Source organism: Hordeum vulgare, chromosome 7H (genome assembly GCF_904849725.1).
Source record: "Hordeum vulgare subsp. vulgare chromosome 7H, MorexV3_pseudomolecules_assembly, whole genome shotgun sequence".
Classification (NCBI taxonomy): Eukaryota; Viridiplantae; Streptophyta; class Magnoliopsida; order Poales; family Poaceae; genus Hordeum; species Hordeum vulgare.
In genome coordinates, this window is record NC_058524.1 from 25281016 (window position 1) to 25352936 (window position 71921).

Consider the following 71921-nt stretch of genomic DNA (forward strand, 5'->3'; position numbering starts at 1 on the left):
TTCTACCCCAGTACGCATCGGTATTCTGATTCGCGTCGGTGATCGGGTCGATGCTGACGACCTTTCATGCTTCGGCAAGGCACTCGGCTTCCTTTGACGTCCACTTGACGCGTGGTTCGGCTGGCTTGGCGTTCGACGTCCACTTTCTCTTCCCCCCTTCTTCTCCGGCACTGGTTCCGGTTCCACCTCGACCAGCTCTTCCTCCCCTCCTCCTCCTTGACGTCGTCGAGCCCGTCATCAGTGTCGTCGGCGGTGTCCATTGTTTCATCTTGCACGCTGAAACCCGGCTAGGACGCGGCGGCGACGAAGCCGCTCGTGATGATCTCGTCCAGGTCGGCGTCGGTGTGGTTAAACTGCAACACGGAAGTGGGCGCGAATGGGAGAACACCACGGTGCAGAGTCGGCGCAGGCGAGGCTGCTGACGAGTACGTCGGTGGCAGGTAGATGTACTGGGTGTTGAGGCCGGCGTTGAACGCGGGGAAGGGAGTACGCGGGTCGTGGCTGAAGCCGGTGGGGGCGGGAGGGGGGACGCTGCATTGAAACTGCCATGCGCGTCACCGTTGGAGTAGCCACGCGAGGGTACGTACCCCCAGGGCGGCATCGGCGACGAGAGGTTGGCCGACAACGCAACGCCCTGTCGGCCCTTCCATGCGACTTGCGGGTTGCGGCTGGGTCGATTCATCATCCCGACGCGGGACGCCTCTTCCTAATCGACTGCGGCCGCCATCGCCGCGTTCCTGATCCTCTTGACGTCGAGCCTCCTCCGCAGGTCTGTTGTGACCACCTCCCGGTGCTGGACATCCGCCCTCCAGTCGGCGTCCGGAATGCCCGCCGGCCTAGCCATCGGCTTCCTCTGCTTTGGCTGGCTGGAATTGGCACCGGTGGCGGGGCGAGGGAAGGTGTACTTCTTCTTCGGTGGCATGGCGGCTTGATGGTAGGAGCGGGAGAAGAATGGCGAGAGGGGGGGAGGGGGATGGAGGGAAAGGTAGGAGAAAGGGGGAGAAAACAGCGGGAATAGGCCCAGCTGTCGCCGACAGCGCGGACCCACTTGACTTTTCGCTTCGGCCGATGCTCCCACGCGCCCCCGGGGGGCTGGGTTCGGCTCGGATACGCCTGCTGTTATGTTGGCCCAAACCAGCGCTAAATAAGGAGTTGAGGATGCGAGTAAGCCGATTTTTCGCCGCACGGGCTAAAAAAGGCGCCCTGAAGGGCTGTTGGGGTGGGGGCGAGCGCTCTAATGCTTCACCAAATATCAGCATTTGTTCTGAAGTAAGCAACCAGAGAAGCATCACTGAAATTGCTGATCCCATCCACATACTAGAAAAGACGAGGCAGGACTCCAAATCTCAACAGGACAAACAACAGCATTTCCCGGCAGAGAAATGCAAAACAAAACATAATACATCGGTCAAATCATAGCAATCTAACAACAGCGCCAAATGCCAGCAGAAAATCGGTTGAACACAAATCCTGCTGATCACAAAAGCTGAAGGGAAGAAATACCCAACACTTCCAAGATCATATCACCAAAGTACCAGTCTCCTTTCTCCCATAAAAACAAAGTTTGTAACTTATTCCTAAACCCAACCCTGGTAGTGTTCAAATTACTTGCCACTAGTAACAATCAGAGACACAATGAGATTCCCAAATATGTATATGCCTGATGAAAGACATGTCGATGCGGTAACCAATACCCGTAGCGGTCCGTCCCAGGTGTGACAGTTAGGTCGGGTCCTGGCGATTTGGTTTGGCGATTGCAAAGGCGACCACATCTGTTGTGGGTTCCAGGCAGAATAGGATTTGGAACCTGAACCTTCCCCCCAAAATACGCATGTTTCTTTGGAGACTGGCGTATAACAGCCTGCCTTTGAGGATGAATATCAAAAGCAAGCATGTTGAGCTGGATACTAGATGCCCGCTATGTATATATGCGTCCCGACGAGGATGGCGGACATCTCTTTCTTAAGTACAAACTAGTGAAACAAGTCTGGAGAGGCTTACTGATCGAGGACATCAGGCTGAACCTCCTGCAGACAATCATGACACTTTTGTTTTCAGTTTCTGTACCCGATTCCTGTAATAAGGTTGCACATAACCTGGCTTCGTTCGGATTCAGAGCAGGAGTACCTAGCTCCTGGTGTATGGACATGTATTGGGGATGTAGCTCAGATGGTAGAGCGCTCGCTTAGCATGCGAGAGGTATGGGGATCGATACCCCACTTCTCCATTACTTGTTTTTTTTCAGTTCTGAATACTCTAGAGCGCCAGTTCTCCTACTGTAAAGGAAAGAAGCATCACCAAATGAGCGCATCTGGTGTAGTGGTATCATAGTACCCTCCCACGGTACTGACCAGGGTTCGATTCCCTGGATGCGCATTTTTTTTTACCTTTTTCAAATCGCTCAAATTACTACCAAATTTATTTTTGAATGTAGACAATTGTAGTCATGGTGAAACTGTCAGCATGTAAGCTACAAATCTTCATCCCGATAAAGATGAACTGTGAATTACCAGTGTTTACCTTGTCGATGAGCTGGCCAGCACCAGCCTTCCAGCAGACCATATATAACACGCTGAAGAAGATACTAGCACAAATCATGGTCACAGAAGCAGCAAAGACCCCATTTAGCAACACTTTTTCTCCCACCTGTTGAAAGCCAATCAACCAAAGTTCATAACTTATTCCTACCCAGTTGCCAAAATCAGCAGGACCAAAGTGTGCACTCAACATGAAAGATCGAAATATTATCAGCACAGAAGGGACTATCTAAACTAAAACTGCTAACCATTTCAACGACCAAAGTGCAACCACTCCATAGTAACAACAAGAACTGAAAGTAAACAGGGGTGAACGTTGCAGAAGTTCTATATAGCATAGATGCACCATGGTTTCAAACATTAACATGATGTACATCATATAACAGTCACAATATAGCATAGATACATCGTTCCCGCAAAAGAAAAAAAAGAAAAATTCTTCCCCCTTCGCTGTTGTCAAACTTCACATGTAGGAGATACAGTGTATCTTCCTACTACAAGCCTTGGGCCATTAGAAATCGGAATACTGAAAATCAGTTATGCTATGACTGTATGAAATGCACCGAGAACTATATTTTGATTGGTTTCTGATGATAAAAATCGGTTGTGTTCCCCCCTGCTCCAGAAGAAGCAAAGCACCGTAATAAGCTGATCCATATGGATATACTGTTGCTATAATTTAGTTCTAGTACAACTGGATAGGAATAGGTCATATAATAACTCTGATAGATGGCAACTCATATAACTAACTATAATGAATTCATATCTGTAGGCCAGTGTCAAATAGAAAAACAACATAATATGACATGCTACTTTTTGCATGACCCGTAAATTAGCGCAAAACATATATGTTTCAGTAAAAAAAAACTGTTCGAAATCAAGTTTCAAGCACAAGATGCAATAATTTTGTCAGTTAATAATTACGCGATAAATACGATAACCAATTTTTGGATTATTTTGCTTACACAGGTTTGCCTAAGCTAGATGGGAATTAATTGGACTGAAATGCAACCACTCCTTAGTAACAACAAGAACTGAAAGTAAACCAGGGTGAACATTGTAACAGTTCTATATTTTTTTTCAAACATTAACGTGATGTACATCGTATAACGGTCACAATATAGCATAGATACATCGTGTAACTCTTCAGTCTGCAGTTAAGAAGACTTCTTGCTCCTTCGTTGTTGTCAAACTTCACATGTACTAGGAGATACAGTGTATCCTCCTACTAGACGCCTTAGGCCATTAGAAATACGAATACTGAAAATTAGTGACGCTATGGCTGTATAAAATGCACGAGAACTTTATTTTTAATTGGTTTCTGATGATAAAACTCGGCTGTGTCAATAATTTCGTCAGTTAATAATTGTCGCGATAATACGATAACCAACTGTTGGACTATTTTGCTTACACAGGTTTGCCTGAGCTAGATGGGAATTAATGATAGACAGATGGATTGAAAGGAGCTGCACAACACACTATCAATGATAGACTTGGAGGGACCATATCATGGTTAAGTAGCTCGAAGAGCGTCAATTAATTTTGTGTTCTTCCTGAAATGGAAGATCAGTACAGTGTACACCATTTGACAACCTCTTCCACAAGTTGCAATTCACCAATGGAGCAACAAAGTAGCACTGCACGGCTTGTGTCCCGTCTAATAGCATCAACAAATGTAGAAGAGTTGTACAATCTTGCAGTTACTTTCAGTCACTATCTGTCAATAACAAATGGAATCAAACTAGTAATCCGTAGCATCGGTTTCTTCCATGATCTATAACAATCCGTGGCACCTATACGGCATTCAAATTCACATCCCTCCCATCAAAATCTGCGTGCTACAAACAGTTTGAAGGTACAGTCGTACCTCCGATTAAGGAGCCTGGATTGAACAATCCTTCTGTACGATTTCAGCTTCTTGCTGGCTTTCGCAACACAGCGGAGAGGTAGGTTGATGTCGATGCGCCGCCGGCCTTCTCTCCGACGACCCACTTGAGCTTCTTGTAACCAAACCTCTCTATGAGCTTGGCAACCACTCGCCTCCTCTCCTCGCTCTGGCACAGGTAGCTGTCGATCCAGAGCAGCCCGCCGGCGCGCAGCACGCGGTCGACGTCGAACATGAAGAACTCCAGCGCCTCCGGCGTCGCCGCCTGCCCCATCGCGGGCGCCCCGGCCTCGTCCAGCGCCGCGGTGCCGACGTGCACCAGGTCGAACACCCCGTCGTAGAAGGGGAACCGGTGCGCCGGCGAGAGCAGGAGCGGGAACAGGCCCCTTGACGCCACGAACTCGTTCATCGGCTTCCCGGCGACGTCGAGCACGGATGTGACGACGGTGACGCCGCGCTCCCTCATCCGGGCGGCGAAGTTGGCCGCGCCGCCGGCGACGTCGAAGCCGATCCGGATCTTGGACGCGCCCAGGCGCAGCACGTCGTCGACGAGGAACTCGTGGCCGCCGCGAGCGGGTGCGACCCAGCGGCGGTGGTCGAGGCCCATGCCGGAGGCCGGGAGCGGGGCGCGGGGCCCACGGGAGAGGCACCGACGGCGGGGCAGCGGCTCGCAGCCCTTGGAGACGAGGCGGCGCGGGAGGGTGGCGTTGCGCGGGCAGGCGGAGTGGGGCGCGTAGGACATGAAGGCCGAGAGGAGGGCCAGCGCGGACGGGGAGCGGAGGCAGGAGGCCGCGACGGAGGCCGGCATGTGGGTGAGCCCCGTCCGCGCGTCGCGGCCGAGCGGCAGCGCGTGCGGGGTGAGGAAGAGCAGCAGCTCAGGGGGCAGGCCGTCCGGGAGGCGGGCGCCGGGGGAGGAGGAGGCGCCGCCGATCTCGAGCGCGATGGCGGCGACGTGCGCGGAGAGGTTGGAGGAGGAGGAGAAGGGGGCTGTGGTGGCGGGGTCGTGGAGGGGGGAGGGGGCGAAGAAGGCGAAGAAGGCGAGGAGGTTGGTGGAGAGGAGGGAGAGCAGCATGAGGAGGTTGAGCGGCGCCGGGGAGCAGAGGCAGGAGAGGGGCCCGCCGTGCCGGCGGCGGGGCGCCGGCAGCTTCAGGGACACCGACCCCATGGCGCGCCCCCGAGAAGAGGGAGGAAAGGCGGCGGCTTTTAAGAGCTCGGCTAGTGGGAACTCCGGCACGGCGCGGCCGGGAGGGATCTCCGGCTGCCGGCTTGCTCAGCGAGAGCGAGAGCGAGTGGAGTGGGGGGACTGGGAGTGAGATAGCGATGGCCGAGGGGAGGGGGTTGTCGTTGTGTACGACATCCGGTCTCGTAGATACCTTAATTTATTTGTGTTATTCCAAACACAGTACATACTAAGTACATTTCTTTATAAAATACTCCTACATCAGGTTCTAGGTTTGGCCTAATTCAAATGTTTTATAAACTTTGGTCGAGTCTATAAAAATAAAAATACAATAAAGCTAAAAATCTGACATCTGATTTTTAGAGAAAAGAAAAAGGACTCATGGTGGTGCCGCGATTCTAGCGGGCCGGAGCTGCCAGAGGTGAGGCACGACCGAAGGTGCTCCTATCCTATGGGACGGAAATCCTATAACCTGGGTCGCCCACGCCCGATGGCTGGACCAAGTCAGGCGCTTGACGCGTGGCAGAAACGAATCTCAAAGCAGCGGGGCTCATTTATTCCCCAATTCAGCTACCAAATCCCTATTCTCATCAGACCAAATCATCCCTGAACGGTTCATCTACCTGTGAGCGTTTCATCTCCATGCCCCTTTTCCTCTCGCTGTGACGGAACGCCAAGATGGCGATCGACCTTGAAGACGAGGGTAGTGCGGCAAACGGCAGCCAAGGAACAGACATGGAAGCCTCTCCGCCGGATCAATCTCTGCCCACCGCTCCTCCACCGGTGGTAAGTATATTTTACATCTACAGACATACAACCCCTGCTGCACAAATCCTCTTTTGACTGATTTCATACCCTCACAGCAATCACCACGGGAATACCCAAACTTTCCGTTGGATGAAACCAGCGGTCAGCCAAGGGCGAGGAACACACCAAGGAATGATTTTGACCTGCAAGATGGAGATAATGTAAATAAGGTTCATAATATTTATGTTCTTGCAATAAGTTATTCAATAACTGAAAATAAAGTAACACATGGTTGCAGGCTAATAATCAGGATACATCATCTGAAAATAGTGTTCCAACAGTTGGGATGTTCTTTCAATCAGAGGAAGAGGCATACAAGTTCTATAATTCTTATGCCGAAGCTAATGGATTCAGCATTAGGAGGTGCCACAGAAAGTACAGAGCAGATGGGACATTAGCTTCAAGATATTTTGTTTGTAGCAAATCAGGTGTGAAGGCTACTCATCTAACACATGTAACCAAGAAAGAACAAGCTACTTCGAGGACAGCTTGCATGGCTCGTGTTCAATTCAGCATCACTCGGGAGGGTATTTGGAATGTTCAGAAAGTTATACTCGATCACAATCATCAGTTGGTAAGTCCAGATAAAAGGCACATGCTTAGATCTCAACGTCAACTTTTAGACGCTGACCGCCACATGATTAAACAAATGAGGACAACCGAAATTAGACAATCTGAAATATATGATTATTGTGAGCAATTGTATGGTAAGGATGGTGTACCCTTCTTGCAAATGGATTGCAACAATTACTTGCGAAGTGAGCGCATGAAGTATTTAGAATCCAAAGATGCAGAAACACTTATGGAGTATTTGAAGAATAAGCAAGTTGAGGACCCTTCATTCTTTTATGCCGTGCAGCCAGATAAAGTTGAAGGAAGAATAATGAATATCTTTTGGGTTGATGGACAAGCTATCATGGATTATTCTGTCTTTGGGGATGCTATTTCTTTTGACACCACATTTTCAACAAATAAGTTTAAAATGCCATTTTCTCCGCTTGTTGGTGTTAACCATCACAAACAGACTATTCTTTTTGGTGCAGCTTTGCTATATGATGAAACCGCAGATTCATTTGAGTGGCTTTTTAGAACCTTCCTACAAGCTATGTCCGGTAAGCAGCCTAAAACCATATTCACTGATCAAGGTGCGGCCATTATAAAGGCTATTGGAAATGTATTTCCAAACACACGCCATCGTCTTTGTTTGTGGCATTTGTATCAAAATGCAGCTAAACATCTAAGTCAAGTAATCAGTGATCATCCTGAATTTCTTAAAGAATTTAAGAGATGAAGATAGATCAGTGGCACACTTTGAGAATAGATGGCATGGGCTATTGGCTAAATACCAGGTTGTGGACAATTCATGAATGAACAATTTGTACAAGGAGATTCTTTTAGTGCAGACATGACGACCACTCAGAGGAGCGAAGGAATGAATAATGTGTTCAAGAAAAGTTTCCGCAAAAGACTATGCCTCTCAGAATTTTTATAAGCATATGATAAGTGCACCACCCGTCTTCGTAGGAAAGAAAAAATATGAAGACTACAAATCACGCCATACCAGCCCAGTACTTTGCCTGTCTGACCTACCTTTGTTGAAGATTGCAGCTGAATCATATACTAGGACACTCTACTCTGAATTTGAAGAGGAATTCAAAAGGCAATTTAATTTGGCATGTGTTTTGCTGGGCACCGAGGGCACAACTAGCACTTACAAGGTGACATCCTTCCAGTACAAAAACGATGAAGCTACAGTGGCTTTTAACCCAAGTACTTTGGAGATATCTTGTTCATGCAGATTGTATGGTTGCATAGGTATGTAATATATGCTCATTGTGCAGGAAATATTAAGCATGCTCATAAGATTTTCACCTGCTGCAATATTCTGCCCACTGCCCACTACTTCCCCTAATTTGGCATCCTTCCAAATGTTTTAGGTATATTATGCAAGCATGCTCATAAGGTTTTCACCTGCTGCAATATTATTACACTACCAAGTCATTACATATTGAACAGATGGACAAAATATGCAAAGCAAGAAATATTTACATCCAAACAGAATATTAAGGACAACCTACAATACATGTTTGCACATACTTCTCGAAAGATGATGTCACTTGCATTGAAGTGTAAGAGTTCAAAGGAGGTTCTTGGGTACCTCAATGATGGTATTGATAAGTTGGCTTTGGAAGTGGGCGATTTACTAAGCAAGATAAATTTGGATGAAGTTGAGGACCCTGAAAGTTCTGCTGAAAGTGGTGAAGATATTGCAAAAACATTGGTTTCATTTGAAGCTCCCGAGCGAATAAAAGGTCGAAAGGAAAAAAGATCAAAAGATGTGCTAGAGAGAGCAAAGAAAGGCAAGAAAGAAGGTACATTTCCTGTTATGTGTGATTAAGTGGCTGGTTCCGATCACTTTTCTAACTTATTGTATATACACACAATGTGCAGGAAAAACTTCGAACCATCCATCAAAGCAATCAGTACTTGTTCCACCTAGAGATGAAGCTTTTGAAGTTGATTGTGCTTATAATACAAATCCACAAACAACCATGCCATTAGGACAGTATCAGCCAGCCTTAATTCCACATATCCATGGAGAATTTACAAGATTGTTGTTTGAGGTTCATGAAGATAGCACAACACCTCCAGCGGCTCGCCAATTGGATTTTGGCGAAGATGCTAGTACATCATGGTTTCGACAGTAATGTATCATGTTGGTGCTAAATGCTAGTTAGCTGGGCATGTCAGCTAATTATTGTTATTTAATTATTACAACATAACACTGAAGCCATCTTTTGATATTGATACATGGTGCTTATGTCCTCATGTTGCTATCTGGATATTGGTGAAAATACATTGCCATATTTGTCAAATCTTGTGCATTTGTCTATTTTGAGTTGGCAACTGATGTATTTGGATTAATCCTGATCACCATTGCTCTGTTATGTTAAGTTGCCAAAACCAAATGCCACAAGTGTGAGAATAGTGCTGCAAATAGCACAACTTTTTATTCAGAGCGTTCATCAAATTCTTCCATACAAAAGAAGTGGAATATTCTGTAGGAGCGGGGAGTAAGATTCAGAAGAAAAATAATAAAGCATTACTATCCACTCCTATGTATTTCAGTCCAGTTCAGTTCTTGACACTGTCTATTGCTAACTGAAAGTCTGACACAGGACAGTCCAAAGTCACGACAGTCCTGGTCCTATCGTGCAAGACGGCCAGCTGGGGCAAGCAGTGGAGGCCGTCCGTCGGCGGCGCACAGAGCGAAGACGTCGAGGAGGGCGGCCGTGGCTAGCTGGAGCGCCGGTGGTGCCGCGAGCGACGGCGCGGGGAAGGAGTTGCGCCGCCGGCCGCGGAGAAGGCTGGTCGTCGCTAGCTAGAGTGTCGGTGCTGCTGCGAGCGACGGCGCTGCGAAGGAGATGGGACGCAGGGTCGTGGCCATGGACGCCGAGGAGAGCAGCGAGTGCAGGCGAAGAATCACGGCAGCGCGAGAGCGGTGCTGATCTTGTGGAGAAGACAACGTGAATAAGGATTTGGTAGCTGAATTGGGGAATAAGTGAGCCCTGCTGCTTTGAGATTCGTTTCTGCCACGCGTCAAGCGCTTGACTTGGTCCAGCCATCGGGCATGGGCGACCCAGGTCGTATAGGATTTCCGTCCTATCCTATGCGCGCGTCTTCATCAACGCCCACCACAACGTGGTGGAAGGCGGTGACCAGGTCTCGTCGACGGCTCCTGGTTTGCGATCGAGTGTCGACGGCGGATAAGGCCGCGCTTGGATTCCCATGTTTTCCTTCCATACACTTATAAAAAATGCATGCATATCCGTATCGCTTCTGGTCGAAAATTAGGTTAATCCTGTAAATTACACTTGTAAAACTAATCCAATCCAAGCATGGCCTAAAGCGGTTGCATGCGTGGTGCTGTCACGGTTTTTCGGAGGGCCGGAGATGATGCTCGGAGGTGCCCACATGAAGATGCTTGTGCGCGCCATCAAGAGCACGACACGAGTTTAAGCAGCTATACTGCACCGTTCGTCGGATCCTCCATGTTGCCGCCCTCTCTCCACCCTCCGACAAAAGGGATCAACACTTCGGCAAGAAGTGAGAAGAAGAAACGGGGCTCACCTGGCCAGAAGACGACGCGGTGTATGGTGCAATCTCGTCAACCGCCTCAATCTCTAAGTGCACCTCGTAGAAGAAGCGTGATTGGAGGAGCGATGATCGGAGGAAGATCGATGACCCGAGAAGGAGCGATGAACTGATGAGGAGCCCGCGAGAAGAACAATCGTTGAACGGAAGAAAAGGGAGGCAGAAAAAAGATGAATGCCTCAATGTTCAAGATGGGAATGGCTCGGGTCGGTCACTGTTCAAATTCGAAAAATGGTTTTGGATTTTAATAAAATGTTATAAATTTCAAATAGATGCCGTTTTCAAAAGCATTTATAACTTCAAACAATGTTCGGGATTTTCAAAAAATGCTCGGTATTTTGAAAAATGTCCTATATTTAAAATAATGTTTGATATTTTAAGAAAATGGTCGGTGTTTTCAGAAAATGTTCTGTATTCGAAATATTTTTTGAAATATAAATTTTTTGTTCAATTTTTCAAATAAGTTCATGTTTGAAAATTCTTCTTAAATTTCTAAAAATGTCCTTATTTGGAAAATGTTTCAAATTCAAAAAAATGCCGCTCTTCAAACATTGTTCATAAATTTACGGAATGTTCTGGATTTAAAAAAAAACTTCTGGATGTTCAAACATTATTTTTATTTTTCAAAAAATTCTTGGTTTTCAAACTTTATTCTCAAAATTCATAAAATGTTCGTGTTTACAAAAAAATGTTCGTGTTTCCGTAATTTTTCGGGATTTTTTAAATTTGTTCTCACGATTCAATAATTGTCCGTGCTTTAAAAAATTGTTCAGGGTTTTTCAAAATTGTTCTCCATTTCCAAATTTTTTTGAACATTCAGAAAATGTTCGTGTTTTCAAAAATTGTCTATGCTTCAAAATTTGTTTAGAATTTTTCAAAATTGTTCTTGATTTTAAATTTTTTTCTCAAGATTGAAAAAATGTTCGTCTTTACAACAAGTGTTCACGTTTGTGAATTTGTTGAAGTTTTTTTTAAATTATTCTCAAGATTCGAAAAAAATCTGTGCTTTAAAAAATTGTTCCCGCTTCCAAATTTGATCAGGGTTTTTCAACATTTTGTCCATTTCAAAATTTGTTCTTCAGATCCAAAAAAGTTCGCACTTCAAAATTTGTTTAGAATTTTTTAAAATTATTCTCAAGATTCAAAAAATGTTCATCGTTACCAAAATTGTTCGTGTTTATGAATTTGTTCAGTATATTTCGAAATTGTACTCATTTTCAAAATTTGTTCTCAAGACTAAAAAGTCATCCGTGCTTTAAAAAATTGTTCGCGCTTCCAAATTTGATCAGGGTTTTTCAACATTTTGTCCATTTCAAAATTTGTTCTTCAGATCCAAAAAAGTTCGCACTTCAAAATTTGTTTAGAATTTTTTAAAATTATTCTCAAGATTCAAAAAATGTTCATCGTTACCAAAATTGTTCGTGTTTATGAATTTGTTCAGTATATTTCGAAATTGTACTCATTTTCAAAATTTGTTCTCAAGACTAAAAAGTCATCCGTGCTTTAAAAAATTGTTCGCGCTTCCAAATTTGATCAGGGTTTTTCAACATTTTGTCCATTTCAAAATTTGTTCTTCAGATCCAAAAAAGTTCGCACTTCAAAATTTGTTTAGAATTTTTTAAAATTATTCTCAAGATTCAAAAAATGTTCATCGTTACCAAAATTGTTCGTGTTTATGAATTTGTTCAGTATATTTCGAAATTGTACTCATTTTCAAAATTTGTTCTCAAGACTAAAAAGTCATCCGTGCTTTAAAAAATTGTTCCCGCTTCCAAATTTGATCAGGGTTTTTCAACATTTTGTCCATTTCAAAATTTGTTCTTCAGATCCAAAAAAGTTCGCACTTCAAAATTTGTTTAGAATTTTTTAAAATTATTCTCAAGATTCAAAAAATGTTCATCGTTACCAAAATTGTTCGTGTTTATGAATTTGTTCAGTATATTTCGAAATTGTACTCATTTTCAAAATTTGTTCTCAAGACTAAAAAGTCATCCGTGCTTTAAAAAATTGTTCCCGCTTCCAAATTTGATCAGGGTTTTTCAACATTTTGTCCATTTCAAAATTTGTTCTTCAGATCCAAAAAAGTTCGCACTTCAAAATTTGTTTAGAATTTTTTAAAATTATTCTCAAGATTCAAAAAATGTTCATCGTTACCAAAATTGTTCGTGTTTATGAATTTGTTCAGTATATTTCGAAATTGTACTCATTTTCAAAATTTGTTCTCAAGACTAAAAAGTCATCCGTGCTTTAAAAAATTGTTCGCGCTTCCAAATTTGATCAGGGTTTTTCAACATTTTGTCCATTTCAAAATTTGTTCTTCAGATCCAAAAAAGTTCGCACTTCAAAATTTGTTTAGAATTTTTTAAAATTATTCTCAAGATTCAAAAAATGTTCATCGTTACCAAAATTGTTCGTGTTTATGAATTTGTTCAGTATATTTCGAAATTGTACTCATTTTCAAAATTTGTTCTCAAGACTAAAAAGTCATCCGTGCTTTAAAAAATTGTTCGCGCTTCCAAATTTGATCAGGGTTTTTCAACATTTTGTCCATTTCAAAATTTGTTCTTCAGATCCAAAAAAGTTCGCACTTCAAAATTTGTTTAGAATTTTTTAAAATTATTCTCAAGATTCAAAAAATGTTCATCGTTACCAAAATTGTTCGTGTTTATGAATTTGTTCAGTATATTTCGAAATTGTACTCATTTTCAAAATTTGTTCTCAAGACTAAAAAGTCATCCGTGCTTTAAAAAATTGTTCGCGCTTCCAAATTTGTTCGGGGTTTTTCAACATTTTGTCCATTTCAAAATTTGTTCTTCAGATCCAAAAAAGTTCGCACTTCAAAATTTGTTTAGAATTTTTTAAAATTATTCTCAAGATTCAAAAAATGTTCATCGTTACCAAAATTGTTCGTGTTTATGAATTTGTTCAGTATATTTCGAAATTGTACTCATTTTCAAAATTTGTTCTCAAGACTAAAAAGTCATCCGTGCTTTAAAAAATTGTTCGCGCTTCCAAATTTGTTCGGGGTTTTTCAACATTTTGTCCATTTCAAAATTTGTTCTTCAGATCCAAAAAAGTTCGCACTTCAAAATTTGTTTAGAATTTTTTAAAATTATTCTCAAGATTCAAAAAATGTTCATCGTTACCAAAATTGTTCGTGTTTATGAATTTGTTCAGTATATTTCGAAATTGTACTCATTTTCAAAATTTGTTCTCAAGACTAAAAAGTCATCCGTGCTTTAAAAAATTGTTCGCGCTTCCAAATTTGTTCGGGGTTTTTCAACATTTTGTCCATTTCAAAATTTGTTCTTCAGATCCAAAAAAGTTCGCACTTCAAAATTTGTTTAGAATTTTTTAAAATTATTCTCAAGATTCAAAAAATGTTCATCGTTACCAAAATTGTTCGTGTTTATGAATTTGTTCAGTATATTTCGAAATTGTACTCATTTTCAAAATTTGTTCTCAAGACTAAAAAGTCATCCGTGCTTTAAAAAATTGTTCGCGCTTCCAAATTTGTTCGGGTTTTTTCAACATTTTGTCCATTTCAAAATTTGTTCTTCAGATCCAAAAAAGTTCGCACTTCAAAATTTGTTTAGAATTTTTTAAAATTATTCTCAAGATTCAAAAAATGTTCATCGTTACCAAAATTGTTCGTGTTTATGAATTTGTTCAGTATATTTCGAAATTGTACTCATTTTCAAAATTTGTTCTCAAGACTAAAAAGTCATCCGTGCTTTAAAAAATTGTTCGCGCTTCCAAATTTGTTCGGGTTTTTTCAACATTTTGTCCATTTCAAAATTTGTTCTTCAGATCCAAAAAAGTTCGCACTTCAAAATTTGTTTAGAATTTTTTAAAATTATTCTCAAGATTCAAAAAATGTTCATCGTTACCAAAATTGTTCGTGTTTATGAATTTGTTCAGTATATTTCGAAATTGTACTCATTTTCAAAATTTGTTCTCAAGACTAAAAAGTCATCCGTGCTTTAAAAAATTGTTCGCGCTTCCAAATTTGATCAGGGTTTTTCAACATTTTGTCCATTTCAAAATTTGTTCTTCAGATCCAAAAAAGTTCGCACTTCAAAATTTGTTTAGAATTTTTTAAAATTATTCTCAAGATTCAAAAAATGTTCATCGTTACCAAAATTGTTCGTGTTTATGAATTTGTTCAGTATATTTCGAAATTGTACTCATTTTCAAAATTTGTTCTCAAGACTAAAAAGTCATCCGTGCTTTAAAAAATTGTTCGCGCTTCCAAATTTGATCAGGGTTTTTCAACATTTTGTCCATTTCAAAATTTGTTCTTCAGATCCAAAAAAGTTCGCACTTCAAAATTTGTTTAGAATTTTTTAAAATTATTCTCAAGATTCAAAAAATGTTCATCGTTACCAAAATTGTTCGTGTTTATGAATTTGTTCAGTATATTTCGAAATTGTACTCATTTTCAAAATTTGTTCTCAAGACTAAAAAGTCATCCGTGCTTTAAAAAATTGTTCGCGCTTCCAAATTTGATCAGGGTTTTTCAACATTTTGTCCATTTCAAAATTTGTTCTTCAGATCCAAAAAAGTTCGCACTTCAAAATTTGTTTAGAATTTTTTAAAATTATTCTCAAGATTCAAAAAATGTTCATCGTTACCAAAATTGTTCGTGTTTATGAATTTGTTCAGTATATTTCGAAATTGTACTCATTTTCAAAATTTGTTCTCAAGACTAAAAAGTCATCCGTGCTTTAAAAAATTGTTCGCGCTTCCAAATTTGATCAGGGTTTTTCAACATTTTGTCCATTTCAAAATTTGTTCTTCAGATCCAAAAAAGTTCGCACTTCAAAATTTGTTTAGAATTTTTTAAAATTATTCTCAAGATTCAAAAAATGTTCATCGTTACCAAAATTGTTCGTGTTTATGAATTTGTTCAGTATATTTCGAAATTGTACTCATTTTCAAAATTTGTTCTCAAGACTAAAAAGTCATCCGTGCTTTAAAAAATTGTTCGCGCTTCCAAATTTGATCAGGGTTTTTCAACATTTTGTCCATTTCAAAATTTGTTCTTCAGATCCAAAAAAGTTCGCACTTCAAAATTTGTTTAGAATTTTTTAAAATTATTCTCAAGATTCAAAAAATGTTCATCGTTACCAAAATTGTTCGTGTTTATGAATTTGTTCAGTATATTTCGAAATTGTACTCATTTTCAAAATTTGTTCTCAAGACTAAAAAGTCATCCGTGCTTTAAAAAATTGTTCGCGCTTCCAAATTTGATCAGGGTTTTTCAACATTTTGTCCATTTCAAAATTTGTTCTTCAGATCCAAAAAAGTTCGCACTTCAAAATTTGTTTAGAATTTTTTAAAATTATTCTCAAGATTCAAAAAATGTTCATCGTTACCAAAATTGTTCGTGTTTATGAATTTGTTCAGTATATTTCGAAATTGTACTCATTTTCAAAATTTGTTCTCAAGACTAAAAAGTCATCCGTGCTTTAAAAAATTGTTCGCGCTTCCAAATTTGATCAGGGTTTTTCAACATTTTGTCCATTTCAAAATTTGTTCTTCAGATCCAAAAAAGTTCGCACTTCAAAATTTGTTTAGAATTTTTTAAAATTATTCTCAAGATTCAAAAAATGTTCATCGTTACCAAAATTGTTCGTGTTTATGAATTTGTTCAGTATATTTCGAAATTGTACTCATTTTCAAAATTTGTTCTCAAGACTAAAAAGTCATCCGTGCTTTAAAAAATTGTTCGCGCTTCCAAATTTGATCAGGGTTTTTCAACATTTTGTCCATTTCAAAATTTGTTCTTCAGATCCAAAAAAGTTCGCACTTCAAAATTTGTTTAGAATTTTTTAAAATTATTCTCAAGATTCAAAAAATGTTCATCGTTACCAAAATTGTTCGTGTTTATGAATTTGTTCAGTATATTTCGAAATTGTACTCATTTTCAAAATTTGTTCTCAAGACTAAAAAGTCATCCGTGCTTTAAAAAATTGTTCGCGCTTCCAAATTTGATCAGGGTTTTTCAACATTTTGTCCATTTCAAAATTTGTTCTTCAGATCCAAAAAAGTTCGCACTTCAAAATTTGTTTAGAATTTTTTAAAATTATTCTCAAGATTCAAAAAATGTTCATCGTTACCAAAATTGTTCGTGTTTATGAATTTGTTCAGTATATTTCGAAATTGTACTCATTTTCAAAATTTGTTCTCAAGACTAAAAAGTCATCCGTGCTTTAAAAAATTGTTCGCGCTTCCAAATTTGTTCGGGTTTTTTCAAATCTGTTCTATGTTTCAAATTTTATTCTCAAGATTCAAAAATTGTTTGTGCTTTAAAAAATTGTTCACGCTTCATAATTTGTTCAGAATTTTTCAAAATTATACTCGGTTTCAAAATTTGTTATCAAGATTCAAAAAATGTTTGTGCTTCAAAAAATTGTTTCAAGCTACAAAATTTGTTCAGAATTGTTCTCGGTTTAAAAAATGTTTTTAAGATTCAGGAATGTTCGTGCTTTAATTTTGTTTTGCGCTTTCATGCTTGCTCTTCGTTTTAAAAAATGTTCATGTTTTGTATAAATGATTGGAAAAATTTAGCATATGTTCTTTTTCATAAAAAAATTTGCTTTTGCAATTTTTCTTTGTGTTTTGGTAAGATGTTCTTAGGGTTATTTAAAAATTATTCAGGAGTTCAAAAAATATTCCTGTTTGTCAAAAAATGTTTGCCAATTTTCGATTTTTAGTAGTTTTAAAAAAATATTTATGTTTCTATTTATTTTCCTATTTATTCTCACTTTTTCTTTGCATTTTGTTTTTTTAAAGGAAAGAAAAGTCATTCAAGGGGGGATATCGTGAAATAGTAAGTTCTTAAATAGTGTAGCGATGCGTTATTGTTGGCATGTAGTGACTTGCTCTGGTGGATATCAGCGCTTGTGGTGGAAGTCGACGTCGTTGGTTTGATTCCTCGCTCCGCTTCAATTTCATTTTTGCGATTTTTACGCTGCAGACACACTTGGCGGCGCTTCTCAACGGGCTGGTCCAGCCGCGCGCCTTCTGTGTGCGTCGTGCTGGCTTATGGCCGCAAAAGGCGGCACATAGGAGGTCCGTCCCAGCTAGGACAAGGCACAAATCGTGACAGGATATATATATGGAATGATGCCAAACTATATTTCAGCTAGCTGAGTTATAGCAAAACCGTTACTTTATTTCCGCCGCAGTATTTCGGACTACCGTCAAGCGTACGTGTGCTTACCATATGACCAGGCATTTCTCATTCGTTCGGTCTGATAATATACGTATAAAGCAGGAGGATATGGGGGAGAGCCAAGCTGGAAATATATAAACTGAAATGGTGCTTTCAGCCGCTAGCAACGGAGTAGAACAACGTTATCTATTCTCCACCCCTAATAATCCGTAGCACATGTCAACTATCTAGCCGTTGACATTATATCATTATCCCATCTCCCTCGCGTAGTACAAACCCATTAGGAGTAGTACGTACGTAGTACACATGCAAGTACACAAAGCGCAAGCAGTATAGTACTCGAAACTGAAATGGATGGAGACGGAATTGAAGCCAACCTATATATATATATATGGAGTATATAGGCAGGGTGGGCGTGTGGTGTGATGCATACATTTTCATCATCAAGCTAATAACGATCATAAGCTAGATATATAGAGATGGCGTCGGGATCAGCAGCAGCAGCTCCGGCGCCGGCCGTCGTCGCCGTGACCGTGGCGGCTGCGCTGCTCCTTGCCCTGTGTGGCTCGACGGAGGCCCACACGCAGTTGGGCGCGTACAACAAGACGTGCCCACAGGCGGAGGACATCGTGTTCAAGGAGATGACCGCCGCCGTCGCCAAGTCGCCCGGCCTCGCCGGCTCCCTGCTCAGGCTCTTCTCCGTCGACTGCTTCGTCGGAGTAAGTCAAGCTCATTCATATATAAGCCAAGCTATATATCTACGTACCTATCTATAGAGAGCTGTGGTGTGTGGTGCGCGCAGGGTTGCGAGGGGTCGATTCTTCTGGACTCGACGGCCAGCAACACGGCGGAGAAGGACTCGCCGCTCAACAAGGGCCTCCGCGGCTACGACGTCGTCGACGCCATCAAGGCGAAGCTCGAGGCGGCCTGCCCCGGCGTCGTCTCCTGCGCCGACGTCCTCGCCCTCGCCGCGCGGGACTCCGTGCGAATCGTACGTCGCCGTCCGATCCGAGAGCTGGCTCGTCTCCTTAATTTGCATATATATTCTCATCTTTATCTGATGGCTGATGTCTCGCGCGCCTCTGCTAGACCAAAGGCCCCTACATTCCGATCCCGACGGGGCGGGAGGACGGCAACAGGTCGTCGGCCGCCGACGTCGCCCCCAACACTCCCAAGCCGGACGCCAGCGTCGCCGACCTCATCGCCTTCTTCGGGAAGTTCAACCTCACCGCCAAGGACCTCGCCGTGCTCTCCGGTGCGCACACCATCGGCAGGGCTCACTGCTCCGCCTTCTCCTCCCGCATCTACAACTTCACCGCCAGCAACAACGTCTCCGACCCCACGCTCGACGCCAACTACACGGCATCTCTCCGCGGCCGGTGCGCCGCCGGTGACCTCACCACCCTGGTCGACCTCGACCCCAGCAGCGGCACGACGTTCGACCTCGGGTACTACAGGGGCGTCGCGGCGAGCAGGGGCCTCCTCTCCACCGACGGCGCGCTGCTCCTCAACGAGGACACCAGCGCCTACGTGATGCGCCAGGGCAACGCCACCGCGACCGCCGAGTTCTTCGCCGACTTCGCCGCGTCCTTCGTCAACATGAGCAAGATCGGCGCGCTGACGCACCACAAGGGCCAGATAAGGAGGCACTGCTCCGCCGTCAACCCTCCGTCCGCCTCCTCCCTGGCGCCCGTCACCATGGGCGCGCACGCCGCCGTGCTACTCGCGAGCTCTCTCGTCTCCATCGTCGCTCTGGCGCTTGTGCTCTAGCCAGTATGGAACTTGCATTGTGTGAAGTGTGTTTGGTTTGGGTTTGTTTTTATGTGCTGATTCCTTCCTATAATTTGTCTCGATTGCTTTGCTGTGGTAAGTATGGATGCATCATGTCAAGAATATTGCCATTGGCTGATTTCTGAATGTAAGTATATATTGCAGTTTGCGAGATCTCTGATGGTGACCGTCGTTATGGCACTTGTACCCGTTGTAAGTTTGATGAGTGTTGGAATTCAAGTTCGAGTATGAATAAAGTCTAACCAGTTTTCAATCAGTTTTAGACAAAGAAAAAGATATAGTCCCATAGCATTGCAAGAATCCTAAGGTCTGGAGGAGGTAGTCAAAATAAACCCGTTGTTAAGGAATATAAATGAAAATTACGAATCTATTAATTTGAATTTGAAGTCAGCAATACGGCCACCATGGTCAAAGATGTCCATAATTCCTTGAGAACTAAACTTAGGTCTTCTCACATTATGTGTTTAACCTGGTTATCATATACTTTTTGGCAATGAAGATAATTTTTTTAGTAAATAAAAAATTGTGTGTTAGTGCTTCTTTTAAAGTTATTTGCACTAGTAAATAATCGTGCATTGGAGGAGGTTTTGGTACATGGGCCTACGGTGGTTCCCCATTCCATCCCAAATGTCTGGCGATGATTATTGGAAGTGTAAACTCTGCGGCGACTATCGAGGTGTGTGCTACGAGCCTCACCTACGAGACGGCAGGTTCTTCACCATTAAGTTTGACGAGACTTTCGAAGTTTGTACGGTACGCAATGATGACAAGTGTTTTTTCATAATTAAGCATGAATTCTATTTCTTTGCTTCAACGTGTAATTTCTGTTTTATACAATTCGACTAGCTCATCCCCTACCATGCAAGAAGGTATATCTTGGAGAGGCCCGGTTTCGAAGACCACGAGAGTATGGAGACGAGAAAAGCTAACCTGAGGACTAAGCATGATCACACATTTCTGATCAAAGTAATAAAAGCAGTTAATAACACAGATTTAGGGTGCTTAAATTGGGAAGCTCTTTGCAAGGCATATGGATTTCAGGACGATATGAAAATAACCTTCGATTTTTGTCCTGAAGATCATATTGAAGGTAAGATCGACATTTGCGTGGATGTTGATATGCTTCCTGTTTTACCTTCATGTGAGTTTGTCAACTATATTTATCAAGTAATTTGCATTCTGTATTTAAAAATAGTTGGTGTTCATCCATAGTAATTTCGTTAATTTATGATTTACAGATTATTTCGTTTCTTTGAGTAAAATATGAAAATTAATTGACACGACACACTATACTTATGGATCACATCTAACTTGTGAGGAGAATGATGTTCTTATCAACGTTGTCCTTGGTGTCCTGGTTGGTAGGGACAACTTCCCGTATAATTTGGGAATTGGCCCAAATCATATATTTTACATGCCACTAGTGCATAGGTTGATGGCGGATGACATTTGCTGAAATATCTTGGTAAGAGTTGATAATTAAGTACACTACTATTGCATAAATGATGTTGATTACATTGCTAACTAGGCTACTATTATGTTCTTCAACAGAAACTTCCAAATGATGTTGTGCCTCCGTCGATGCATGGCGAAGGTGATATGACAATTAAAAGCCCTATGAGGCCCCAATTCTCTTTTCCATACTCGACTGAGCGCAAACCACAAAGACGGCTCCAAATTAAAGGACGGAGAGAAATAAAGAAGGATCACAAGCCACAAGTTAGAGACCGTTGGATCTCTCTGCTACATCACGGAGACATAGGTGTTATTTACATAGGAGAGAGGACTAGGTCCTACGAGAGAGAAGTTTTTCTTGTTTTATGACATCCAACCAAGTTTCCATTCCCACTCGTAGCATTCTCGATCCCACATAAGTTTGTGTTCCATTATTCTTTAACAATTGTTAAATCCGACTAGTTAACATTTCTAGCACTAGTGTGTTGATTTTTGGTGTGGAGTTTACTGAAATAGGTGATTTTCTTATGTCGTGAAGGATTTTGTGACACATTGCAAATACGTATCTTTTTGGCTGTGTACATATGAGCCGCATGTTGCAATGATTTTGGGCATCACATTTTTTTTGAACTTTTAACAGCAGGAGAGGCTCCTACTTCATTATATTAATAGAAGTAATATAATTACATGGATATTTACATGGTCATGAGATGAGCTGAAGGAGTCTAAAAGCAGTAACAGACTAAGTGCAGATTCTAAATTACAATACTAGGAATGAAAGGTTCAATCCAATCAAAAAGCTTTTCTGAACCATAAACGTAAGCTTCTGGAGGTTAGCAATTAGTTATCTCCTCCAATCCAGGATGGAAGGATGAAGGATCAATGTGATCAAAGCATAGTTTGTTCCTGTGTTTCCAAATATTCCAAGCCACGAGGATAATGATCTCCTTGAAGAGAGGTTTGTTCCATGCCAATGCAACCTCATGAAACATGTTTTGGTAGGATAAAACAGTGCTCCAAACAGGGCTGGTGCACACATTCACGAGGCCCTTGGGCAAGACATCAACAGGGGGCCCTTGTTGTCTCTGAAAGCTCAAAATATTTTCTATTTGAAAAGCAAAGTAAATATCTAGTGCATAGCATAGACGTTGATCTTTGGATTTTAAAATTGACAGTACAATTTATTTATTGATAAGATGTACTAGACCATGATAGTAATGAAACAATGTAATACCACATAAACTCGCTTTCCTAAATTTGAACAATGGATGCTTCATTTTGTTCTGCAAAACATATAACCCTATCCAAATTGATGCTAGTTAAAAAAATGTATTACCATCACATAAAAAATTGGTTTTCAACTTTCCATGCTGGCTGGAATTATTATCACCACCGTTCATATCATCTTTCATAGCATATGTATTCCCAGTCAGTTGCTCTTCATATATAACTTACTATGGCCAGTTCCGTGGGGGTCTCTAGAAGAAGAAGAACTACTAGTTCTGAAAAAAATTGTCAATCGATCCTTTTTGGGTTTCTACTGCAGGTTCATCTTTGAGCGGCCTTTTACTGTTATTTTTACCAGTTAAACACTTTCTAGACGACATGCCACTAAACAAGAACAATTAGCATATAAAATGAGTAATACATGGAACAAATGCACCTAAATAGGGAACGAGAAGACGACACCAAAAACTGAATAATTTAGCCCATTCTGCAGTTCACCTAATCTCCTGACTCCAGAGAACTCTCTCACACTTAGATCTAGTGAATATCGAAAGAACACCTATGCAGGAAGATGTGAACTCGTCGGTAGAGCTAAATAATTGAGAAGGAACGGGACTATGCACTATGGGAAGGAACAAAAGAAGAACACATATCGTCTCCATGTGGACCATGTCTCCAACATCCAGCGATTTTCGTCTTTAATCTCCATTAATGGCCGGCGACAACCTTGGAATCGGAAACACACGGGAGCCGCGGCGTTGAGTCTAGGCTTTTGCGATGTGGAGGAATCGAGGAGAAAAGAAGAGAAATATTAACGATGGGTTTTGCCTCACGGATGAATGGGTGCTCTGTTCTCTCGATATATTTCTTGGGCTTCTTACGTAGGAATGGGGCCCCTGCCTTCCGGTGGCCCAGGGCGGACGCCCCGTTTGGCCGTCCTATGGGCCGGGCCTGGCTCCAAACTCCAAAAGATATGTAATGAGGCCCAACATCTGGTACTCAATTCACACATACAAAAACAGATGTTTGCTAGTTTCAAGAGGTTCACCAGCACAAACAACTACAAGAGTGATCATCACTAATGTTGAAGTTTCTCCTACAGAGAATGCCCCTTGAGCTTAAGCTGTCCATAAACATGAGCCAAGAGAACACCTTATGTTGCATAGTGCACTTGGTTTTCCAAATCTGTGTGATGTACTTGGGTGGCTCGGGATCTTTGAAACATAATTTGTAGAAATCCCTCGATTTGTATTGAACGTCACCCCAGCGAATGATCCAATTGTCCGCAGTATGATCATCGATGTTGTTCTCATTTTGCAATGGATGTGTTTATGCTGCAAAGTTGTTCTCCCATTATCGCAAACCTTGCCTTCTATGTTGGGTATGTTGTGGATGTTCCTTTTCCGCTGTGATTTGTTTTGAGCAGTTGTTGTTTGTTCCATACATAAAAGATCATGTATGGGGGAAAATGTCGCGATCGAGACCGATGGGTGCGCAAAAACATCGCTGATTGGACCCTACAAAAACTAAGATTTCTAAAATGAAATTACACACCTATTGCAGACGCCGTTGGTGCCCGTGATTTGTTGCAAGATAGGTAGTTATCTAGCAGTGTTCCTAATTTGCTGCATCTAGCTACTGACATTAATTGTCTAAGTAGTTAATTAGTCCGACACGCACACACTATTTCCGTGACTACATTCCCTCGCTAGGACATTGAGTGCACAACGCTAGTGAGTGGTCCACAGTGGGAATGAATGGACATGTACACACGCATGCAGCTGCCCCGCGTGGTTTGTTCCGTTTGAACTAATGATTATCACGTGGGGTGCTTCTCATTCACACACAAAAACATATAGTCCATCCATTCTTAAATTTATTTATTTTTTAAAATTCACTAAAAAATTATATATGGATGTATATAGATGTACTATAAAATGTAGATTCACTTATTTTGCTTTGTATGTAGTTTTCTAATGATTTTTTTTAAAAAAAACTTATATTTAAAAATGGAGGGAGTATAGATTCACTTGTTTGTCTCCACGCTCCAGCTATGGCTATGACTCCACAAAAATTAGATGGAGGACTCAACTCAGGCTGTTCCTTTCTACATTATGCAATGTAGGTTTCACTCCCTCCGTGTGTATGTGTGTGTGCGCGCGCATACACATACACACGGGGAGTCACGGGGGTGTCTGTATGTGCCTGTGTGTGTGAGAGAGAGAGATTGGGGGGGGGGATAGGATAACGTTTTGGGTCCATGTGTAATGTTTGTTGAATTATTTCTGCAAAACAGAACAATTATGCTTCCTCAGTGAAAAATACAAAGTTGAGTGCCATAAAAAAATACAAACAAACAGTCAAAGGAGAAGAACATGTACATATAATGTATTCCTTTTTTTTTCTACGTTCATGAAAGCATTTCTGGCAGGCAGTATCATATGTTCTCAGGAGTTAAACTGAATATCCAAAACTTGATACAATAGCCTGTTCACTTTTGTGTGACTGTGTGGGTGTTTCTCTCTTGGATTTAGTCCCACATCAGCTATAGCTGGATAGATAACACGACTTATAACGGTGGGTTGTCCGCGTAAGAGGCTAGAGTTTCGGGAGAAAGTCCAAATATAAATGGGTGTTGCTCTCCGGTTTGGACTGCTAGACGCATGTCGGTCGAAAAAGTTAGAATCATAGTGTTAGCCGATCCGAAATTGGTAACACTCTCTCGGTATTTTTCAAGCAATTAAGATCCTGCACTCTGGCCGGTGGTTGGCCTTTTTAAGGCGGCCTGCCTCTCCTCTTCTGCTTCCCGCAATGCATCTGCAGCCAGCCAGCAAGCAAGCACAGTAGCCAGCCCAGCTACCCACATTTTTCAGTTTTTATGCGTACTTCGTGCTTGCATAGTGCCAAGCAAGAGATGGACGCCGAGCCTCGTCGGCAGCAGCAGCAGGAGGAGCAGGCGGCGGCGGTGAAGGAGAAGGACGCCGACGCCGAGCCCGTCCACAACCACCGCGGATGGAAGGCCATGCCATACGTCATAGGGAACGAGACGTTCGAGAAGCTTGGCACGATCGGGACGCTGTCCAACATGCTGGTGTACCTGACGACGGTGTACCGCATGCAGAGCGTCGACGCCGCCACCCTCCTCAACGTCTTCTCCGGCACCAGCAACCTCGCCACCGTCCTCGGCGCATTCGTCAGCGACACCTACCTCGGCCGCTACACCACCATCGCCATCTCCACCTTCGCCTCCTTCCTCGGCATGCTCCTGCTCACCCTCACCGCCGCCCTCCCCTCCCTCCACCCCGCCACCTGCGACGCGTCCAAAGGACAGCGGCAGCGGCAGTGCCAGGGCCCATCCGCCTCCCACTTCGCCGCTCTCATGGCCTCCTTCTTCTTCCTCGTCGTCGGCGCCAGCGGCATTCGGCCCTGCAGCCTGGCCTTTGGGGCGGACCAGTTTGACTCGCGCACCGCCGAGGGGCGCCGCGGCATCGCCAGCTTCTTCAACTGGTACTACTTCACCTTCACCATCGCCATCATGCTCTCTGGCACCGTCATCATCTACCTCCAGAGCAGCGTCAACTGGGCGCTGGGGCTCGCCGTCCCCACCGTGCTCATGGGCATCTCATGCGTCGTCTTCTTCATGGGCACTCGGCTCTATGTTCTTGTCCGCCCCGAGGGCAGCCCGTTAACTAGTTTTGCGCAGGTCCTCGTCGCCGCCGCCCGCAAGCGGCACCTCCGGCGAGCTCGTAGCGTCGCCGATCTGTTCGACCCGCCTCATCGGAGCAAGCTCGTCTCCAAGCTGCCCTACACCGACCAGTTCACGTGCCTCGACAAGGCGGCCATGCGGACCCCCGAGGACGCGCTCTGCTCTGACGAGAAGACGCCGGCGAACCCATGGCAATTGTGCACGGTGCAGCAGGTGGAGGAGGTGAAGTGCCTAGCGCGCATTATCCCGGTGTGGTCATCGGGGATCGTCTACTTCGTGGTGCTCTCCCAGCTCGGCACCTACGTCGTGCTCCAGGCGGCGCAGACCGACCGTCATGTCAGCAGCGCCATCAGCTTCCAGATCCCAGAGGGCTCATTCATCGTCTTCTCCATGCTCTCCCTCACGCTGTGGATACCCGTGTACGACCGGCTAGTAGTCCCAGCGCTCCGCCGCTTCACCAAGCAAGAAGGCGGCATCACCCTGCTCCAGCGCATCGGCGTCGGGCTGGCGCTCTCCGTGGCGACGATGCTGGTGTCGGTGGCAGTGGAGCACCGGCGGCGTCGCCGGGCCACCATGATGTCGTGCTTCTGGCTGGTGCCGCAGATGCTGCTGGCGGGCCTGTCGGAGGCGTTCGCCGGCATCGGGCAGCTCGAGTTCTACTACCGGCACTTCCCGGAGAACATGCGGAGCGTGGCGGGGGCGGTCTACTACCTGGGGTTCGCCCTGGCGAGCTACGCGAGCGGGGCCATGGTGACGGTGGTGCACCGGGCGACGATGGGGCGGGACGGGCGGCCGGACTGGCTGGCGGAAGACCTGGACCAGGGGAGGGTCGACCTGTTCTACCTCGTCACCGCCGCCATCGCCGCCGTTAACTTCGTCTACTTCGTGGCCTGCGCGCGGTCGTACAGGTCCAAGGAGTTTGACGCCGGCGACGATGCCGGCTCCCACGCCAACGGGGATGGCGTCGAGCTCGTCGACGGAAGACCGGAGAAGTTTGTTAATGATGCGGCTGTTTAGTTTAGTTGGTTATTGGCCGTGATGCATGGATTGTTAGATTAATGGACATGAATCTACGTATGTACTCCCTCCCTTCCGAAATATAAGTCTTTTTAAAGATTTTTTTAAATGACTACATATGAAATAAAATGAATGAATGTACATTCTAAAATATGTCTATATTCATCCGTATGTAGATTTATAGTGAAATCTCTTCAAAGACTTATATTTAGGAACGGATGGAGTATGTACTATGTATACGGTTGTGGTAGAATTATACAGCAGTCATGCAAAGATGGGAAGAGCACAACACAAGAATTTATCATAGTTTTAAATAACCGACTATAGCCGAAAAATGGAGTTATTTACTCAATACCATCACACTTGAAGCTAGGATAACATGTTAGTATAAGATTTAAGTCAGCTCACACAAAACCACTATCCTAATGCGTAACGCGAGCACTGATTGTATGGTAAGCTCATACAAACAGCAAAACTGATAAATTGGGTCCACCTGTGAGGCTGATGTGGCATGCTTGTGGACAATATGTTGAGTTGGTCGATGGTCCCACCTGTAAATGACTCAAGTGTTTATCTGTTATTTTTTTCTTCAAGGCATTTCAACAAATATATAATGGGCGTTCAATGACATCTGTACATCTGCACACTTCACGCCGCCGGCGCCGCTCGTCACCTTTACCGGTCGACGACCATCTGAGACGTGGTCGTGCCCGTGCTTGCGGCGCCGCCGGGAGGCCCTAGCCGCGCTCGTGCTTGCGGTGCCCGCCGGGAGGACATGGTCGCACCCGTGCTCTCAAGCTATGGTGGCCACGCCCGTGCTCAAGACGGTGCACCTGCACGCATGCCTTGTCGCGTTCATCGCCTTACCGTCGTGCACCCACGCGCCAGAGCTCCGGGAGGTGGCGTTCGGGGGGTCATGGGGAGCGGCGGCAAGTCGTCTGCCTTTACTTGGAGCGCCAGTCGGGTTCTCGCTTCGGGACCGATGGAGGCCCACGGATCCGTCGGGGATGGCGGCGACGACGCGAGGTCGCCCGCACCGATATGCTTGCCGTTAGCACTCTATGCTTTCCTGCGGTCAGCGCACTGCCACCGGCCACCGTTGTACGCCCACACGACCGAGTTCCTGAAGGTGGCGTCGGGGGAGAGAGAGAGAGTTGGGAGGAGGTCGCCTGCGCCCAGAGCTCGGCTGCCATGGCCATTGACCCCTCAGTTCGCATGGGCTTGGTCGCTCACAAGCTCCTCGACGCAATGCTTCATAGAATTAGAGATGGGATGAAAATGACCATGTAGTCAATGACAGTTGGGACCCGCATTTCATCTGCCATCACAATTGGTTAAAGTTTTTTGTGCTTGGTCTTTGCCATGTCAGCCAGACATACGGGCCGCACCTGTCGGTTTGGCTGTTTTCGCAGCCAAATTGACCAGACACTGCTCCGCGTTACATATTAGGCTCACAACTGGTGATTTTTTGTGACATGACTTAAATATGATACTAATCTATTATCATAACACCAAGTGTGATGGTTTTGGGTAAATAACTTTCGAAAATGCTTTTTGGAGCACGATTCCATGGCATCCTTTATTTTTGAAAAAATAAAAAATAAAAATTTTGGTTAAAAAAAACTAAAAAAATATGTAAATACACAACGATGAAATGTACATGTGTGTAAAAATTCAGGACGAAATATCTAAAAAAAAATTATGGACTTTTGGGATGAATAATATTATGTGTTAAAAAGCCACAAATTTATCTCTTTTGCACAGATCTCGTTTTAACGTATTTTGTTCTAAAAATTTGCACACATGTGTATTATGGCTCCATGTATATCCACATTTTTTTTAGATTTTTTGAAATCTAAAAATATGAATTTTGTTAAATTTTGGGTTTCCAAAAACAGGTCTTCATGGAGCCCGAGCTCCAAAACGTCCTACTCTATAGTTTTGCTATAGCCTTTTCAACCAGGGCCCGTTAAATGATATCATGTATAAATAGTCCGTTATAGCTGATTTAGAGGTTCACCGTTATTTGTCTTATATAGCCCACTATTTAAAGCATTAGAATTTATGCAACTATTTGAATACACCGCTGTAAAACACATTAGAGCATCTTCAATAACAGCCCCAAAAATGCTCCCCATGCTAAAATATTCTTTTTTTAGACGCCTGACAGCTACGACAGAGGCTGTAAAATTGTGCGCGTACTGAAAAGATTTGGACACACGCTGAAAAACGCTATCCCGTGCATTATATCTGGTGCGCCGGTTTACGCACAACAAACTCTGGACTGTTGTAGGTGGGGCCGCTGGATTGGACTGCATTGAATGCCGCACTAGCGCGTTTCTATTGGAGATGTTCCGGTCCCACGTTTATGAGAATGTTTGGTACATCCATGCAGATTATGATCAAATTGTTCAAAATATGTGGCAGTCTGGGTCTGGTCAGGGGGGGTCTGGAGTATTGCATATAATCTTGCTGCATGTAAGCAGTGTACTATTAATATTTGAGGATGTCGGCAGTGTATGTATCCATGAAGGAAAGAAACATCTATGGCTTAAAAATATCCAACGCATGTCGGCAAAGATTTAGCTATTAAGGAAGTGATGTGTCTTCAGGAGAATAAGTGCATGCATGAGCTGTACATGCGAGTACTCTCTTCGTCCGAAAATACTGATCACAGTGTATTTTACTTTTAGATATATCCATTATTATAATTTGTGTGACGAGTAATTTTGAACGAAGAGAGTAGTAAACTTCACTACGTACAGTAGCTTCTAGGGTGTGTGTGCTGGCTATTCACGTGCTGTTCAAGCACAGCTTGTAATCTCCTATGAGAAAAGCTATTCTCCCATGCACGGAAGGTACCGTGGATGCATGCACCGTTGATTCTAGGGAGGAAGGAAGATCAGAGGGTCTTTCTGGCAGCAATGGTGGAGTAATGATTCCGCACCCAATGTCGCTGGGCCCAAACGCGTCTCGTATCTGTTCCGAATTAATGCGTATCTGACAGGATTGGTGAAGTATTATACAGAACAGTGCCAAAAAACTTTAGAATAGACTGTGCTAGCTTTTCGGGCGGGCATCTCGACGCCACAACGAACGGCCGGACCATGCACTGGACCTTCCGTGCATTGGAGAAAATCCAGTCCTTCGGCTGTAACTCACTCAGTGGCAGTGCTAGAGCTTGTTTAAGCTAGTTGGAGCTGAACAAGCTTTTAAAGTATTCAAACACATGAGCTAATATGAATTAAATGCTAACTAACTCATCAAAAAACTAGCCCTAAAAAAGGTGTTAATTAAAGCTAGTTGGTGATGGACAGGTAAAAATAATAATATTTTAACCGTATCAGATCCTCTCCACCTTCCTCGTCTTATCCTTTCCTCTCCATCCTTCCGTATCGCGCGCCGCTCGGCCTGCTTGTCCCCGCCAGCCGCACCCGCCAACGTCGCCCCCGTTCGCCCTTCAACGCCGTCCCCGTCCTCCTCCAACTCCCCACACCAGCCCGGCCGCCCTGTTCGCTCGCGACCGTCCCCGCCGGCCCCATCCCGCCTGCCACAGAGAAGCCAGAGATGGAAGAGATCATCTGTGAGCGGAAGGAGGCCACACAAGAGCCGATCCCAACAAATCCTGGATAAAAACAGTCAAATGGTTGAAAAAAGTGTATTTATTGTTAAACTAACGTTTTCATCCAAACATCATCAAAAGCTAGAGTTAGTTTAGGATTAGTGTAGAGCTAGAAACTAACTCTAATCTTTAGCTAATTTAGAGTATCCAGATAGGACGAGTGAAGAAGCAAGCCAGTTTCAAATCTGATCTAGCTAAGTTAGAGTATCCAAATAGAGCCAGTGAACAAGCAAGCCAGTTTCAAATCTGAGTAGTACTAGCAGTGACCATCTCTAGTGCATGTATGTGTGCGTATAGACTGCGCGCATATGCAGCTCCAGTTTACTCGAGTCTACTCCTGCTCGTGATAGCCGCTCTTTGATCCTGTACTTACATCCCCACAGAAGCTAACTACTGTACTTGTTAGCTTAGCTAACATGCATGGAGGGTGTGGTTCACGCTCTGAATACAGTGCAGCAACAACTCGGTTCCTGGGGGAGAGAGAGTTTGGCAACTTAGCAAAAAAGGTCAGAAAACTACAGAGAAAATTGGAGTGGTTGTGAGTCGCTTCAGTTGGCAGGAGACCGTCGGCGGAAGAACTTTACTCAGCTGCAGGAGGTGTTAAGACATGTTAGATAAAACGAGATCAACGAGACACGAGAGATACGGATTTTTACGTGGAAACCTTCGTAAGAGAAAACCACAGACGCACGAAGGCACAATCATTATGAGGAGGGGTATTACAAGCACGAGACGACATGCCGTCTTTAGGTGCGACTACATGGAGTATATATGAGGGGCAATACATGAGAGTCCTTGGAGGACAAGTAAACGGGTTGTATTTATACACGTCGGTACCAACGCAAAAGCCCACACCGTTTGTACTATGTCTAGTCCAATACGGTATAATTTAAATCACAATTTAACAATCTCCACCTTAAGCCAAATTCCCTTCAGTAGTCGAAGAAAAGTGAATAACTTCATCCAAATCAGCATAAACACCTTGTGCGTCAAAGTCCATAGGACTAGTGAGAAATACCAATTAAGGCTGAGCAAAGCTCAAACTTATTGGTAGAAACTGGCTTTGTCATCATATCAGCTGGATTATCATGAGTACTTATCTTGCATACCTTCAAATCACCTTTAGCGACAACATCTCGAACATCGTGAAATCTGACATCAATGTATTCTGTTCTCTCGTGATACATTGAATTTTTTTGTAAGATATATAACACTATGACTGTCAGAAGATATGATAAGACAAGATAAATCTTCACAAAGCTAATTAAGCTAAGTGTACAAACCTTTCAACCAGATCGATCTTCGTTGCGCCGTCGTATGAAGCTGAGACCGACAGGATTTCTGCTTCATCCGTCGAAGCCGTGTTAAATCTACAGCTGGTTCGCTCGCGTACGTACAATATCACGTGTACGGTATATCTCATCTGCCCGCTGCTAGTCCAAAGCGGAAGTTCCGAGGCCGCCGCTGTTCCGCTGCTACTAGAGGAAGGATCAGGCACCACTTAGTGCAAGTGTAGATTGATCAGCCACCACTTCCTGCGAGTACTAGTACTCCTACTCCAACTCGTTTTGCTCACGTGAGTCTTTTAAACGATTTTACTAAAGGACTACATACAAAACAAAATAAGTGAATCTACAATTTAAATTATGTCTATATACATCCATATGTAGTCTTTTAATTGAATCTCTAAAAAGACTTATATTATGAAACGGATGAAGTAGTTACTAGTAGTAGATCAAATTTGTTATCTTCCCTCGAATTGCTACATCTAACGAAGCTACTAGATTTATCGATCTATGGCCTTCATGAAGTACGATCTTTCGTTGCTAGATCGTGACACAAGGTTTACCCTATGACAAGTCGAGATGCGGGCGTTGTTGGCACAGGCCGACTATAATGTTGCACTGGATAGTTTTGGAAAGAATAGAATTAAGGATTGGACAACCAAGGAGATAAGAAGGGATCGTAAGGCTTTGTCACAAATTCAACTCCATTTGCATAATAATATTTTACAGGAAGTTTTGAACGAGAAAACTGTCGTGGCTCTATGGTTAAAGCTGGAAGGGATTTGCATGACAAAAGATCTCACCAGCAAAATGCATTTGAAGTAAAAATTATTCATGCACAGGTTAACCGAGGGAGTTTATGAAGCTTTGGACTCTAAGGACAAGATGAAATTAATGGTGCCTCGTGATGGTTCAAGTTCATCCCAAGCCGAGGGATTATCTGTTCGTGGCAGGACAAAGGAGAAGAACTCACATAATGGAAACCGTGGCAAAAGTAAGAACGGCCAGAGGGGCCGGTCGTAATCCAAAGACAAGAAGCAGTCTTGCAGGTATTGCAAGAGAGACGGGCATGACATCTCAGAATGTTTCAACTTGCAGAACAAGGAAAAGAGGAATGGTACATATAAACCGAAAGGTATCAAACAAGGTGAAAATGCTGCTAATGTTGCTCGCGATGATTGTTCCGATGATGCTCCTGTTATTATTGCTGGATGTGCTGAGACCAATGATGAGTGGGTACTTGACACTGCGTGTACTTTTCATATGTGTCCGCATAGAGATTGGTTTACTACTTTTGATTCTACTACTGCTGTTGGTTCCGTTTTGGATTTTGATAATTCACCATGCAAGATTGAAGGCATAGGTTCTATTCGAATTAAGATGTTTGATGGCACAATCAGAACTTTGACAGATGTTCGGTATATTTCGAAGATGAAGAGAAATCTTATTTCTGTGCGTGCCCTTGATGCAAAGGGGTACAAGTATTCAGGTGGAGATAGCGTTTTGAAGGTCACCAAAGGTTCTCTCATTGTGATGAAATGTGACTTAAGTTCGACCAATGGTCTTTATTACCTTCGAGGTTCTACCGTTTCAGGTAACGCTACTCCGGTTATCTCAAGAATTCTGATTGTGATGCTTCTAACCTTTGGCATATGCGTCTTGGACATATGAGTGAACTTGGTTTGGCAGAGTTTAATAAGAGAGGTCTTCTTAAAGGATATTGATGGGGTCATAGTCCCAGGGTAGGGTCATAGGCCTGCCCTACATGTCCTACCCAAGGACTACCCCACACAAGGGACAAGACCTTAAGTATGCCCCGACTGAATTAAGGTGCCCCCATCATCCAGTCGGTAACAGGCCCAGAATCATCCAGTCGGAGACTAACATTCGGAGAGCACCGGGCCTACCGACTGGATACACTCGGTATGTCGTAACCTCTCTGGAGGGAAACTGCTGTACGTTTTCGGGTGCATTTACTAGCATTTAGAGCATACGTTACCTGTAACGTATGCATTCAATCGCCACTACTCCACCCTTGAATCAGAACCGTTGTGGAGGGCAGCGCACTCTATATAAGCCGCCCTCCCCCACTGGTAAGGGGGTTAGCAAATCTTTGTACTCCATATCACACTCGGTAACAAGCTCCGAGAGCACTGAGACGTAGGGCTGTTACCTCCTCCGCAGAGGGGCCTGAACTCATACAACCTCGCCGTAGCTAGGACTCTGCCCATCTCATTCGTACCCTACACATCTACTGTCAGGCTTATACCCACGACAGTTGGCGCCCACCGTGGGGCAGGCGTCTAAGCGACTTCCGGCGAGTTTGCGACTACTTCCTTTCGTCATGTCGTCCGGTGTAGGTTCGAGCATGGGTCACCAGATCCTCTTCGGCGCTCTCTCCTTCGTCGTCGACGATTCGGCGTGGCTTCGGGAGGCACCTCTCGACGTCGAGGCGCTTCTCCGTCGCAGGGCCACGCACTTCCGTGCCGGCGCTCGCGGCGTTCTTCTTCTCCAACAATCGGCTCCATTGCCGGCTTGCACCTTCGTCACGCGCCGCAGCAAGCGATCTCGCAGTCCGCGTCTACAACGTTGGGTGCAGGATGCCCGAGCGCGTCAGTTCGCGTCCTCTCAAGTGGCGGTTCTGGAGTCTGTTGTGGTTGCCCCGCGTCCCCAGTGCTCGGGCTCGGTTCCGACTGAGCTCCCTTCCGAGTACGTGGGCCGCGGGTGTAACGACCAAGATGCGGTCCTTTCCGATCTGGGGGTCGAGGCCCCCGAATAGGAAAGAAGCGCATCTAAGTGTTTTGCAAGCAAGTAAACATAGCACAACATAATAAATATAGTAGACAATCTGGGATTCAACTGTCTGCTTATTAATAATACAGAGTACAACGCAGATACAAACAAGGTAGTTCCGGAACGGACTACAAAACAAGGGAAATGCTATGCTACCCGCTGCAGGCCCACGATCACGACCACGGCTCAGTCCTCTGGATAGTTCACGTAAAGGCGATTTGTCTCCTCGTCGTACTGCCATGCCAGCTGGGTGCCGTCGGGATCATCTGCCTCTGGGGTACCTGTACCTGCTGGGAGTTTCGGAGGAATCCGTGAGCCACGGGGACTCAGCAATCTAAGACCTTGGTGCCAGAACTAGTCATGTTATTGGGTAAGGAAGGGGTGAAGTGTTTCAGGCTGCTGCACCCTATGACTGTATAAGTGGCTAACTTACTCGAGAAGGAAGTAAAAGTGGTCTACGCTAACGATCGAGCATACTTGATCAGGAAGTGATCCTGAACACCTACCTACGGCATTCATAACCCCACCGTGTTCCCGATCGAAGAGAGGACTTCGAAGGGACAGCCACGGTTACACACACAGTTGGCATTTTTATTAGATTATGTTTAAGTTCTCTAGTACCGGATGTTAACAAAATATTCCAAGTTGCCACATAACCGCGGGCACGGCTTTCCAAAAGATTAAACCCTGCAGGGATGCTCCAACTAGTCCATCACAAACGAACACATGCCGGAAAGGCATCCTCTATCACGAATCTCGTGATCTCGTCAGATTCCTTAGAGGAAAACCTCAACTCTGGGTGAAACCAAAGCTTCACTGGGATTCCTATACGCAAGATATACCGCTAAGGTAAGACAAGGCTAGCAGGACCTCCCGACGTGTCGACGACCCTGATAAGAGCCGCGTATCTCAGTATCAGGACACGCCGGATGAGCACAGCGTACGGTGGCCTGATAGACATCTCCCGAGTTGCCCCGGGTTGGCCCCGCACACGACTCAAGTTTGGACCAACGCTCATGAGGAGCACCGGCCCGGGTTGTTGATTAGATTCCTCGGGGTAGCTATTCCCTATGCAGTTTATTATTAAGTGATTAGCAGATTAAAACCAAAGTTGGGTCCTGCCGAACAAGCCTTAACACTACGCGATTTATCAAGGGGGTCCCCATAACAACCCCGAACATGTTAGGAGCGATCATTATGGAATCAAACACCGGTAACCGGTAACTAAGGCGGCAATAACGGAACAAGACACCCAGCAAAAGGCTAGGCCTCCCGTCCTTTACCAAATATATAGATACATTAATTAAATAACAGAAATTAATATAATGATATCGAGCTCATGTCATCACATGAGTTAAGGTACCTGCAGCTATCAACGCTAACATTAGTAGCTTAGCAAGCCTACCTAGCCATGCAAGTTTGCTAGGAAAGGGTAAGGTGTTTAGGCTCATGGCACAAGAAGAGGCAATATATTTTCAGTGGTAGGCAGCGAGCAATATGACGTGGAATCGAAACTAACATAACAAGTCTAGATATGGGATCAAGGTCATGTCATCTTGCCTGTGATATCCTCAGCTTGGAATGGTTCTGGATCGTCCTGCACGTACTCTCCTGACTCCACGTAATCGGTCTCCGCTCCCGGTGCTACCCAACACAAGAATAACAGACAATGAACAGCAGCACCACAAAATGCAACAATCACATGATGCATGAGATGAAAGTTGAGCATGCACCACTATTTCTAACACTAGCACAAGCAAGATAACTACAACAAGTTCCTGGACAGAACTTTGCACTAAACTATTTTGACATGCATGGGAATGATATGAACAGATGTATCTCGTAAAAACGGTGCAAAACCATGTAAAGAACTTTGCAAACGGAGCTACGGATCAACGGGAATCAACGAAACACGATATGAAGCCCTACGTAAAAGATTCATCACCACACACACAATTGGCACAAATCTGGTGTTCCCAGGTTGCCAAGACATATATTAACCCAACATGAATTAAATGGAGCAAGGTAGAACACCCCGACAACGATTAAACACAAACTTTGAACAAAATGGCAAAACTACGCAATCTGCCAGTTTCTGCATCTTAGCTGTTTGTGAGCAACATGCAACATAGCTACAGGTCTTCAAATATGACAAATAATATATGTGGCTGTTGCCAACCAAGAACACTACAAGCTCCAGCAAGAATCACAGCAAAAGGAATTAAACTCTAGAAGATACAAGGCCACAAACTTTCCCAAAACCATCAGTTCTCAGGGACTTAGTGAAAATTCCTGCACCTGAGTTTCTGTTTCTGTTCTGAAGCCTTTTGACAGCAACCAAAACACAAGCTACTGGACTCCAAATGACTTGAAAATTTACAAGAAGCTTCACAAACATCCCAGGTTCAAAACACTAGCACTGAACTAAGTCCAGTTCTCAACATAATGACCAGAAAAACCTTATCTACAGGGGAAGAAAATGTTTTCAGCATTCCAGACTTAGTGAAATTTTCAGAGTTCAAAAATCTGGAATTTTCCAACCACATGCCCACTTTGTCTAGGCATAGTTTGCACACACAAGTTCCCAAGAGGTGTTTGACACCACTATGGTGTTGAGCACAAACCCCTACTACTACACACAAAAATCCATGCCCTTGGGCTCCATCTATACCATGGGAACAAGGCCCAAACTTTCAACAAAATGTAAATGCAAATCTATAAGGTATGCCTTTAAGATGACAATTACATAGGAGGGTTTCATGTGCACAATGACAAAGTGACATGGGGGTTTGAACCCCATGTTTGTGACATGCACATCAACAACTCCAACACACACAATTCCTCACAAGCACTAGCATCAAGCTCAACACAAAAGTGACTCCAAGCTAACAAGAGAGTAAGCACACCCCCACATATGGGCATGTGATGGTGCACACTCTCACAAGCATCACTAGGATCTTCCTAGTAATCATGTCATCCTCTATATGCAACCACCACAACATCCACACCTTCACATGCTAGCGTTGATAGTCACCTAGATCTTCACATCACACCTAAACATGTGGTGGGGTGGAAGCTCCCACACCCCACTAAATCTATGCAAACAAATAAAAACTACAAGTTCAACTTATACCACCTAAAACTCCCAAAGATGGGCTCCACAAGAGTAGCTAGTGCATCTCTTCTCCTTAAGGCACAACACACACAATAAAAACACATCACAAGCACCACTCCCACCAAGTGTTCTTCACACCACTAGATGTAACCCACAAAGGTTTACAAAGCTAGCAATACCACCTCTATCATCTTGTAGGTGCACAACACACACACAAAGGACCCTGTTCCCAACTACACTAGCAAGGAAAAAGATGATAATACCATCTTGCTGCCCAACACAAGGGAGGGGAAGAACAAAAATAATAATAAAAAAAAGGCAGCAAAGAAAAAAATAGCACAACTAATGCCAGGGGTCCTAGGATTCGATCCCTGTACCTCCTGGTTTACCAGACACCAACTAGCCACTGCACCACCTACGCTACTGTCGACAGGAACGTAACAGGAAACAAAAGACTTGCTTTGCTGGCCACCGAATAGCAAAAGAAACCAAAAATTATGCCGAGAGGGGGTTCGAACCCTGGACCTCTCATCAGGCACTCAGGAGGTCGACCACTGGGCTACGAATAGGAATCTGACAGAGGGGGATTCCCATAACAGGTAAAGCTACCAAAACCGACTCCTGACTACAACGAGCGCCGGCGACAGAGAAGACTGGCAGCTGCTCGCTTGCCGACGCTGCCGCGCGGCACTGCCGGCGACGCGGGGGTTCCCTCTGGTCACGGCGCTACCGACGAGAGGGGGGAGGAAGCCCCTGCTACCACCCCTTGCCAACAAACAACAACACACTAAACAACTCGACCCTGCACGTACACACAATCACAACCTCCTGACGAACGGCGGCAGAGAAGAACGACGACTCCGCCGCGGATCTGGACCGGACCGAGGAGGAGGAAGCACTGGGCGGCGGTCCTCACCTTGGGGAGAAGAGGGGGCGCCGGACAGGAAGGAGGAATGCCGGAGGCGAAGAAGAGGAGCGGACGCAGTTCGCCCGGTTCGCCCCGTTGACGAGGACGAGCTCGACGGGGGGGGGGGGGGGGGCGCTCCTCGGGGTCCTAGCGCCGGGAATGGGACGCGGGGAGCCGCCCCGAGCCCCCGGACATGGCGGCCGTGCCGCCCGACGACGCCTGCGGAAGACGCCGGCGACTCTCTCTCTCTCTCTGCACCCTCTGCTATCTTCAGGTAGCTCACCTGGGAGGACAGGAATAGATGGAGATGGGGATGGGAGAGGTGGCGGCGGCAGCTGAGGGGAGAAGGGGAACCCTAGGCCACGGGCACGGACGCCAACGCAACTTATAGGGGGACCTCGACGTGCTGCTCACGGCGCCGTCAGCTCTCTCTCTCACACGTGCTGACGGAAAGCAGACAACGAGGGAAGGAGGAGGACGCCGTGAGGAAAGAAAGGAAAGGAGAGGCTTCACGTGGGCTCTCTCTGGAGGGAGCAGCTGGGCCGGGATGAGAAGGAGGCCCATGCTGTCCAGGGCAAAGAAATAAGGCTGGGAGGGGAATTCTTATTTAGCTTTAAAACACCCAGAGAGAAAAAATAACCCACAAAATAATCTACTGTGGCAAAAATTCAAAAAGGAAAAATCTGCTGGACATAAGGAATTATGGCCCAATAGGGAAAAATAGGAATGCAATATTTGGAGATGTTTGAAATAAATGCAAAACAGTAATTAACCTACTGTTTTGAGTTAATTTGCACCTCTAAAAACCAAAGAACAAACCAGCAAAATTGCACCCCCTCATAAGCACATTTTTATCTAACCACCAGACATTTTAGAATCATTTTTGGGAAGAAGGAATTTTTGACATGAATAAAAATAGGAGGGAAAAGGAGTTTAAAGGCAAGAGCTTAAAATGACTAGCACACCCTCTTACCTCACACACACCATTATCACATGCATCACAAGGTAGTGCAAAACCACCACTTAATCCTAGCAAGATCACATGCACTCACAACACCACAACACTACTCCTATTAAAATCAAATGCAACATGATCATGGCATGCAATCATAAGTATGGCAAGGAATGATATGTAATGCATGCATGCAAGGGAAGTAAGCACTAGGGAACACACATGAAATCATGGCACAAAATGATATCATCAAGATCTCTGACAAGGTGGCCCCACATGGAAGGTTACAAAAAGGGAAAGTCCTACACTTGGGGCATTATAGCGGGCCTGCAGCAGAAGTTCACATGGCCAACACCCATGAAGATCCCCATCAGGCCGGCCGGAACGAGCGCGAAGTCGGTGAAGCATCCGGTGCACGCCGTCCGCATCGCCGTTCTGCCAGTCGGCACACCCGGCAGAGCAACGTAGAGTTGTTCCGCACACCTCTCCTCAACTTGGCTGCAGCAGCCAAGATGGTCGATTCCCTCCAGCCGACTGATTCAGAGGCAGGAAGAGGAATCGAGCAGATCCGTGCTCTGTTGCACACGGCGCAGCAGCAGAATTCGGCAGTCTCCCAGTCGCACAATCGGATCCACAATAGTTCCGTCCATGCAAACACGTATCGGTCGGTTCACAGCCCCGGCTCCTATCAGCACCACAGGGGAGGCAGTCGTTCCATGGTCTGTGAAGATCGCCGCCGTTCGCGCACCCCTCCGCGGGGTGGGCCCTATGGGTCCCGACATCATGATGATCGGCGTTTAGTTGGCGACACTTACGACCCGAGACCCGACGCAAGAGGGCGAATCGCCCAGCGAAGAGTCGACAGGGGTCGAGCCCACCGCGATGGCCACGATCTGGATCGTCCGAGTGGCAGCAAGACCATCGTGTCCGGCCCTGAGTGTTTTAGTCGAGCCATCCGCTCGGCTGACATCCCGCCCAACTTCCGATTGGTAGCGGGAATCGGTAAATTTACGGGGGAATCCAAGCCTGAAACATGGCTAGACGACTACCGAGTGGCAGTCCAGATCGGAGGAGGGGACGACTATGTCGCTATGAAGCACCTCCCTCTGATGCTCGACGGCTCGGCGCGAGCTTGGCTGAACCAGTTAGTCCCCTCAAGCATTTACAGTTGGGCAGATCTGGCCCGAGTGTTCATCAGGACCTTCGAAGGGACATGCAAACGCCCTGCAGGCCTTGTGGAGCTTCAGCACTGTGTCCAGAAGCCGAATGAGCCCTTGCGCGACTTCATCCAGCGATGGACGACTCTCTACCACACGGTGGAAAGCGTCACCGAGCATCAAGCAGTCTGCGCATTCAAGGCAGGCGTACGGTACAGAGAGTTGTACCTAAAGTTCGGCCGGACATGCGACATCTCCATGAGCAAGATGATGGAGATAGCTGCTCGTTATGCAAATGGCGAGGAAGAAGACCGCATCCGGAGCGGCAAACACAAGACAGTCGGCGATGCCGACGGAGGTAACACTCGGAAGCAGAAACAAGAAGTTCCACCCACACCGCAAGCAGAAGCTGCAGCTGTGACCAGCGCCAAGTTCAAGGGCAAAGGGAAAGCACAGTCTGCCCCCAAGAAGAAGCCGTTCAACAATCCCATCCTGGATCAGCCTTGTCCAATTCACACGAAGATGGACGAAGAAGGCAATCCCATATACGCGAAGCATACCACTCCGCAGTGTTGTCTCCTGATCCAGGGGTTCGGCGAAGGACAACCGAGTGAGAAGAATACTGAACAAGATGAGGAGGATAAGGAGGATCCGTTCCCCCAAGTCCATGCAACCCTCATGATTTTTGCTGACGTCGAAAGCAAGAGTCGACTGAAGCTAGTCAACACAGAGGTCAATATGGCCGTTCCGACTGCTCCCAAGTTCCTTAGATGGTCTCAGACTGCGATCACCTTTGATCAGTCGGACCATCCAACGCATGTCCCCACTCCAGGAAGCCAGGCTCTGGTCGTCGACCCGGTGGTGGAAGGAGTCCGACTGTGCAAAGTCCTCATGGACGGCGGTAGCGGACTGAACATCATGTACGCCGACACCCTCAAGGGAATGGGCATTCCGATGTCCAGACTCAACGAGAGCAATATGCAGTTCCACGGAGTCGTCCCCGGGCGGAAGGCCAAGTCACTCGGCCAGATTGCGTTGGACGTCACTTTCGGCTCCGACAAAAACTTTCGCAAGGAGAAGCTCACATTCGAGGTGGTGGATTTCCAGAGCGCTTACCATGCAATTCTGGGCCGCCCGGCGTACGTGAGTTTCATGGCACGCCCGTGCTATGTGTACTTGAAGTTGAAGATGCCAGGTCCAAAAGGCGTTATCACCATCACCGGCAACCGTCAACGAGCCGAGGAATGTCTGCAAGAGGGATCAAGGATCTCCGACCAACAGATGGCTGTACTCGAGCTCAAAGAATACAAGAAGACAGTCGACCCTGCCGACTTAATGCACTCAAAGAAGCCAGCTTCTGAGTCCGCGTTCCAGTCGGCGGGAGAGACTAAGAAGGTCAGCATCCACCCAACGGACGAGTTTGCCGCCCCGACAAACATCTCCACCACCCTCGATCCTAAATAGGAAGCCGAGCTCACCCAATTCCTCCGTGAGAACTGGGACATCTTCGCATGGAAACCTTCTGACATGCCAGGTGTACCCAGGGAGTTGGCTGAGCACCGACTGCATGTGGATCCCGTCGCTCGGCCCGTCCGAGAGCGCCTGCGTCGGTCCGCCGCGCACAAGAGGAAGGCAATCGGAGAAGAGGTGGCCAAGCTACTGGCTGCTAACTTCATTCGCGAGGTTCACCACTCCGAGTGGCTCGCCAATGTCGTCATGGTGCCCAAGAAGGACAAGTCACTCCGAATGTGCATCGACTTCAAGCACCTCAATAAGGTCTGCCCGAAAGACCATTTTCCGCTCCCCCGCATAGATCAAATTGTCGATTCGACTGCGGGATGCGAGCGTTTGTGATTCCTTGATGCCTACTCGGGTTATCATCAGATCCGTCTGTATGGTCCCGATGAGTTGAAAACAGCCTTTATCACCCCGTTTGGGTGCTTCTGCTACATCACTATGCCTTTCGGTCTGAAGAATGCAGGAGCTACCTTTATGCGCATGATCCAAAAATGTCTCCTCGACCAGATCGGTCGCAATGTGGAGGCATACATGGATGATATCGTAGTCAAGTCACGCAAAGGTTCCGACCTGCTGACTGACTTGGCAGAAACATTCGCCAACCTTCGTAGGTACGATATCAAGCCAAACCCAGCGAAATGTTCATTCGGTGTTCCCAGCGGAAAGTTACTCGGTTTCTTCGTTTCCGAACGAGGGATCGATGTTAACCCCGAAAAGATCGGGACCATCGTCCGAATGGATAGGCCGGTCAGAATACACGATGTTCAACGGCTCACAGGTTGCCTAGCGGCTTTGAGCAGGTTCATCAGTCGACTCGGCGAAAAAGCACTTCCTCTGTACCGACTCATGAAGAAGTCAGATAACTTCGAGTGGACAGATGAATCCCAAGTCGCATTCGACGACCTCAAAGTCCTACTTTCCACCCAGCCGGTTCTTACTGCTCCGCTCAGTAAAGAGCCCCTTCTTCTATATATCGCGGCTACAAATCAAGTCGTCAGTAGTGTTCTTACAGTCGAGCGAGAAGAAGAAGGCAAAGCATACAAAGTTCAGCGGCCAGTGTACTACGTCTCCGAAGTCCTGACCCCTTCCAAGCAGAGGTATCCCCATTATCAGAAGCTTATCTATGGGATCTATATGACTGCGAAGAAGGTGGCCCATTATTTCCAAGACCACTCGGTATCTGTCGTTTCTGATGCTCCTTTGTCGGAAATTCTCCACAATCGAGACGCGTCAGGCCGAGTGGCGAAGTGGGCAATGGAGATGCTGTACTGTGACATCAAGTTCGAGGCCAAGAAAGCTATTAAGTCTCAAGCCCTGGCTGACTTTATAGCAGAATGGGTAGAACAATAGCAACCGACTCACATCTACTCAGCTCATTGGACAATGTTCTTCGATGGGTCTAAGATGTTGAATTGATCCGACGCTGGTGTTGTGACCATATCACCCAAAGGCGACAAGCTCAAGTACGTGCTCCAGATACACTTTGATTCCTCCAACAACGAGGCGGAGTATGAATCTCTCCTCTACGGATTGCGCATGGCCATCTCACTCGGCGTCCGTCGCCTGATGGTCTACGGCGATTCGAATTTGGTGGTCAATCAAGTGATGAAAGAGTGGGACGTAAGGAACCCCACCATGAAAACATACTGCAATGCAGTCAGGAAGCTGGAGAAGAAGTTTGAAGGTCTAGAACTTCATCATGTTCCAAGGCTGAAGAACTAAGCAGCAGACGAGTTGGCGAAACTCGGATCCACTCGGAGACCAGTCCCGAGTGATATCTGCCTTGAGCACCTTCATCTTCCTTCAGTTAAAGAAGATCCCTTCACGGAAGAACCAGTACAACCCAAGAGCGCAACAGATCCGACTGAGGTCGATGTGCCTGCTGTGGTTGATCTGGTCACAGAGATTCTGGTAGTCATTCCCGATTGGACTGCGCCAGTCATGGCATATATCCTGAGACAAGAACTTCCAGAAGATGAAGTCCAAGCCCGGCAAATAGTTCGCAGGTCGAAGGCATTTACTGTCATTGATGGTCAATTGTACAAGGAGAGTGTTTCAGGCGTCCTACAACGTTGCATTTCCCCAGAGGAAGGACAGTTGATCCTAGAGGATATCCACTCGGGAACCTGCGGCCATCACGCTTCTTCGAGAGCAATCATTGCCAAGGCGTTCAGAGCTGGATTCTTCTGGCTGCAGGCTAACGAGATGGCCAAAGCTATGGTCGACCGATGTGAAGGCTGTCAGTTCTACTCCAACAAGTCCCACAAGCCAACGTCTGCGTTAAAGAAAATCCCACTTGTGTGGCCATTTGCAGTTTGGGGATTAGACACAGTCGGACCATTCAAAACAGGCCAAGGAGGCTACACACATCTGTTGGTGGCAGTCGACAAGTTTACAAAATGGATAGAAGCCAAGCCCATCAAGAAACTCGACGCCTCCACAGCCGTTAAGTTTGTCAGGGACATCATCTCCAGATTCGGAGTGCCTCACAGCATAATCACGGACAATGGGACAAACTTCGACTCGGACAGATTCAAAGGTTTCTGTGCGAGTCAGGGTATCCGAGTGGATTTTGCTTCCGTAGCACATCCGCAATCCAATGGACAAGCTGAGCGTGCGAATGGACTTATCCTTCAAGGTTTGAAGCCTCGACTCTTGCGAGAGGTAGGACTTGCTGCTGGTGCATGGGTCACCGAGTTACCTTTAGTACTTTGGGCCTCCGCACCACTCCAAACCGATCAACGGGGCGATCGCCGTTCTTCCTCGTCTATGGAGCAGAAGCGGTCCTTCCGAGTGACCTGCTTCACAATGCCCCGCGAGTCAAACTCTTCTCCGAAGCCGAAGCAGAACAAGCAAGGCAAGATGGAGTCGATCTTCTGGAGGAGGAACGCGAGTTGGCACTCACTCGTTCAACAATTTACCAACAAGATCTGCGACGCTTTCATGCACGTCATGTCAGGAGCCGCACGTTCCAAGCAGGCGATTTAGTGCTCCGAGTGGATCAGCAAAGACCCCACAAGTTGGCTCTAGCCTGGGAGGGGCCTTTCATCATTTCCAAGGTGCTGAACAACGGAGCATACAGACTCTACAATATTCAGAGGGAGACAGACGAGCCGCGCGCATGGAACGGAGATCTCCTCAAGCGTTTTTATACGTGATCGTCGACTGAAGCAGTGTAACAAACAAGTTTGAAGAAATAATATATTCAGCAGATTCAGTTTTGTGCAGATTCAGAGTTCTCACAAAAAAAAACATAGCTGCGGTCCTGCATCGCCTAAGTACTCACCTCCTCCGAGTGTGCACTATACGTCGCACTCGGAGACTTAGCCGCGATCCTGCATCGCCTAAGTACTCACTTCCTCCGAGTGTGCACTATACGTCACACTCGGGGACTTAGCTGCGATCCTGAATCGCCTAAGTACTAACCTCCTCCGAGTGTGCACTATACGTCGCACTCGGGGACTTAGCTGTGATCAAGAATCACCTAAGTACGCACTTCCTCCGAGTGTGCACTATACGTCGCACTCGGAGACTTAGCTGCGATCCCGAATCGCTGAAGTACTAACCTCCTCCGAGTGTGCACTATACGTCGCACTCGGGGACTTAGCCGCGATCCTGCATCGCCTAAGTACTCACTTCCTCCGAGTGTGCACTATACGTCCCACTCGGGGACTTAGCCGCGATCCTGCATCGCCTAAGTACTCACTTCCTCCGAGTGTGCACTATACATCACACTCGGGGACTTAGCCGCGATCCTGCATCGCCTAAGTACTCACTTCCTCCGAGTGTGCACCATACGTCACACTCGGGGACTTAGCTGCGATCCTGAATCGCCTAAGTACTAACCTCCTCCGAGTGTGCACTATACGTCACACTCGGAGACTTAGCTGCGATCCTGAATCGCCTAAGTACTAACCTCCTCCGAGTGTGCACTATACGTCGCACTCGGGGACTTAGCTGTGATCAAGAATCACCTAAGTACGCACTTCCTCCGAGTGTGCACTGTACATCACACTCGGGGACTTAGCTGCGATCCTGAATCGCCTAAGTACTAACTTCCTCCGAGTGTGCACTATACGTCGCACTCGGGGACTTAGCTGTGATCAAGAATCACCTAAGTACGCACTTCCTCCGAGTGTGCACTGTACGTCACACTCGGGGACTTAGCTGCGATCCTGAATCGCCTAAGTACTAACTTCCTCCGAGTGTGCACTATACGTCGCACTCGGAGACTTAGCTGTGATCAAGAATCACCTAAGTACTAACTTCCTTCGAATGTGCACTATACGTCGCATTCGGGGACTTAACTGTGATCACGAATCACCTAAGTAATAACTCCCTCCGAGTGTGCACTATACGTCGCACTCGGGGACTTAACTGCGATCCTGAATCGCCTAAGTATTAACCTCCTCCGAGTGTGCACTATACATCGCACTCAGAGACTTAGCTGTGATCAAGAATCACCTAAGTAATAACTTCCTCCGAGTATGAACTATACGTCACACTCGGGGACTTAGCTGCGATCCTGAATCGCCTAAGTCTTAATCTCCTCCGAGTGTGCACTACAAGTCGCACTCGGGGACTTAGACGTGACCAAGAATCACCTAAGTCTTAGTCTTCTCCGAGTACGCACTAAGTGTTGCACTCGGAACATCATTTCAACAAAAGACTAAATGTTTTCATTCCGACAACATAAGTTCATAAACGATAGCTGACTCAGTGCGGATCAAGATTACCCGCACCGATTTAAAAGTATGACGGCCAACAGAAGTGGCCAGAGTATCTTACAGGTAAACACTCGGCATACCGAGGATAAAGTTTGATCACGCGTCAGCTGGGCCGGCCTCAGGACTGGAGGGCTCCACAAAAGTGTCCAAGTCGATTCCATCAGCGATGCAGGTAGCAGTCTCAAGGAACGTCTCCATGAAGTCTTCGAATTGAAGCTTCTTCGTGTTGGCGACCTTCAATGCTTTCAGCTTATCTTCCCGCACCTCCTTGCAATGGACTCGGACCAAGGACAACGCAACGTCAGCACCGCAACGCGCTGCCGATTTCTTCCAGGATTGCACTCGGTCCAGAATCTCCTCCAGTCACCCCAACAGAGTCTCCATCTACTGCCGCGACTCGTCTTCCGGCCAAAGCTCCTTGTCAATGCGGCCGATGACTTCTTTCAGTCGGCTGATGAAAGGACCCACTTTGCCTACGCGGATATGCGCCCGGAGCAGATCCCGGTTGGCGTCCTCGCCGAGTGGCACATTGTCCTTCATGGACCGCTCCACAGCCGCCGCTTCGGCTTCGCCGTCACTGCAAAAGTCTGAACCAAACGAGCAAACAGACAGTAAAAACCGAGTGTTCGTCACACGGTACAACCACTCGACAAAGCATAAGACTTACTAGCCAGACGAGTCATCATCTGGACAGCCCAGTCGTTGACATACTTCTCCTGAGCTGTCCATCGTTTGTTCCGAACAGCCATTTGATTGTGCAGTTCAGTCCTCTGTTTCTTCAGTCTCTCCACCTCCGCCACCAACACCCTGTTTGCCTCCAGCGCCTCCTCCAAGGACTTCTCTCGAACTTCCAGCGCGTCCTTCATGCCGGCCATGGCGAGCATTGCAGCTTCCAGTTCACCAGCATACTGGTTCCTCTCCGCTCTCAAGGCTTCATAAGCAGTTCCCATTTCACAAGTTTTCTGCACCAAGAAACAAAGGGTAATCGGCAAGTTTATCAGTTCACAGGCTAAGTTCTTCAGACCCCTGCCGACGCAAGCAGTCGACAGCGGTCTCGGGGACTACACCCAGTGGGTTCACTGAGAGTGACCCCACTGGAATGCACCTCAAGCAGGCCCGCCCTATTGAGATGCATGTTTTCACCTACGCCTCAGGGGCTAATACTACTCCACCTGCGTGCAACTTACTCTCGGAGACTCTTACCGCAAGAGCGCTCCGACTGCAATAAGTACTCGCACTCGGAAATCTTGTCTACGGACACAACCAAACTAAAGACCAAATGTATAAAGACAACTGTCGGTGCAAGCACTCGACAGAAGTCTCGGGGACTACACCCACTGGGTTCACTCGGAGTGAACCCATTGCAAACAGCACACAACACCCAGTGGGTTACAGAAGAAAAGTAAGTACTTACTAGACTACTTACTCGGATGTCATCGCGCAGCTCCAAGCTCCGCTGGTACAAAGCCGCAACGGAGTCATAAGCCCTCTTGGCCTCTCCGGCCATCAGCTCCGCCTGGATCATAGCCCCCTTGGCCGCTCCCACCTGCTCCTCTGGGACACACCGGATGTTGAATTCAGCATTCGACGAACCGGGAATCGTGGGAAGTTCCTGGGGCATCCCAAGGTTCGCCCCAGTAGGTTCCTCACCCACCGGCACCGGTTCAGTCGGTGGAGGCACTTCGGTCGGTGGAGCGTCGGCGGCAGGGGCGGCGCCAGGAGGAGCAGCCTCAGGGACAGGCTCCACGACAGGCTCCATGGCCGGGTCGGCTCTCCCCTGGTCGTCCCCGTCCAGACAAGTCGCCCCTGACAAGCCGAATAACACGGCGCCTCAGAAAAAGAAAAGGATGGCGCAGTCTACAGGAATAAAATACCCGACTCTCCCACAACATACCTGGCTGGGACGAAACGACGTTGTCCGTGTCCATGGGGTCGTCCCCTTGGCGGGCCGACGAGGTCGCAGAAGTGGCAACCATGTCGAGTGAAGTCCATTCGACTTGTAAAGCAGGAGTTCACTCGGTCAACAGAAAGAGCCGAAAGTTAGATTCACTTACGTGGAGGTGACAGGGATGGCCATCCTCATCCGCGGCAGAGCCTTTCGAGGTTTGGGCCCACTCGGCTTGGGCACCCTGGAGGACTGGCCTGCAAGTTCAGCGGCTGCGTCCCTGGCCCTCTTGGTGCCTCGAACACTCGGTACCACCGGGGCAGCAGGCGGAGCACTCGACGATGCAGGAGGAGCTGAAGGGACGGCAGGCTCATGCCGACGCTTGCTCCGATGCTCTGGCCGCGGAGGTGGCGAGTCTAGCTCTTCGTCCTCTTCTTCTTCCTCGCAGTCTTCCTCCTCCGACTCCCCGCTGTCGGAGACGTATTCGGCGCTCTCCACGCTCCCCTCCTGGCTGCCATCTTCCTCCTCCTCCTACGGATTCCCGTTCGAGACGGGGGAGGACCAGTTGGTCCACTCCTGCATGAGGTTCAGTCGGAAACGTTAAGCATCACACGGAGATATAAATAAACGACTGGAATCAAGACAGTTCAATGCACTCGGCTAATGCTACTCACCTGATTCGGTGGAGGGTTGTCCGCGCTGTAAGGCGTCACTAGCGGGCTCCTTTGGGGTTCTCACAGGGACCCGTGATTTGGAGCACCCACGAGGTCACCTTCTCCTCGAGTATGCCCTCCACGTTGGTCCGAGTGGAATCCTCGGGCCCTGTGTAGTGCCACATAGCGTGGTCGCGGGCCTGCAGAGGCTGGATTCGCCGACCGATGAAGACTTCCAGCAGGTCAATACCGGTGACCCCCCTCCTGACAACATCCACGAGCGCCTCGACCAAAGGCTGGATGTCGTTCTTCTCGGCTTTCGAGAGGGCGAGTTGCTTGGGCGGAGCAGGACGGTCTAGACTAAACGGAGGCAGCCCAGTCGACGCATTCGGACAGGCTATGTCCTGGCAGTAGAACCACGTCGACTGCCAGTTCCTAACCGACTCGCTCAACTAGAGAGCAGGGTAGCTGCTCCGACGCTTCTTCTGAAACCCTAAACCTCCGCAGAGCTGGAGGAGATGCGTCTTGTCATCCGACTGACTAAGACGTTTGATGGTTTGAGAGCGGGCGGAGAAGATATGTTTGAATAAACCCCAATGGGGGGGCAACCGATAAAGCACTCGCACAAAACAATGAAGGCAGAAAGGTGGGCGATGGCATTCGGAGGGAAGTGATGGAGTTGAGCACCAAAATGATTCATGATGCCTTTGAAGAAGGGATGCGGGGGCAGAGAAAAACCTCTGTGAACATGGCTGAGGAGCAAGACGCGCTCCCCCTCCCGTGGCGCCGGCTCGACCTCGTCGTCCGCCGGCAGCCTCCAGGACTTATGCACGAGCAGGCCGTGCTCTACCAGCTCCAGCAGGTCCCCCTCCGTCACCGTGGAGGGGAGAAAATCTCCCTGGATCCACCCCGCCGGCAACGGCCGCTGCCGCCGCCTTGTTCTTCTTCTTCCTCGCCTCCATCTTGCTGGTCTGACCTTTGGTCATGGCGACGACGGCGAGCTCTCGAGAAGGAGGGGAAGAGAAGGGTGTATGAGCGCAGGAGGTGGCGAGGAAGACGGAGCAGGCAAGAGCAAAGGATTCGGCGAGCGTAACCGAAGGGTCTCGTCGCCCAGAGTTAAATAGAGCACCGACTGGGTCGCTGGCGAGCGGGCCCAAAATCTTATCTGCCCAACCAGCCGCGGCGATATCAGTGGAGGAGTTGAAGGCGCGAGGATCGAGGAGTCAGGCGCTACTCGAGCGCGCTGACGTTGTCCCCGCTAAGCACGCGGAACCCGAAATTTGAGATCCCGGAAAATCCGCCGCTGTCAGTTGACCGGTCGCATCAAAAGATGCCGCGAAAGCACTCGGTTCCCGACAGTCTGTTTCGCAAAACACCTCCACTCGGATCATTGGTCAGGAGAGATAAAATGGATAGAGTCAAGCAACGCCCAAGCCGAACCTAGTCCAGTCGGATCTGAACCTCGAGCACTGCTTCGACGTTTCAACCCCAATCCATTCGGGGACTAATGATGGGGTCATAGTCCTAGGGTAGGGTCATAGGCCTGCCCTACATGTCCTACCCAAGGACTACCCCACACAAGGGACAGGACCTTAAGTATGCCCCGACTGAATTAAGGTCCCCCCATCATCCAGTCGGTAACAGGCCCAGAATCATCCAGTCGGAGACTAACATTCGGAGAGCACCGGGCCTACCGACTGGATACACTCGGTACGTCGTAACCTCTCTGGAGGGAAACTGATGTACGTTTCCGGGTGCATTTACTAGAATTTAGAGCATACGTTACCTGTAACGTATGCATTCAATCACCACTACTCCACCCTTGAATCAGAACCGTTGTGGAGGGCAACGCACTCTATATAAGCCGCCCTCCCCCACTGGTAAGGGGGTTAGCAAATCTTTGTACTCCATATCACACTTGGTAACAAGCTCCGAGAGCACTGAGACGTAGGGCTGTTACCTCCACCAAAGAGGGGCCTGAACTCATACAACCTCGCCGTAGCTAGGACTCTGCCCATCTCATTCGTACCCTACACATCTACTGTCAGGCTTATACCCACGACAGATATCAAACTGGTAAATTGAAATTTTGTGAGCATTGTATCTTCGGCAAGCACAAGAGGGTGAAGTTCAACACTTCCACTCATACAACTGAAGGTATTCTTGATTATGTGCATTCTGATTTATGGGGACCATCTCGCAAAAAGTCACTAGGTGGTGCTAGTTACATGTTGACTATTATTGATGATTATTCGAGAAAAGTTTGGCCTTATTTCTTGAAGCACAAATGGCAAGCTTTCTCAGCTTTTAAGGAGTGGAATATTATGATTGAGAGACAAACTGAAAAGAAGGTAAAAATACTTCGCACTGATAATGGTATAGAATTCTGTTCTAAGCAATTTGGGAATTATTGCAAGTCTGAAGACATTGTCAGACACCACACCGTTCCTTATACTCCTCAACAAACGGTGTTGCTGAACATATGAACAGGACCATTATTTCCAGAGCCCATTGCATGTTGTCCAATGCAGGTTTGCATAGGCGTTTTTGGGCTGAGGCCACTTTCACTGCTTGTTATCTCATCAACCGTTCACCATCTATTCCTCTTAATAAGAAAACTCCAACTGAGGTATGGTCAGGTTCACCTACTAATTATTCACAATTAAGAGTTTTTGGTTGCACTGCTTATGCTCACGTTGATAATGGAAAATTGAAGCCTAGGGTTGTTAAGTGCATCTTTCTTGGTTATAAATCTGGTGTTAAAGGTTTTAAATTGTGGAATCCTGAAACACAAAAGATTGTTATTAGCAGGAACGTTATCTTTAATGAATCTGCTATGTTACATGATGTTGCATCTACTAATGTTCCAACTGAGAGTGAACATCAGCCTACTGTTCAGGTGGAGCATGTTATTGATTCAGGTGATACTTTTGATAAGGAAAATGTTGATGCACATGATGAACCCGTCTTTGATGATGAATATGTCACTCCAAATCAGCCTATTGTTCCACCCGGTTGGAATCTCGCACGTGACAGAGTTAGGCGGGGTATTAATGCACCTGAAAGGTTAATTGAGGAGTGCAATATTATTTCTTTTGCTTTATCTGTTGCAGAAGAAATTGAAGGTAATGTTGAGCCTTCTTCATATTTCGAGGCTATTATTTCTGGTGATAGTAATAAGTGGATGCCTGCTATGCATGATGAGATGAAATCACTTGAAAAGAATGCCACTTGGGATTTAGTAAGATTACCTAAAAAGAAGAAACCTATTCGTTGCAAGTGGGTTTTCAAAATAAAGGAAGGTGTTTCTTCCAATGATGAGAGAAGATATAAAGCAAGGTTAGTTGCTAAAGGTTATAGCCAAATTCCAGGTATTGACTATAACGAAGTCTTTTCTCCTGTTGTGAAGCATAACTCTATTCATACTTTACTTAGTATTGTTGCCATGAATGATTTTGAGCTTGAACAATTGGATGTTAAAACTGCATTCTTACATGAAGAATTAGAAGAGGATATTTATATGGAACAACCTGAAGGTTTTGTTATTCCTGGAAAAGAAAAGCTTGTTTGTAAGTTAAAGAAATCTCTTTATGGATTGAAGCAATCCCCTCGACAGTGGTACAAGAGATTTGACACCTTTATGCTCTCTCAAGGTTTCAATCGGTCTAGTTATGATAGCTGTGTTTATTTGAAAATTGTCAATTGTTCAGCTATTGATTTGCTCCTTTATGTTGATGATATGTTAATTGCTGCAAAGAGCATGTTAGAGATTGACAAACTAAAGAAGCAATTAAGTAATGAATTTGAGATGAAGGATTTGGGTGCAGCAAAGAAAATACCTGGCATGGAAATATCCAGAGATAGACCGTTTGGAAAATTATATCTCAGTCAGAAGGGATATATTGATAAAGTTCTTCGTCATTTTAATATGCATAATGCCAAGCCAGTAAGTACTCCGTTAGCTGCACACTTTAAATTATCATCAGCCTTATGTCCTGAGTCACATGCAGATATTAAGTACATGTCTAGAGTTCCCTATTCGAGTGCAGTTGGTTCACTTATGTATGTCATGGTTTGTTCTCGTCCGGATTTATCTTATGCACTGAGTGTTGTTAGTAGATACATGGCTAATCCTGGAAAAGAGCATTGGAATGCAATTCAGTGGATTTTCAGATACCTGCGAGGTACTTATAATGCTTATTTACACTTTGAGAAACTGGAGATGGACTTGTTGGTTTGTTGATTCTGATTTTGCTGGTGATTTGGATAAGAGAAGATCGCTCACAGGTTATGTTTTCATCATTGGTGGTTGTGCTGCGAGTTGGAGAGCAACTTTGCAGTCTATTGTGGTTTGTTCCACTACTGATGCCGAGTATATGGCTATTTCTGAGGCATGCAAAGAAGTTATCTGGTTGAGAGGTTTGTACACTGAGCTTTGTAAAGATTCATTTTGTCCTATCAAATTTTTTGACAGTCAAAGTGTTATATATCTTATAAAGAATTTAATGTATCACTATTTAATAAGACAGGAGGAGATCTGGATGAAACAACGGTCCAGAGTCCTAAATATCCGAGCGGGCGACCGAAATGCTAAATTCTTCCATGCCCATGCTTCACATAGGAAAAGGGTCAACATGATTTCTTCATTGCAAAAAAACTGACGGTCAGGTCTGTGTTGACCGTGATGAGATTGAGGAGGAAATACTCAACTTCCATCAGCATTTGTACCAATCACAAGGCTACAATGATATGAGTGAATTTCTCCATTTTGTTACTCCCGGCGTGACTAAGGACATGAACGAAGATCTTGCAAAAGATTCCAGTCCTGAGGAGGTCAAGATTGCGCTGTTCCAAATGGCACCGTCCAAGGCACCGGATATTGATGCCTTTACCGCTGGTTTTTCCAACGGCATTTACTGCCGTTAGTCTTACCCCCAAGGTTCGCTACTCGCAGAAAATTTAACAGTACCGCTCTATTACTCTATGTCCGGTCATCTACAAAATTGCTGCTAAGGCTATCACTAACCGTTTGCGGAGTATGATGGATGAAGTTATAGGGGCAGCGACGGATTTGTGTGGGGGGTGGACGGGGACGTGGACGGGAACGAGGGGTGCGAGACCCCCTAACATGTTGATTCTTTTACTACGATTGTGATTGTTGCAGCCAAATTTTTTTACTTTAACTTTGTACCCTTTATGCATGAATGCTGGCTTCGTCCCTGTATAGGGGCAAAGCAAAAAAATAACGAAGTTTGTGTGCCCGGGCAACTTGGTGCCCTTTTTTTGAAAATAATCAAAATACATATTTAAAAGTTTTCAAAAAAAAATCTAAAAGTAATTATGTGGAAACTTCTATGTATTCACTATGAATCAGTGAAATTTTGTTTAAAAAATGTAATTTGTAAGCTGTAAAAAAATAACAAAATTTTGGCCCAATAACAAAAAAAATAAGCCCATTTATAAATACATATTTTTCATTTTTTTGTATGCCACGTGTGAAAGTAAAATTATTTGAAATTTTGCAGATACATAACATACATGTTTATGTGTGTCTATAAAAAGTTTCAGATTTTTTTACATTGTAGAAAATGATTTTTCAAATCAGGTACCATGGTGCCCATGCATCGTTTGCAATTTTCGCAAAGCAAAGCGCTTTTGTACCTGGACGTTTGATTACGGGCAACGTCCTAGTAGCTTGTGAAAGTATACATGCAATGAAAAAACTGAGAAGCGGCAATAATGCTTGTAAGCTGGACATGCTCAAAGCTTATGATCGAATCGAATGGCATTATTCGGAGGCCATTATGTCCAGGCCGGGCTTTTGTAACAGAGTTGTCCAGCTTACCATGAAGTGCATTACATTGGTGCATTTTTCAATCAAGGTGAATGGCACACTTCTTCCTTTCTTCCAGCCGACTAGAGGTCTTCGCCAAGGGGATCCCAGCTCCCCTTTCCTATGCCTCATTTGCGCCGGAAGGCTTTACATCTCTGATGAATAATTTTGGTGGTCCCTTACATTGATCGTGGTATCCGGGTGTGCGCACGCTCGCCATGGGTTAACCACCTATTATTCGCAGACGATAGTCTTAGGCCCTGTTTCTTTAAAAAGTCCTAGGACTTTTTTTAGTTTCAACTAAAAAGTCTCCGGTCCCTATCCGTTTCTTTCCGAGGACTAAACATGGACTAGAGATCATTAAATGACATGCAAAAAGACCATGTTACCCCTAGTAAAAGTTATTAAAAGACATGCTAAAATTAAAGGCACTGTTGGGAAAAAGTGCCAAAAAAGTTCAAAAAGTCCCTTCCATAGGAACTTTTTCTTTAATCCCAAGTACCCCCTTTTAGTCCCTAAAAGTCTCTCATGTTTCTTTCACATGGGACTAAAATGAACATTTTTAGTCCCTACACCAAAAAGTCTCTCGAAAGAAACACCCCCTTATGTTCCTCGGTGCTCAGCTGGACAGTGCTAATAGATTAAATGAAATTTTAAGGATCTATGCTAAATGTTCTGGGTAAGCCGTAAACAAGGAGAAGAGTTTCATATATTTCAGTCCTAATGCTCCTCCTCCTGCCCAGAAAGCTATGAAACACACACTTGGTATTTTTATGGAAGCTTTCAGCAATACTTGGGCCTACCAATTGTGGTGGGGCGCATAACCAGTGGCTCCTTCGAACACATTGGTGAGAGGAGTCGTGGGAATATGCAATGATGGGCAGAACGCGTGTTGTCGTGTGCACGAAGGGAGGTGTTTCTCAAATCAGTAATCCAAGCCATCCCAACTTATAGCATGAGCTGCTTTCTACTTACTAAAAAAGTTTGCAAACAGCTCACATCCTCCATGGCAAGATACTGGTGGAGCAGTTTCATTGATAGGCGATCGCTGCATTGGATATCATGGGATAAACTTGCAACACCAAAGGTTCAAGGTGGTATGGGTTTTAGGGAGTTTGAGAAGTTCAACCTCGCACTACTTGGCAAACATGGCTGGCGGCTTCTTACTCACCCAAGCTCATTGTGTGCGTGTGTTTTGAAAGGGAAGTACTTTCCAGATTCAGATTTCATGCAAGCTCATGCACCTTCCTCGTCGTCGGCCACGTGGAAGGCTATCATGGCGGGACGATCAGCGCTAGAATTGGTGTCCTGAAACGCATTGGCAATGGTGAAACAATTTCTATATGGAATGATAGGTGGATACCAAATACTCTCACTCTCAAGCCCATGGGTCGATTAGGTAATGATTCCCTAAATCGTGTTTCTGAGTTGATTGACACTCATTCAGGTACCTGGGATGTGGAGTTGGTTAGAAGGAATTTCCTAGCACCAGACGCTGAAGCAATATTGAACATCCCAATCCGAGCCGGCGGTGGCGAAGATGTTCTGGGTTGGGCCTTTAATAAATCGGGTGAATACACTGCTAAAACGGCATCGTGCTCTTGTGACTCATGACGAGCATCGTGCTCTAGAGGAAGGGACGGTAGCGGAGACCTCATCTTCAGAAAATCAGTTCCGGACAACCCTTTGGAAGCTCAAAGTAATCCCGAAAGTTCGTGTATTCTGATGGAGAGTTCTTCGTGGTATTCTCCCTGACTATGTCACCATGAGATATCAAAATATAAGAACCACATCAGTGTGTGATCTTTGTAAAGCTGTGGATGAGGACCTAATGCATGCCTTAGTGCATTGCTCCCATGCAAAGAGTTTGTGGCCTTGTGGGCAGCAGCAAGGGAGGTCTTGGATCTGAAGCTATCACCACTACATCCAGCAACCTGGTCTCGTGACTTAGTGGTGGACACAAGGTTCTCCATGAAGGATCGATGCAAGATCATTTCGATTATGCATGCAATTTGGTCGTCGAGGAACCGTTGGACACAAGATGAGGACGGCTATAACCCAACTCAGGCGGTCAAAAGGGCGTGGGAGGATCTGGCTCTACTGCAACTTCCGCAAGATCGACCAAACTCCAATGAAGGTCATGTCTGGCGAGCACCGGAACCTGGCTGGGTTAAAGTTAATACCAATGGAGCGGTGGATGTTTTGAACCAGGTAGGGGGAGGACGCGGTGTCGCTCGTTCGCACCTCTGTGTTTTAGGCGCATGGAGCAAGCCCCTAACTGGTATCACCGACCCCTTCACCGCTGAAGTGAATCTCTGGCTATCGCGTCATAACACAAGGTGGCTTGTGACGCCTATCTTCGAGGAAATTAGGAAGAGAGCGGAAAATTTTGCTTCTTTTCCAGTGCAACATGTCAGTCGGGGTGCCAACGACACGGCAGATCTTTGTGCTAAACATGCTACTTCTTTAGTGGCATCCTAGTGTCCACCCTTCATTGTAATCAGCCTTAGGGCTGATTGTAACCGACTTTCATTCACGCAATAAACTCATATGTTTTGTGTAAAAAAAGAGCACAAGAAACAGAGAGAGGCAGGAGAAATCCTCTTCTGAGCCCGAGCTCATCTGCTCCCTCTCACGATAAAAATCAAAATAAATACTAAACAAATTCTAAAAAAATATATGTGGTAGATATTTTGATGCCTGAGATTCGCTCCAAATTTCAAGTTATTCGGACATCCAAGCAGCTCTCGGCAAAAAAGATAAATCGAGTAAAAAATTTGTGAACAGTCAGCCTTTCTTCACAGACTCAAATTTTATCTTTTTTACCGTGAGATGCTCAGATGTCTAAATAACTTAAAATTTAAAGCAAACCTCACGTCTCAAAATATCTACAACACAATTTTTCTTTTAATTTATTTCGATTTTTTTTGTCGGCGTGGGTGCAGATGCAGCCGAGAGCCGAAACGCCGCGTCCGGCAGGCAGCTCCAACATTATTTAGCATAGCGTATTATTAATCGCAGGGCTTGGACTGACTGTGCTTGCATGTGTCACGACCGGAGCTAACTGGCTGCAGTGCGGAGCAGCGCGACATGGTTGCCGAGTCTTTGCTACAGTATATGAATGTCATGTGCCATGCAAATGCACACCTGCATGCAGGGCTGGCCGGAGGGGGCGGGTACAGTAGTAGCCGCGTGCGGGAGCAGGGCGCATGTGCGGCGCGTGCGGCCGTAGGGTATCAGTGCGTAGTCAAGACGGTCAGGGGATTGCATTTTCTGAAAGTACTGTTATCTCACATGTGAGGACTCATCTGCAACTTGTAAGAGCATCCAGAGCCGGACCATTGAAATCCGCTCAAACGTCAGCACAGGCTGATCGGTCATTGATCCAACCAGAGGCGGAGGACGAAAAAAATTAAGGTGTGACGAAGTCTTAAGGAAAGAATTCTTTTAATGCAAATCGAAAGACTCAATACACATTACAAATGAAAACCAAATATAATAGAAATGTAGACATGTTTCAATAGAAAAACAACCTAAAACATACCGATAATGAAGCTTTCAATGACGTCTAGAAGACCCAGGTAATGGCAATGCCCTACCCTCATTCTGAAAATCTTCCTTAATTTTACCAAGATCAATACTTTTGAAGATCTCTCGCTCAATATAACAAACCATCAAGTCATTAAGCCAACCATCTGTCATCTTGCTGCGCAACTCAGTTTTGATGATTTTCATTGATGAGAAGGCCCTTTCAACTGTTGCTGTCGCTACCGGTAGTAACAATGCCAACTCAATGAGGCGATAAACAGTAGGAAACATGACATGCCTTTCAAGTTCAACCATCATTTTAGCTAGACTTGCAATATCATGACAAGATCTAAAGTCTTCAATTCTTCTCATATGGATAATGAATAGATCAAGGTTATCTTCTACATGTTCACGTTCATAATCAGAGAAATCATCATGGTATATCTCTGTGAGTCTAGCTAGTTTATGCAGGTTGAACCTAGAAAAGGAGTTTCTTGGGTCAAGACAAAAGAAGTTCCGGAGCAGCTCTGAAGATACCTCATTAAAACGATGATCGAACTCTGTGGTGATGGAGTCTATAGCAGCATAGAAGGTGTCCACACGAAAAAAATGATCAGCTGTGACATTGTTTCGTCCACCTTTTCTTGATTTACCCCACTTTGTAAAGATGTCATCCATATTTGGTATTGGAATGTCGTTTTTGGTGCAAAAGGCCTTGGCATCTTCCAATAGTGGCTGCCAACCATCATTTCTGAAGTTGATCAAACGTGTTCTCACATCCGTAACCAATGACATTGCCTGAAATGAGATAAATACAATTTTAGATGCATGTATGCTGACATGAACTAAATATATGAACCATACTACATACATCTAACAAGATCCATCACATACCTGAACAACATTTTGATCCTTTTTTTTGCAATAGAAGAGATAAATCATTTGTGATACGAAGGATTTTTAACATCATCTTCAGGATGAACACAAAGCTAAAAGTTTCCATTTGATGAACCAAACCTCCTGCCCTACATGGAACACGCACATCATCCTCAACAATGCCCAAAACTTCTATGACTGCATCCCACATTGATTCAATGCGAGATAAGGTTGTGTAATGAGATCCCCATCTTGTGTCTCCAGGTCTGACTAAGGATGTTTCCTGATTTCTCCCTCTTCCTGTGGTCATCTCACCTCTCTCAATCTTATCCAGAAGAATTTCCTTTTGCTTGTCAAGCAATTTATCCTTCCTCTTGCAAGATGAAGTACTGAGATTGGCAATCATGGTCACATATTCAAAAAAATCCTCAACACCCTTGCAACATCTCGAAACAGCAACAACTACCAGCTGCAGTTGGTGGGCAAAGCAGTGGATATAGAAAGCATATGGGTTCTCATCTCGAATTAACTTCTGAAGTCCATTGAATTCTCCTCTCATATTAGATGCCCCATCATATCCTTGCCCTCGTAGTCTTGCAACAACTAAACCGTGTTTAGCAAAAACCTCCAACAATGCCTTCTTCAAAGAAACAGATGTTGTGTCTGGAACATGCTTAATAGCAAAAAATCTTTCAATGGTCTCTCCTTTTTTGCTCAAATACCTGTAGAAGTAGACAATCATAAAATTAGTTAACCTACTCTACATATAACAGAAGGAAAAAACACATAGACACTTAACATTCTTCAATACATTATACATACCTGATAACCACGGCCATTTGTTCTTTCACCGATATATCACGACACTCATCAATAAGAACAGAGAAAAGGCAATCACCCATCTCTTCTTTGATTACTTTGATGACTGCATTTGCACAATGTTTGACAAGGTCTTTTTGAATTGTCCCGGAAGTCATTTTGGCATTTTTAGGACATAACTCATCAAATGCAACCTTCACTTCTGGAATTCTATCTTTGACCCAATCAAGCAACTCTAAAAAATTCCCCTTGTTCAAAGAAGAACTGGATTCATCATGTCCACGAAATGGTTCACCTTGCAATGCTAGATAACTTACAATGCCCAAAGATGTATCGACACGAGTTTCATACTTGACTAGTGAATCTTGGCTGTAAATTGTAACTTTACTTTTCACACTTGCCCCTTGATTTTTAAAATCATCACATGTTGTCTTTGAAATATTGTGGATGCTACATGGCCCACCAACATGTTTACGAAATGCTGCAACTGCATTTTTCCAACAGTCAAAACCAAATTTGGAGAAGACATCATGCCCAAATTTATCATCCATTCGGTCATGCTTGAAAAGAAAACAACAGAAGCAATAAGCCTTATGCTTTGTTACACTATATTCCAACCAAGCAAAGTCTTTATACCATTGTGGTCGGAAGCATCTTCCATCTCTATTTGGGGGGAAAATGCAACTTGTTGATTGAGTTGCACCCATTCGTATATAAGCAAATCTAACATCATCTCTAATGTTGGGGGCAAAACAATCAAGTGGAATGCGAAGTCCTGGATCACCATTTATGTAATCTTCACTAAAAATAGTTATACCTTCAACCCCGTGAACTTCTACATTCTCTTCCACTATAGCTTCAACGGAATTTGTAGTTGTTCCACTTCCATGGAAATAACTTGATTTTGATGATGGTCATGTGCTGAAATATTGACACTTTCACGAGTGTTTGGATTCGATTTTGAGCTGCTGCCACCACCAAGCACTTGAAAATACTTTCTTAAATCTGCAATTACAACATTAATATCTCAATACAATCTGCTGCCGCTACCAAGTACCAACCACCTCAAATTTCAGAAAAATAAAAGATTACCTCTTCCTCTTTTTTTTTGATTTGCTAGACTCTCATGCCCACTGCTCATGTCTGAACCAGAAGTGGTCTGAACCTGCGCATGCTGGTGGCCTGCGCCGCTGGTTGCCTCCGCCTACTGCGCGCCTGCTGCCTGAAGCAGAAGCGGCCCGGCCGTCACCTCCCCCGGCCGCCCCTATCCCCTGCCCCGCCGTCGCCTCCCCCGGCCGCCCCTATCCCCTGCCCCGCCGTCGCCTCGCCCGGCCGCCGCAGGCCGCAGCCGCCGTTTGCTGCAGGCCGCAGCCGCCGCCGTCGCCTCTCCCAGCCTCCCCTATCCCCCGGTCGCCGCAGGCCGCAGCCGCCGCCGTTTGCTGGCCCGCGCCGCCGCCGTTTGCTGGCCCGCGCCGCCGCCTCTGGTTCAGCCACCGCCGCCGCCTAGGGTTTGTGTGGGGACGTGGGGTGAGCCGGTGAGGAGAGGAGCAGAGCAGAGGAAGACAGAAGATGCGTCGTGGTCTGGTCTGGTCGTGGACTCGTGGGCACGCAGTGATTAGCACTAGTATTAATTTTTTTTGGCTCCAAATCAAGGTATGGCACGTGCCACACCTTGCCCACCGGGCAGCTCCGCCAGTGGATCCAACCGTGCTTTTTTAAATCGGCCTCAAACATTCGGTCTAACCAACATCTCTCATATCTAGTCTATAAATATGGAATGAACATGAGATGTCCGAAAGTGTCCGTCTGACAAGCCCGGTCGACCATCGGCCCCATGGTTGTCCCAAAAAAAACTCCAGCTGGCTCATTGCTCTGAATCCCTAGCTTACTCGCTCTTCTCTCTTGATGGCCCGGACACGCATGCCGGAATCAGAGACGACCGTCGCGAGCGGGTGCAACAAAGGAAGAGATGGAAGGCGGAGCAGTCTCGTGCATCAACACTCACCATCGTAGGATGGAGGTTGAGCCCAACGAGGACATGCAGCTCCTCGAATAGGTCTACCGTCGGCCGCTTACGACCGCAGAGACGAACGCGCGACGACTTCGTCGGAAGAACAACAAGGTGCTCCAGATTGCCATTGAGCAGTCCGAGCACGAGGCGGCGAAGGCAGTGGCGGAGGCGGCTTAGCTCGCGAAGCTCAAGTGGGAGCAGGGCGGGGAGGTCCAACGGCTAAGAAGGCTCGTCATCCTCTCCGACGATGACGATGACGACCATGGTTTCTCATCAGATGACTCGGACGATTCCCCACCAGCCGCCGACTCCTACAACTGTGTCGGCGACCAGAAGAGCAAAGGACCGGCAAGGAAGTGGTGAATGTCCACAGTCTCCGTCTTTAATTTCAAGTTTTTAGTAATCTAGTTAAAATTTGTGTGTTATTTATGTGAATTATGTGGATGTGGTGATTTTTTGGACATCCGGCGATGATCTTTGATGATCGAAATGTGCATTCCTCTGTTCGACTTTGTGTTTGTGGGTTGATCTATGTTATTTTTATTGATCTATGTTCTTTTTATCTATGTTGCATGTTAGTATGGGTATGAGGGGCCGAATATGAGATACATGGATATGAACGACATGATTTGAGAAGCGTCCGATGAGTGCCCGCGAACGCGTTCGGGCCCGTCCGTGGGCGTTTGAGGACCCGGATTTGCAGGTCCTCGTTGTAGATGCTCTAAGAGCATCTACAACCGAACCCCTCAAACCCGCGTCAAACGTCCAGGCAGCCCTTCTGGTCACTGACTGGTCACAAAAATCGACCCAGCCAAACCCCTCATATCCATCTCAAACGCCTGGACTGACCGGCACCCCTTAAATTCATCTCAAATATAGGGACGATATGAGGGCATGCCCGGTTAGTCCGCCACCTAGAACGCTACCCATCGCTGGCCATTTTTTCTCTTTCTTTATTCATTCTTTTCTTTCTCTCTCTTCTTTTCCATCAATCACGTGCAAGTGACTGGACATATGAGAAAAAATATGATAGGTGCGGCTGCTCGGATGAAGAAGTAGGGGTTCGAAACGAACATGTTCAGTTAATGAATGGGCATGTCCGCGGACGTTCGAGGGACCGAATTTGTAAGTTACAGTTGTAGATGCTCTAAGTACGTGAATCCATAGATGATCAATGCTCCTGGGTGAAGAGTGAAAATAAAAAGTTAGCAAACAAAATAAAATAAATCTGACTACTTTTATACATAAAAGTAAAAGATCGACAATTTTTCTACTGGAGTGCAAAACTTCATGGCGATATGACATCGAAGTGCTGGGACTAATACGTCTCAAACGTATCTATAATTTTTGATGGTTTCATGCTGTTATCTTGTCATCTTTGGATGTTTTATGTACCTTTTATATCTTTTTGAGGAGTAACTTATTAATTCAGTGCCAAGTGCCAGTTCCTATTTTTTCTGTGTTTTTTACTCTTTTCAGATCTGATTTTGGAACGGAGTCCAAATAAAATAAAAACCCCGAAATGATTTTTTTCTCGAACGGAAGAAGATCAAGGAGCCTTTGGGCCAAGCCAGGTGGGCTCCAGGGAGCCCACAAGCTCCCACTCCGCCACCATGGAGGAGGCGGCGGTGTCAGGGCTTGTGGCTTCCCTGGCCACCCCCTGACCTAGATCCTTGGCCTATATATTCCCAAATATTCAGCAAAAAATTAGGGGAGCCTCGAAAATACTTTTCCGCCGCCGCAAGCTTCCATTTTCGCGAGATCTCATCTGGAGACCCTTCCCGGCACCCTGTCGGAGGGGCTTTGGAGTTGGAGGGCTTCTTCATCATCATCATCGCCCCTCCAATGACTCGTGAGTAGTTCACTTCAGACCTACGGGTCCGTAGTTATTAGCTAGATGGCTTCTTCTCTCTCTTGGATCTTCAATATAAAGTTCTCCATGATCTTCATGGAGATCTATCCGATGTAATCTTCTTTGGCGGTGTGTTTGTCGAGATCCGATGAATTGTGGATTTGTGATCAGATTATCTATGATATATATTTGAGTCTTTGCTGATTTCTTATATGCATAATTTGATATCCTTGTAAGTCTCTCCGAGTCTTGGGTTTTGTTTGGCCAACTAGATTTATGATTCTTGCAATGGGGGAAGTGCTTAGTTTTGGGTTCTACCATGTGGTGACTTTTCCCAGTGACAGTAGGGGCAGCAAGGCACACATCAAGTAGTTGCCATCAAGGGTAAAAAGATGGGGTTTTTATCATTGGTTTGAGATTATCCCTCTACATCATGTCATCTTGCTTAAGGCGTTACTCTGTTCTTATGGACTTAATACATTAGATGCATGTTGGATAGCGGTCGACGTGTGGAGTAATAGTAGTAGATGCAGAAAGTATCGGTCTACTTGTTTTGGACGTGATGCCTATAGATATAATCATTGCATAGATATCGTCACGATTTTGCGCGGTTCTATCAATTGCTCGACAGTAATTTGTTCACCCACCGTCTACTTGCTTTCATGAGAGAAGCCACTAGTACACACTACGGCCCCCGGGTCTATTCACATCCATCGTTTACACCTCCGCTTTTACTTTGCTTTTTTACTTTGTTGCTTTCAGTTCTCACTTGGCAAACAATCTATAAGGGATTGACAACTCCTTTATAGCGTTGGGAGCAAGGTTTTGTGTTTATGAAGGATCTTGAGATACTTCTCCACTGGATTGATACCTTGGTTCTCAAACTGAGGGAAATACTTACCACCGCTACGATACATCACCCTTTCCGCTTCGAGGGAACACCAACACAAGGCTCCAAGGCCACGGGGGAAATCATTTGCATACTTTCCTAGGAAGTCCCTTAAGGCGTAGCCGCAGCAGAAGGATCAAGCCAAGTATTCTCCCGTCGACGTGCCTATTTCTGGCGCCATTGGAAGGTCTTTTGATGCAGTAGCAGAAGTATTTCTGGCGCCGTTGCCGGGGAGGAGAAATCAAGATCTATCCAAGTAGGTCTCACAAACTCTTCTCTTGCATTTACTTTTGTTGCCAGTTGCCTCTCGTTTTCCTCTCCCCCAATTCACATTTGCTGTTTCCATTTGCCTTTCTCCTTCGCCATTTTCTTTTGCCTTTTTGTCGTTTTCTTTTGCCCGTTTCACTCTCTCTTCCTGCTCGTTTGTGTGTGAGATAGTCCATCAATGGCTAGACCCACCACTCCAAACGACACCCCTGAAAATGAAGTTCTCAATTTCAGGCAGAATGAGGAAGAAAATTTGAAGGAGGCTTGGTACAGGATTTGCAATGCTCAAAGTAGATCTACTCGTAAGCAATCCACTACCGTCCTCCTTCGCAGTTTCTATGTTGGAATTTCTCCTTGGAATAGGTATATCCTTGATAGCATTGTAGGCGGGAACTTTTTGGGGAGCCATACTGTTGACTCCTATAGAGCTATCATTAATTTGGTAGGCTCACCCCCGCTCATGGTTAATGGAACTATCTTGACCTTGGAACACGTGATGCAAAGGTTGACGCTATTGAAAACATGCCACAGTTGAACTTATTGAGGGTTTGGATAGAAAGATCCACAATTAAATTACTCAGTACGGATCCAAAGTGGGAAACTTTTTGAAAAATTTAAAGGATAAGGAACTTATAGTTAATGATTCTTCTAGAATTGGCAAATTAGAAGATGTCATAACCAACTTGGGTTCCGCTTTTGTGACTGTGCAAAATACTCCAAATCTTACTCTCAAAAAGACCGTCAAGCCTGTTTTTGTTCCTAAAGCTAGTGGTGAGTCATCTAATAAAGATGAAAATCTTAAGATGATAAATGATCACACTACCTATGGTTTGGGCACCAAAGATGACTATACGTGATTTCATCACTTTTTGCCTAGCTAAGGGCGTTAAACAAAAGTGCTTGTAGGGACGCAACCCAACGAATCTATCCTTTTTCTTTCTGTTTTGTGTTTTTCACACTTTCATAATTCTGTTATTATTGTGTCTTTTGTGTTTCTTTTTGCGTTTGTGCCAAGCAAAACCGTTATGATTAGTCTTGGGGATGATCGTTTGGTCATGCTGGAAAAGACAGAAACTTCTGCTCATGAAAATAATTTTCAGTTTTTTTCTGTACGAGCTTTTGAGTTGATTCTTTTTGCTGCTAATTGCTACGCAAATTCTTCAGATTGTCGTAATTTTGCAGAATTTTTGAACTACCAGAGGTATACGAAATATACAGATTGCTACAGACTGGTCTGCTGTTAACAGATTCTATTTTTGTTGTGTTGGTTGCTTATTTTGATGAAACTATGGATAGTATCGGGGGGTATTAGCCATGGAAGATTGAAAGTACAGTAACCCAACATGGGCACAAGTAGAATTTAAGGTTGCTACAGTACCTAAGGAAGTGGTGGTTTGCTTTCTTGTACTAATGTTATCACGAGTTTCTGTTTAAGTTTCGTGTTGTGAAGTTTTCAAGTTTTGGGTGAAGTTCTTATGGACAAAGAGATAAAGAGTGGTAAGAGCTCAAGCTTGGGGATGCACAAGGCACGCTAAGAGATTCAAGGATGTCGTAAAAGCCTAAGCTTGGGGATGCCCCGGAAAGGCATCCCCTCTCTCGTCTTCAATCCATCGGTAACGTTACTTGCACTAGTGGGGACAGGGCCTATAGCCCCGGCCCGTAAGGGGCTTTAGTCCCGGTTCACGGCGGGACTAAAGGCCTGAACTTTTCGTCCCGGCCCTGTTACACGCCGGGACTAAAGGTGCTCCACGTGGGCGCCTCGTAGCGCCCCAGGGGCAGGCCCTTTAGTCCCGGTTCGTTACACGGACCGGGACTAAAGATTTTCAGATTTTGCTGGTTTTTGGGTTTTTTTTTGAATGAAATTATTTTTGGGTTTTAGGGTTTTAGGGTTTAGGTGTTCGGGAGATTAACATGATGCCTCGTTTGGTGTTCGAGAATTAGTTTTCATATAATTTAAATAGAAATAATTATGCATATATATATATATATAAGATTAACTTATCTTACAAGCGATCATATATATACAATTATATGGAGATCTGAATTATCGGGACTAGAGCCCGTCTATTCGATTACATGGACGAACATCAGTAATGGCCCTTAGCTACACTAAATCGTCATTTGTCTTCTATAGCTTCCGTCCTCAGAAATCCCGCAAGCTGCTCTGCAACAGCAATCGCGCGTTGCTGTGGTAGGACCTTCGTCCTCATGGCCGTGTGCTATATAAGAAGAGGAGAAGAATATAAATATCAATCATGATAACAAAGAATGACAGTTAAAAATAGAGGTGTGAATGTTCATTGCTTACGTCGAATCTGTGATCCTTGAACTCAGAGGTAAACGTGTGAATTGTCTCGCAAACATAGTATCCGCATAGATGCGTTCCCCGTGGCTGCTGGTCGCACTTTACGAGAATAGAATATATATAATCAAAATAATAATCTAGCATCATAAATGTATTGAAAATTAATATAAGTATATCATACTACTACTTACCTGAGCCGCTCTAAAGGTCAGCTTCTCAGGAAAGTTACCGGTAGTCACGCACTTGAACCGCTTCCAAACCCTGCCCGACAAGGATAATGATTTGCTAAGTTTTTCATTAATTGATATATCAAAAAATCATCGAAAGAGACCGATAGAGCGCAAGAATGATTAAAATTACCCTTGGAGCATGTCCTGCAGGCTTTGGAACTGTTCCAAGGGTCTCGATAATGGGTCGAAGGCATCAACTCTTCCCTTGTCAATTTGAATGTCCAACAGAATCCAATGGAAGCTGCACATGTATATATATATATATATATATATCTGTGTGTGTGTGTGTGTGTGTGTGTCAGTAACTTATCAATTACACGTATAAGTGAATGGACACAACAGAGTAAAGACCCTCACCTGAAGTTGTATGGAAACAGTATGTGGTCACATAAATTTTGATCTGTTAGAAACCTTAGAAGGTTTTCCTCCGTCTCCTTGGGTTTGTCAGTTAGCGTCGCTATATGTATTTTATCAGGGTCAATAAACTCATTATTTAGGATGCTCTTACTTTTACACTCCAGAATCTTCATTCTGCATAATAGAGTACAAGTTATATATAGACAATGAATTGAAATAACTAAACAAGTTATATGTAGACAACGAATTAAAAAACTTACAGACAATAGCAACTCATAAGCGATTTGTCGAGGGCGTCGCCATTGTACATCTGGAAGAGTTCATCAAAGTTGATATGGATTTCTTCGGAGCGGCCATAGTACTCCCGTGGGACACTCAGCACGATCATCGTTCTCCCATTCTTTGATTCACTTAAGTACCATTTATGCAAGTAACGCATATTTGTTGGGAGATCATCTTTGCTGACCAAAAGCTCTCCCATGACAAACTGTGGCTTAGGGGCTACCACAGCCTTGGGTATCCTGTCGTCTTGGCAAGCCATCAAATCTTCAACCGAGATACCACATTCATCCGCCAACTCCTTTGCTCTTTCAAAAGCTTGCCCCTGCACCGGAGGGGAAACATTCTCGGTTAACACCTTGAGGGGTGGGATCGACTGTTTGGCCTGTTGTCCAAGCTGAGGAACGTCTGAGTTTTTCTTGCTTGTAGTTGAACTTGATTTGCTCCCACTTGCACTTGCACGTGAGCTGCTCTTTTTCACTTCCTTCTGCAATGTGCGTGTATAGTCATCAGGCTTATAGTGTAAGTCATACTGTGATGGAGTGGTTATGAAGTCTTCTGCCAATGCTATGTGCTTCTCGGTGTATTCCGGGCGGGGCTCGGGTTCCTTCCTTTTCATCTGCGCATCATGCTGTTCCTTTGCTATCCTGGCGTTTTCCTCGGGGGTACGATCATAAGGTCTGATAGGAAGATTAGCACGAGGTACCTTTGGGAGGGGCGACAGTTTGCGCTTTGGGGAGCTCCGTCGCTTAGAAATCTTCGACGGAGCGTTCTTGCTGGCACGCTTCCGCTTAGTATCATGTGCGGGCGGCGGCGGAGACGGGTGACCCAAGTCCGGCGGCGGTGACCGAGATGGACTCGTGTTGTGCTGGCCGACGTCATGTGGAGGGCTTGGAGGTAATGGAGGTGTAGGTGACCTGCGACGACTCGGAGGCGGTGTTGTCCTTGGGGCCGAGCCTGGAAGCTTGATGTAGTTCTTGTCCCATAGGATGACTCCACCCAGTACTTCTCCGAGTGTCCTCTCATCTTCGGGTCCAACTATGTCGAGCTCCATATCATTAAACCCCGTCATGATTTCATCCACCCCGACTTTAGCAAAGCCAGCTGGAATCTCACGGTCATGCCAGCGTGCATCAGGGCCAGAAGGTAAAGCTTGTCCGACGGCCACCTTCATGGATATGTTCTTGAATTTCTGATGGAGTTCACATGATGTTGACTCCTTGATTCCATCCACGGGGTAGCCGGGACCGCCCTCTATCATTCTTCGTTCATCGTCGGGCGGGGCCTCAGATTCAGTCACGCTGCTTTTCCGCTTAGATGGGGCGCCGGTAATATCAAGTGCAGGATCTTCCTGGCGCGGTACTCCTCTAAGCTCATCACTCTGCTTCTGTTGCTCGTTAATCCTGGCAAGCAACTGGTTGAACTTGTCATTCTCCTCATCCTGCTGCCGCTTCTTTGCTCTCTCTCGGCTTCTGTAAGTGTCTTGGTCTCTGGCAAACCCAAGCCACCACGGGTAAGAAGGACCGAAGCCTCGCGTTCGTCCTCCATGTTCGTCATTGCCGAGGACCAGTGTGAGCAAATCTTTATCTCTATCTGCAGTGAACTTTCTTTGTCCCTCCTTAATTTCTTTCACTATCCTTTTCCAATTCTCCCTGGGTGTCCTAAGCTCGTCATTGCAGATGAGGTCCCCTGTTGTTTCATTGTACGACCCACCATGCGCAAGGAACCAATTTCTTGCTCTCAATTCCCACTCATCACGGAGTGGTTCAGGTACGATGCCTTTATCTATCAGATCTTGCTCTTTCTTATCCCACTTTGGGATGACAGTCTCATAGCCCCCTGGCCCCAGCTTGTGGTGATATTTCTTCTTGTCGGCATTTATCTTGTTCTTTTCTGATAATGCATGGGCATCTTCTGACTCCTTGTACTCTTGAAATGCCTTCCAGTGATTCGCCTGCTTGGCTAGATACCCCTCGAATACTGGCACTTTCTTTGTCTTCAGATAGTTTTTCCATAGCTTCTTCTTCCAGCTACAGAACAGTTCGGCCATCTTCTTCAGAGTCCACTGCTTGACTTTGGCCCTCAGTTTGTCTGCGGCGTCTTCATTCTCACATTCTGGCAGGTTGAAATGTGACATGAGATCATTCCAAAGATTATCTTTGTACCTTTCGGCGACATAGTCACTATCGGCTGCCCCTTTGCGCTTGTTCCACTCCCGAACGCTGATCGGGACGTGATCCCTAACGAGAACTCCGCATTGCTTCTTGAATGTGTCAGCAACATTCTTAGGAAGCTTGGGTTCGCCCGTAGGAAATATCACCTCAAATGTGTAATGCGTCCGTGCATCCAACTTTCGAGTCGGGCCTCGTTTCGTAGTTTTGCTCGATGTGGAGGCCTAAGAGGGAGAAACATTCGTCAAATGAATGTATATGTATACAAAATAGAGCTATCTCCAATATTTTTCACATATTACAAGTGATTGTCGAACTTCATATGTATACCTCGCCGGACTTCTCCTCTTCACCGGCTTCTCCATCAGCGGAGCTATCACCTTCTCCGTCATTGGACCTATCTCCTGCCCCATCGGCTTCATCTTCGTGTCGCTCGACCTCCATTCCAACGTCCTGATTTAGATATGACGACGGAGATTCAGCTGGTTCAACGTCGGGGCCGTCTTTGATTATATCTTCGAGAAGTTCTTCCTCTTTGAGGTTCCTGATATGTGGATCCATAGTTCTGCAAAAAACGGATTCTCTTAACCTTTGTACCAAAAAAGAATTATTCTATTAGGAACTCCGTTCCAAAACAACTTAAGTCCCGGGTTATGGCTCCACCAGGGACTCCTAGATTTCTGCATAGTATTCAAAGTAGGAGTACTTTTCCAATTTGAGCATTCAATAAGCAAAACCAAATCGTAAAATAAAGTAGTATTCAAATTAGCATGCATTCAATTATAAGCTAATACATCATCACTTTTGTCCGTACATCGTCGAATATTATCACTAATACTCCTCGAATACTATCATACATATAACATCACTAATACATCTAGAACCGTAGCGCCCGACGGGTATCGGCGCGGGCGGTGGACACCCAAAGAGAAGGAACCATCACAGGATC

General features: G+C 45.6%; 3 protein-coding genes and 2 non-coding genes across 5 annotated transcripts; 4 read left to right on the forward strand and 1 right to left on the reverse strand.

Moving 5' to 3' along the window:
* Positions 1-1521: 1521 nt before the first annotated feature.
* Positions 1522-5697, reverse strand: LOC123412277 (probable methyltransferase At1g29790). The gene is made up of 2 exons (XM_045105226.1): positions 4405-5697; positions 1522-2646 (listed from the first exon to the last, which is right to left on the reverse strand). The coding sequence occupies exon 1, from the start codon at positions 5585-5587 to the stop codon at positions 4448-4450; it is 1140 nt and encodes a 379-aa protein (XP_044961161.1). The 5' UTR covers positions 5588-5697; the 3' UTR covers positions 1522-2646; positions 4405-4447.
* Positions 2155-2227, forward strand: TRNAA-AGC. Its single transcript has one exon. It is a non-coding gene; the product is annotated as a tRNA-Ala (tRNA).
* TRNAG-CCC lies at positions 2306-2376 on the forward strand. The gene has a single exon. It is a non-coding gene; the product is annotated as a tRNA-Gly (tRNA).
* A 12464-nt stretch (positions 5698-18161) lies between the features above and the next one.
* Positions 18162-19788, forward strand: LOC123410648 (peroxidase 1-like). The gene is made up of 3 exons (XM_045103589.1): positions 18162-18463; positions 18547-18735; positions 18834-19788. The coding sequence occupies exons 1-3, from the start codon at positions 18224-18226 to the stop codon at positions 19512-19514; spliced, it is 1110 nt and encodes a 369-aa protein (XP_044959524.1). The 5' UTR covers positions 18162-18223; the 3' UTR covers positions 19515-19788.
* Positions 19789-24952: 5164 nt separating this feature from the next.
* Positions 24953-27049, forward strand: LOC123410520 (protein NRT1/ PTR FAMILY 2.11-like). The gene has a single exon (XM_045103467.1). It carries the CDS (start codon positions 25096-25098, stop codon positions 26938-26940), a length of 1845 nt encoding a protein of 614 aa, XP_044959402.1. The 5' UTR covers positions 24953-25095; the 3' UTR covers positions 26941-27049.
* Positions 27050-71921: the final 44872 nt, after the last annotated feature.

Bases quoted from the DNA above. Each gene is read 5' to 3' on its own strand.
- LOC123410520 (XM_045103467.1), top strand. From the start codon at position 25,096: ATGCGTACTTCGTGCTTGCATAGTGCCAAGCAAGAGATGGACGCCGAG.
- LOC123410648 (XM_045103589.1), top strand. From the start codon at position 18,224: ATGGCGTCGGGATCAGCAGCAGCAGCTCCGGCGCCGGCCGTCGTCGCC. The intron at 18,464-18,546 runs GTAAGTCAAGCT...TGGTGCGCGCAG, and splicing joins CCGTCGACTGCTTCGTCGGA to GGTTGCGAGGGGTCGATTCT. The intron at 18,736-18,833 runs GTACGTCGCCGT...CGCCTCTGCTAG, and splicing joins CGCGGGACTCCGTGCGAATC to ACCAAAGGCCCCTACATTCC.
- LOC123412277 (XM_045105226.1), bottom strand. From the start codon at position 5,587: ATGGGGTCGGTGTCCCTGAAGCTGCCGGCGCCCCGCCGCCGGCACGGC.